Source organism: Populus alba, chromosome 19, assembly GCF_005239225.2.
Source record: "Populus alba chromosome 19, ASM523922v2, whole genome shotgun sequence".
NCBI lineage: Eukaryota > Viridiplantae > Streptophyta > Magnoliopsida > Malpighiales > Salicaceae > Populus > Populus alba.
Window position 1 is genome coordinate 12212391 of NC_133302.1, and position 72089 is coordinate 12284479.

The 72089-nt window shown below is 35.3% G+C and overlaps 2 protein-coding genes across 11 annotated transcripts in view; one reads left to right on the top strand and one right to left on the bottom strand.

Moving 5' to 3' along the window:
* Positions 1–14604: 14604 nt before the first annotated feature.
* Positions 14605–19376, top strand: LOC118042913 (WEB family protein At3g02930, chloroplastic). Of its 3 annotated transcripts, none has more exons than XM_073406968.1 (4): positions 14605–15013; positions 15629–15839; positions 16227–18588; positions 19132–19376. In XM_073406968.1, the coding sequence occupies exons 1-3, from the start codon at positions 14997–14999 to the stop codon at positions 18540–18542; spliced, it is 2544 nt and encodes an 847-aa protein (XP_073263069.1). In that variant the 5' UTR covers positions 14605–14996; the 3' UTR covers positions 18543–18588; positions 19132–19376. The 3 variants fall into 3 exon arrangements, with proteins under 3 accessions (XP_073263069.1, XP_073263070.1, XP_034906555.1); XM_073406969.1 differs by having other exon boundaries at positions 19209–19376; XM_035050664.2 differs by lacking the exon at positions 19132–19376 and having other exon boundaries at positions 16227–18812.
* Positions 19377–64377: 45001 nt separating this feature from the next.
* Positions 64378–72089, bottom strand: part of LOC118042914 (protein TORMOZ EMBRYO DEFECTIVE) — an 18934-nt gene continuing 11222 nt past the window's right edge. For all 8 annotated transcript variants that reach the window (XM_073407042.1, XM_073407043.1, XM_073407046.1 and 5 more), the window contains 4 exons: positions 69878–72089; positions 65749–65972; positions 65496–65667; positions 64378–65054 (listed from right to left, as the gene is read on the bottom strand). The exon at positions 69878–72089 is cut by the window's right edge. The gene's annotated coding sequence lies outside the window, so the exon portion shown is untranslated. The remainder of the gene's footprint in view (positions 65055–65495; positions 65668–65748; positions 65973–69877) is intronic.

Consider the following 72089-nt stretch of genomic DNA (forward strand, 5'->3'; position numbering starts at 1 on the left):
AAGTTAGTAGAATGGGTGTACACCTTTTGTTTTTATCCAACCTTGCTTTATTTGGAAGTTCGTAGCTTTATATTCATTTATTTAAAGATGCCCACTTAATCAATCAGAATTTGATAATACCGATATGGCAAATCAGGGACAAGATGTTGTCAAGTTTGTTGAAGAAAATGGGATGTAAACATTTGATAGGAGTAGTTGATCCTTGTAGAGGAGGTGTTTCTCAGTCGAGTGATGGTCATTAGAGCCCTGTTTTCTACTGGCTGGCGTCCTTAGGAGGTCTTCTTCGAGATGTAATTTACTGCTAAACCTCCTCCTTGAGAAAGCTGGCTTGCATAACGAGAGAAGCGTGTAATGGCTCTAAGTGCGAGCGCATGCGCTACTACTCTACTACATCAACAATAAAAAAAAGGTGACGAAGCACAATTAGCGTAACATAAGGGAAAGCAGCTAACGTGAAACAAAAGCAAGGGCTAAAGGTGGGCTCGGGGAAGGAATTCAAAGCTGGGACTATAGGGCATGAGACTCGGATCTAGGATTAAAACACTCACATCCTTGGAATGGTTAGAGATGCCACATTCATTCATCTAAAAGTAGCATATCGATATGCATTCTCGGTTAAAGAAAATGAAACACAATGGTTGAATGACGTATCACTCAATCCCTTCATTAAATCTGAGTGATGCATTATCAATATTAAAATATTAAACCTTTAAAAAAATATGGTTTTTAAATAGGAATTTGGGTAATTTCAATGTGGTCCCTATATTTCCATTTGGTGTATACACTCCTAATTGACCCAAAACTTTCTCCATTTTTACATTTGTATCCATGGAAACTTTAATTTAAATACTTTAATTCAAACACCTTTCATAAGATAATATTTGGTTTTCAGATTATATAATTTGACCCCTATCAACCATCAAAATTTTAATTTCTCTCATATTAGCCCCTAATTTCATCAATTTCAGTTGCCCATTCATGCGCCTTTTTCAATTTGGTCTTTTTTTTAATTCTTTAATCAAGTCCCTAATTTCCCATCAGATTTCAATATTTATGCAATTAAACCCCTTATTTTAACCAAATTAGCTTTTCAAAATTGCAATTCAACCTCTAGACTTCAATTTCTTCCAATCATAACCCAAATTGTACTCAAAATCAAATTTTCTTGCTATTAAGCCCTTAATACATTCAATTAAACCCTAAAAAAATTTCAATTGAGCCCTTAAATATCTAATTTTTAATTTTCCTTTCTAAATTAAATTTTTCTTATTAGTAGGGCCTTTACCAGTCAAAATTGAACTATCAATATTCTAGTGCTAGATATTTTGATCCTCCCCAACCAGTCCTTGGTAAAAAAAATTTCAACTCTTTTCGTATTTCCTTTTTTTCATTTTTTTTCTTGATTTTTGTATATTTATGTAGGTTTTTTTCCTCTCTTTACAATACTTACGAAGCTAAGACTCATCAAGTGCTTTACGTAGTAAGTTTGTAAAGATAAACAAACTGTTCTTAAAATTCGATCTTCTCAAAGCTTTAATTCGGTTAACCTAAAATCCTGTATTCGTAGTAATTCCCTTCAACCAAAACTATGATTCAATTGTTTCTATTGGGAGATGAATTTTGTCATCTCGACGACTCTTATTTTCAGCTCAGTTGACCTAAAATCTTGAAGCTTAGCAATTCCCTTCAACTAAAAGCTTGGTTTACAATCATTACGAGAATCATATTCTCATAGTTTTTCTCTTGTTAAACTATTTTTTGCTAGAGTCCTATCATCTTAGCAACCTTTATTTTTTAGCTTGGTTAACCTAAAATCCTGCATCTTAGTGATTTTCTTCAACTAGAACTTTGATTTTATAGTTATTAGAAGAACTGTATTCTCACAACTATTCTCTTATGGAACTATTTTATGGTAGAGTCCTCCTATATTGTTTTCAACTTAGTTGACATGAAATTTTGTGTCTCAACAATTCTCTTCAACTAGAACTTATATTCTCACAGCTCTTCTTTTATGCCACTATTTTTTTGGAAGAGTATTTTCATCTCAACGACTATTGCTTTCAGCTCTATTGACGTGAAATCTTGTATCTCAACGATTCTCTTCAACCAGAACTTTGGTTTTGTAGTTACTAAGAGAACTATATTCTCACAACTCTTCTTTTATGCAACAATTTTGAGGGGTCCTATCATCTCAACAACTCTTGTTTTTTTCTCGGTTGATTTGAAATCCTATATCTCAGCGTTTCCCTTTAATAAGAACTATCGAGAGGCATGTTAACTATTTTGATTGAGTCTAAAACATTTTCATTACAAGGCTAGTTTCTTTCCTGATTATACGGTTAACTTACCCCGCCTTGATTTCCCAACTCATAGATTCCTTCTTTGTCAATCTTTGACTCATTTGAGTCTCATTTTGAGGATTTTTCCTGTAACATAAAAACATTGTGCAATTCTTTGGGGTTAGACACATCCATCCTTACCTGGTATGGAAATATAGGTCCCCCTTTCATGGACTTTGTTTTCAAAGCTTCAATCTTTATAGCAAGTTTGCATGGCTCCTCTGCTTTTGCTTACTCAAGCTACAACTTGTGGACTTGATCTTTGGGAAAGGGATGCTCGTTTGATAAGCTCATATAATCTTTGTCTATCCCATTATATAGGCACTTTTGTCTCATTGATTATGACCGTTCAAATCTCTCATATTTATCACTATATTTATATGAGTACCATTGGTAGGGTATCATGACCACCACTTAATATTCACCATACATATAGAGTCTCATGAAGTTTTAAATTTTGATGCAGATATTTTTTTTTATGAGCTTCTGTTTTCATGATTTGTTGGTTAAATAACTTGATTTTCAACTTAAAAGTTTCAGAGAAAAGAAAATATTTGAAGCATTCATTTTACTTGTATGAATAATAAAGCATAATCATAATTTTTTGAAGATCTCATTGCACGAGAGAGTATTGCTTACCAACCCAAATTGCTTTATTTTGATAAGAAAGGACTTTATCAGGCACGTAATATTGGCTTTGGCTCTTGGTTATGAAAGAAAATGATATTTATAGTATTATTTTCCATGGCATGCTCAGCATCATTTTTTCATGGCATGCTCAGCTTTTTTGAATCTTTAAATCTATATGTGCCCCTAGCTTTTGTTTGGGAATTTTTGGTCTTTTTATTGATCATTAAGGATTATTTTGTATAATTCCAAGGTTAAAAATACATCAAAGAATTCCTAAAAGCAAAAGATATTCTTATGCAAAAGTAAAATGAAACAAGACATATTTTGAATAAAGGAGATGCATAATCTCATTAAAATAAAGGCTCATAAACAAAGAAAAAGGTTGTGGCATTATTAGCTAAATTGCCAACAAGATCAGAAAAACATAGCAAAGCAAAGACAAAACATCTTAACTTTTTAATCACGAAAGGAACATGCTCAATTTTCCAATTCTAGAACTTTTCCCCATATGCTAGCCTCCTCACAAAAGCAAGTGCAAGAATCTCCTCGATTTATATGAATAGACAACTTGTTTTTATAAAATAAAAAAATGTTTCTTGTTTATTTAAAAAAAAGCCATGAAGAAAAAGTTTTTATACAAACTTTATTTATTTTTAAGTAAAAAATATATTATTAATTAAAATATAAAATAAATAATATCATATAGTTAATAAGATAATAAAATGATAGCATCACAACAACTATATGGTAGTTGTGGTAGTGATTGAGAAAAAAATGATAATATTTAATTTGATATTAATATTGATGATAGCAATTATAGTAGTGTAATTAAATCTAATAGTGTAATTATAACAATGTACAACAAGACTCAGAATACTATTCATTATAATAGTGTAATTATAAATATTTCATTGAAAAAAAAATTATTGAATTGACATTGAGAATATGATTGTCTTTTTATCTTGACACAATTATCTTTAACATATTATATGAGATTATAATTGTCATTTTCTTTCTTATTTTTATACATAGTAAAATTACTAATTGATCATTAGAATAAAGAATCTATTACCTTTGACTCGGGATGTTTTAGTCCTTTAGTTTTGTTTTCAAAATAGCGTTATTACTTTGATGCTTTTAGAAACAATATATATATATATATATATATATATATATATATATATATATATATATAAAAACTCTCTCCTAAGGATTTCTTGGTCATTTTACATTGATTTTATTATAAACTTGAAGGTTATGCAAGGGTATTATTGTAATTAGCATATATTAAACATTATTTAAAAAAAAATTAGCATATGGATAGCACCATGCCATTTTTGACACCCTATACACAATGGTGCAACGCGTGTATCGGAAATACATCTGGTTTGGCACCGACAATCATTCTGTTTTTTCTTCTACTTTACTTCCTCTCCTCGAATTTTGTGCCATCCCCTGCAAAATTTCAGATCATCCCCTTCAATTTCCTTTACCTTCACATTTGGTTTGTATCCATTTGATTACTTTTTTTTTTTTTTTTTTTTAAGAATAAGCTTTATCATTATAAATATTTTTCAATTTCACCCTAAAATTTTTCAATCTATATCTATCAAATTACAAATATTTTTTTCAATTTCAACCCCCATCATTTTTTAATATATAAATAATCTATCAAATTACTAGTGCTTTTCAATTTAACTCCCTTATGATTTTTTTAATCTTTTAATTTTGGTCCTCATTTTTAATTGCTATTTATTTTGTTTGAAATCATCTTCTTCTTTTGTTCAAATTTCATTCTTCTTTATTTTATTTTTATATCAAATTTTATCCTCATTCTTTTTGTTGCAATTTTCTTTTGCTTTTGCAAATTTTGTCCTTCAAAATTAAATTGGTTGAGAATTAAGTTTATTGATTGAACCTGAGTCCAAGATTTCACACGGTACAAATTTTAGAGATTAAACCAGGTTTAGAACATTCGCCTTCATTTTCTTGGTTTTTTTCAATTTTTTTAAGTTGATTTTTTCTGATTTTTTTATCCTTTTTTGTTTTGTTTTGTTATTTTTTGCAGTTTTCCTTTTATCGGGTTAGCCTACTATAATTGTTTTCAATGTCATCCTCCTATCGTTTTTTAATCTATAAATAATCTATCAAATTAAAAAAAAATTTCACCCCCTTTTATTTTACATTATTTCAAATTTGGTCCTTATTCTTTTAATTTCTATTTATTTTGTTTAGGATCATTTTTTAAATTTTATCCTCGAGTTTCTTTCCTATCAAATTTTATTTTCATTCTTTTTATTGTTGTTTTTGTTTTAATTTGCTATTGCAAGTTTTTTTTTATTAATATGTTATTCATAATTTCATCATTCAAGATTAAATTGGATGAGATTGAACCTTTTTGATTGAACCCGGGTATAAGATTTCATGGGTTATAAGTTTAGAGATTAGACCAAATTTAAAAGGTTCGATTGGAATTGCTTGTTTTTTTTTCCTTTTTCATGCTGATGTTTTCTTATTTTTTATCTCATTTTTTTTTTTTTGGAGTTTTGCTTTGATAATTTTTGTGGTTTGCCTTCTATCGGGTTAGTCTCATATTTATAACTAGGATCACTAGTTTCAAAGGTTAATATGAATTCAATTTTTTTAAAAATTGTTATTTTTAATTTCATCAATCAAACTTTTTTCTTTGTTTTTTCTTTTTATAAAATTATCTTAGTCGTATTATGTCTATGGTTGTAGAGTTTTCGAGTTCACTTGATTTAATAGGGATTTTTTGGTTTTTTCAATTGCTTTTTTTTTTTTTTTTTTACAATTTCACCCTATAATATTGGGTTATTTGATAATCCATATAGGCTCAGGTCTTCTTCTTCTTTTTTTTTTTTAACCTTTTTGTTGTTTTTTTTTTTGTCAATTTATTTGTTGTTTGTGCCTTTTCTCATATTATTTAAATTACTAATTGAACTAATGACCCCTTGGGATTTTTTTTCCCTAGCTTTTTTTTTTTTAAGTCAAATTGTTTTTTTCCCTGCTTGCGACGGAGTATGAGTAACAAATCTAAGTAGTAATACTACATTAAAAATGATTATTATTTTATTAATAAAAGAATGATAATTATAGTAAATAATGATAATATGATAAATGTGACCATAATAGAACATTGAAGACAAAATTGAATATGACTATGAAAGTTATAATGCCAATAGTGATAGTATTGGTGATTTAGTTAATGTGATGCGAATCTCGTGGTCACGCAACCCACAATCAAGATTGAGATCTGATCCCGGAAAGCTGAAAGAGGTCTAATAAGAGTGTGACACAATGAAAACCTGCCCCACGGCACCAACACTATTGGAATGAGTAGAATGACACCACAAAGCCAGTTAATCTTCGATAAGTCAGATTCAGTTCGTTCAAGAACTAAAGAATGCAAGAATCACTCTCACACGTTAAAACTGAAAAATTTAGAATAATATTCATCAAAGCTGTCGAAATTTTAGCTTACATGAGTTTAAATAGTTCTTGAAAAATTAACCCTAATGGACCCCTTGTGTGGACTTATATTACACCAAAATCTGAATCTGACCATGGCTTAGTTTTTCGCATCATTGATCTACAATCCTCCTTTGTTCCCTATCCCTTGGTGAATACATGACACATATAGCAAAAAAAAAAAAAACGAGAAGATGACGAATAGAATAGAGTTTATAACATGAAGGAACACTGATTTAGATTTGAAATTACAAATCTGACTTTTGTTTGGATCAAACTTATTGAAAAAAACAAACAAATGTGAAAGTGATGAAAATGACTCAAACAACAACCAAATATCAAAATATGATTATAGTATAATGGCAGGAATGAAATCAACATGATACGATCCAGGCAAGGTCAATTTCTTCTTCTACTTGATTTTGCAGCATATAAAAAAAAATTAGTTATTTTGTTTTGTTACAGTCCAAAATATATCAGTAGAAAAAAAATACAAAAAAAGAAAAAAAATCATTCAAAAACATGTTTATTGGTTTCTGCCGCAGAAGACTTAACAAGGGCAAATTGGACCAAATCAACTAGGAATTAGCTCAAATTTGATACACTCATTACTGGACCCTAATCGCACCACATATTGATTTTGGGGTCAATTGGATATCGTTTGCTTTGGGTTTCAAATTCAGGTCTAATTAGGTCTGATTCATAACGTTTTTGTGTTGGTCTATCAAACCTTATCATAAATTGCTCAAATATCATATTCTATCTATATGGGTTGGTAGAGCACTATATCTGAAATTTTAGGTCAATTGGACATCATTGACTTTAGGTTCCAGATTCGAACTTAACTCGTCGTAAACGAGTTTGTTTTGCGTCAAGTTTTGAAATTCGCTTTCTTTCTATTGTTTTCATTTTTTTTTCTGTTGCATATTTGGGTGTTGTTTCATCATATTTTGCATATTTCATTTCTATTGTTATTCGAGTCTTCAGTTTCGTTTGTATTTCGGATAGATTCGCTTGCTACTCGCGAGACTATCATCTCAGTTTCGTTTTTGCTTGTTTTCTAGTTTTTATTGCTTCTTGAGTCATATATATATTTGGATTGTGCTGCCAAATTGATTTTATTTGGTGTTGGTTTCAGTTTCGCAAGAACCGCAAGGCGAGACAAGAGGTGTGAGCGTGTGAGGATATTAAAAGTGTTTGAGCGAAACACGAGTGATGTGAGGATTTTTTTTTTTACCACTAACCAATTTTTACAAGTACTATCATGTCAGATCAAAACAACACACTGCGCCCTCCCGATGTAGAACTTAAATTCCAAATGCAAGCCATGACGAAGATGATGGAAAGAATGAATTTGACGATGGGGAATGTGTGTGACAGACTTGAGAAGGTGGCAATACATGGTAACTTGGCTGGAACATGTACCCAAGATGTGAGGAAGGTTGGTACTGAATTGAAATCAAACCATGGCAGTGGGGCTGAAAGGCCAAAGTGGGATGATTATGAGGATTTTGAGGAGGACATTGATGATAATGGTGATGGTGGTTTTAAGGATGAGACCATAGGCTATCGGGAAGGTTTTCGGCAGCCTAGAAATCGAAGGGATTTCATGTATTTTGATGAGGTGTTATGGCAAAAGAAAAGGAGGATTCAAAAGGAGAGGTGGTATCAAAGAGACAGAAATAAAGAGATTAGTGTTCCAAAGAGTCTATCTTGTATTCTCGGGGAGATGAAGCAAGAACTTGATGTGTTAACGGCAGTCGTCAATGCTTAGCAAGCTTCAAAAAGAGAGGAGAAAAAATGTTGCAATGATGAAATACAAAAGAGAACGGGTGCTACTTTCATCCAAAGTGGTTGGCGATGATTTTTGGCAAGAAAAGAACTCCAAAGGCTTCAAAATGAGGCTAAGGAATTGTCCATTCAACTTGTTAGTGATTCGAGGATGAATCATCTTAAAGAGAGAGGGAATGATACGATCCAGACGAGGTTAAATTCGGATTTTGATGTAAAATGCGCAACTATCCAGTTTTACAGAAATAGTCATAATTCTCAATCCTACCGTTGGATCGAGCTGAAAGTTTACGTGGAGGCTCCTGACATGTTTTCGTACTTTGGGATAAAATATCATGTCAATTGGAGTTCGACAAGGCATCCAAACATGGGTCAACAGAGGCTGTATGAGTTTTGTTATTTACTTCCTTTTGACTTGTGGACTTTCTATTTGGCTAGGATTCTTTTCCTAAAAGGATGCAACAACTTATTTTTGGAATCTCCTAATTCTACAAAGATCTTTAATGGGCTGCAACATAGTTTCCAAGTGTGGCAAGGATTCATAAATGTTTCAGAATCCTTTTCTTACAAGGATTCCTTATTCATCCTAGCTACAAAAAGGAAAGAAGATTTCAGAACTAATTCTACCTTCAGATTTGATTCTCCTAGCTTATATAGGACTTCTAAAGGGCTACAAATCTGATCCTATCATATTTAAGATATTAAATTCAGATTTATTTATTTTATTGTTATTTTCTTCTTAGTTTAGGGTTTATTTATATTATTTGGGTTTAATTGTAAGTGGGCATCATATAAGTCCACATAAGGGGTCCATTAGGGTTTATTTTAGTTTGCAGACACTATAAATAAGGGCATAACTAGACATGTAAGGAAGACAACTCAGATTAATAAAACTTCTTGTTTGCCGCACTTTGTGTGTGTGAGTGTGTTGGTGAGATAATCTCCCTTCCATGGTTCTCTAAAGAACTGAAAACGACTTATCGAAGAACAATTGTCTTCGTGGCGTCATCCTTATACTTCTCGTTCGCGAATCAATATTCGTTGGGTGGGGGTTTACGTTTCCAATAGTGCTGGTGCCTAGGTACAAGTTATCTTTGTGTCACACTCCTATCAAACCTGATTTACTTGGCTTTCCGGGAATTGGTGTCTTTGTGTGTGGGTTGCGTGACCACGTGATCACGAGGTTCGCATCATTAAGTCAGATTCAGTTCGTTCAAGAACTAAAGAATGCAAGAATCACTCTCACACGTTAAAACTGAAAAATTCAGAATAATATTTATCAAAGCTGCCGAAATTTTGGCTTACATGAGTTTAAATAGTTCTTGAAAAATTAACCCTGATGGACCCTTATGTGGACTTATATGAGGTCCACTCAAAACTAGCCTAAAACCCTAAGCTGAAAAGCCCATAACCTGATCCAAACAAGCCTTGGATCCTAGCTCAAAACAAAGTTTTAATTAAGCCCAAACATTAAAGAAAATAATAAAACTAACTAATCTATCATTAAATACCAGCAACCCTTTTTTCCTTGTGTAGTTAGGATGAATAAGGAATCCTTATAAGAAAAGGATTCTGAAACATTAATGAATCATTGCCACACTTGTAGATTATATTGCACCTCATTAAAGATCCTTGTGGAACTAAGAAATTCCCAAAACCAGCTACCACATCCTTGTAGAAAAAGAATCCTAACCAAATACAAAGTCCACAAGTCAAATGAAAGTAAATAACAAAATTCGTACAGCCTCTATTGACCAGTATTGCGGTTCCTTCCCGAACTCTGATTGATCTAAATTTTTAACCCAAGGTAGTTAAACATATTTAGAGAGTCCACATAAAATATTAGCCCGATCCAATGGTCGGATTGAGAATTATGACTGTTGTCGTAAACCTGTAATGTTGCGCTTTTTACACCAAAATCTGAATATGACCTTACTTGGGTCGTATCATAGGGCTGGACCGTATCATAATGATAACAATGATAATATTAAAATATGAGGTGATAACTAATAAGTGATGATGAAAGTAATGATTATGATGAATATGATAATGATATTAAGAGATAACAATGGTCATTTCATGATGTACATAAATTAACTAGTTACATCTTATTAATTATTTTTCTATGTTCACTGTGACGCATGAAAACTGTTAAAAATATCTTCTTCTAGCTTTTTTTCCCTTTAAAGTAGATTTAGTTGATAATATTAATATCTTGCATAAAAAAACCAAAAATAAAAAAATAATATTTTAGATTTTAAAGATGTACACAAAAAATAAACACAACAATTTTACCTAAAAAAATACAACATGAAAAACCACAGTAATACACGACAACACCTTAGAATCAAAATTTTATTTTTCTTTTCTATATGTGTATAATTAATTAATTGGTGTGGCAAAGTAATGTAGATAAGCCAGGATTCACTATGGATTGGAACAATAAATTTTTAGATTTGCCTTTTAGGCAAAAAAAAAAAAAAAAAAAGGCTACCAAGTTGGGGTAAAAGAATCTTTTCATATGGTCCATTAGTTCTAGAATTGATCAGGGTTAACTTTGTCATTTCATAGTTTTTTGCAGAGTAAAACTGCTAAATTTCCTTTAAAAACAAGATAATATTTAACCAAAGGCTAGGGACATTTTTTAACTTTCACTTTTCTAGGCATAGTGTAATGACTCTTTTACCCTTTCCATCAAATTTTCTTTGCTTGTCTCCATGGGCTTATTTGCAATTTTATCATGGATTTTTTTTGCTATTATCCTATGATGTTTGGGGCAATTTTGTATTTTAATTGTCATAATTTATTTTGGGTTATTCCCCAAATTCACCTCTTTTTCCAAAATAAAGATAAAAAAATAAAATAAAAATAGTAAAAAGACTGACATTTTGAAAAAAGCAAGCTGGGAGGATATCAAATGTAGAAAGAAATCAAGATGTTATTTTGGATGGAATTAAGAGTCTAATTGTACCCTATTTTACCCAAAGCTGGAGAGACAATGCAGATTCAAGGTCAAATTAAATCACTACTAGACGAATCTGTATAAAAATTAAGCTTAAGAACATAATTAGATTTTTAATAGGTCATTTTGATTTAATCATGGCCCAAATTAAAGTTTAATTATGTTTTAGAATTAATTTGGGTTTAATTGAAGGATTTAATTAGGTGCAAGGGCTTAATTATACTTTAAATAGGTTAAATTAAATTTATTAGGGGTATAATTGGTGAAAATTTAAGTCTGAGAGCCCAAGTTGAGCTTAATTGAGAAGATTGGAATTTTAGGAAACCAAATTTAATTTTTACCAAGTCATTTGATTAAATCAGGGGTAAAATTGCAAGAAAATTAAAGTTTTGGGGTCAATTAAGGGTTATTAACCTTTGTGATTTTGTTTTATTTGCTTTTTATAAGGTAATCTTGGTCTCTTGATTTAGATCACGAGTTTAAAGACCTAAGTTAACTTGTGTTTTTTATTTATTTTTTTTATTCTTTGTTTTTCAATTTTGACCTTAAACATTCAGTTTGTTGTAAATTGGGCTTCATTATTTTTTTCGATTTGCTTTCTATTAAATTATTTTGGTTTCATGACTTGAGTCATGTATTTGTTGGGTTAACTCTAGTTGAGTCGGGTTTTTTCATGTTCTTTAGAAAATTTCTTCTCCGATTTTGTCCTTTAATAATCGATTGGTTGAGAATTGAACTTCATTATATATTTTTTTTTCTAGATTTCTTTTTATGGGGTAATCTTATTCTTATATACATAGTTGTGAGATTTAAGGGTTAGCCAAATTGACTCGAGTTATTTTTTTATATCGTTATATTTACTTTTTTTTTCATTTTCAACCATAAAATTTTTGTTGGTTATTAAGTGGGCTTTGTGATTTTTTTTCTTCTAGTTTGCTCTCTATTAAATTATCACAATCTCATGATTTATGTTGTGGGTTCCTCAAGTTAACCCTAGTTGACTCATATTTTTTTATTTTTATTTTCTTTTAATTTTTTTTTTCAGTTTTACCCTTCAACAATGAGTTAGTTTTTTTCAGCTTACTTTCTATGAGTGATCCAGTTCTTATGACTCATGTTGCGTTTTTGATGGGTTAACTCGAGCTACTTTTACTTTTGTCTATTTTTTCAATGTCCCCCCCCCAAACACTTGACTTTGAATTAACTAGGTTTTTCTTTTTGATTTATATTTTATATGGGATTATCACAGTCTCATGACTCGGATCATGAGTTTTTTAAGTTAATCAGAGTTGATCTTGATCTAGGTTAATCCAATATGTCACCATCTCAGTATTTTAAAAAAATATTGTCTGTATGTTTGATTTTTCTGCTAAAACACACGCTTGCAGTGCTTTTGATTTTTTTGTATTTTTTTAATGATTTGGCCAACGACATAATGCAAGCCAAACATTTAGTATAAAACACTAAAAAACATGGGAAAATTATTATTTTGCATGCCAGCATAACCCTCTCATAGTTCATTATAGACTTCCATAATGATTTTTTTTTTTGTGTATGACAACTTTTTTATTTTTATTTTGCTCTTATAGGACCAAATTGGAGGCTAATTTAGGTTACTACGGGTAGAATGAGATTAAAAGACACGGGACCAAAGTTAAAAATACAGAGAAAATAGGTAGCTTTTTAAAGTTTGGTTGAAATGTTCATTATGGACCCCAAACTTTCCAAATTAAAATTATTGGGTTCTTTCAATTTTTGAAATTTTAGAAAAAAATCAATTTTAGTTCAAAATTTTATTTTTATTATTTTTAGGTTCCTAGTTTGAGAGATGTGAGAGATAGAAAGAGTTATTTGGTTCTAGTAGTAGAGAGATAAAATTATTGTTGGCACTGATTCCAGCCATCAAAATAATCAATCTTGGTGTTAATAAGTTTCATTTAGTGAGTTTCACTTAGTTGTTTTTTTGCCTTAAAATTGCTTAAAAACAATCTTGGAAAGATTTTTTGTTTTGGGTTGATTTCAAGTTTTTATGTTGTTTTTTTTTTTAAGAATATTAATGAGTTTATCAAGATGTATAAAATGTTTTTTTAGATGTTTTGGGTAAAAAATAGGCCGAAATTGGATTTCTATGTTATAAAATCACATGACCAGATTTTCTTATCACTATAGCGACCTGAATTTGGCCAACACCCAAACAAATTTGACTTATTTTTAAAAAACAATTGGGCAAACAACATGTTATTCATCATATTAGCTTTTTTTTTTTTTCAAAAATAAAAAAATAAGGGCCCTCATGTGGACCCTTCTGATTGTGTAGGAGCGCAAGCTTGGCTTGCAAAGCCTAGTAGTGCCTGACTTTTTTTTATTTTAACCTGACTCTTTTTTTTAATATTTTGTTTTGTTTTTTTTTTTAGTCTAATTTTTCAATCTCTTATTCACAAAAAAAATGTCTTTTTTTAGCCAAGCTTTTCTAGCCATTTTGTTTTTAATTTTGTTTTGCCCCCCCGGGCGATCTTGCATTTTTTATTGACAAAAAAATATTTTAAAATATTTTTTAATTTATGTATCAATTAATATATCTTCTTTATGATATTTTATTTTGCTTATTTAGTCTTTTTTAAATATTATTTTTTTATTTTTTATGTATTTATTTTTTAAAAAACATTATTCCGATTCATCTATAATTTTTTATGCTTTATATGGATGAAATTTATTTTTTAAAATAAAAAAATATTTATTTTTGGATAATATTTATAATATGTGCAACTTTACATAATATTGTTTTTATTTTATTCAATCAATTTCATGTGTGTCTATTTTTATTATCATTTAATTGAATAAAATTAATTTTAATAAAAAAATTCATTAAATACAACCGAAAAATAACTTACATTGTGAGATTAAATATTTTAATTTATATATGTCTCTCCAATTTTCTAGTTTTTTTTTAGTTATTATTAATAATTTTATTTATTTATTTACATAGATAATTTTAATTTTTTTAATTAGATTCTTGCATAACTTTTAATTTATATTTAAGATTTTTTTATATAAAAAACTTTAGAAAAGCTTATATATTTAATTTTCTTTTCTGAAAAAAATAACTCATCTCATGTGAGCTCGGATCAGATAAAAAGTTTTAATTTTAACTATCTTCAGTTTTTATACTTGAAAATCAAAATTGGCAGATGATCAAAATTCGAAGACATCTACTTTCCAGAAAAGTGGGGTCAGGGGTGGGAACACAAACGTCTGAAAAAGTAACCCATGGCATACATACCTTTGACAGACCATGCAAGACTCACCAGTGTACAACAGGGGCACTTAAGTACTTTTCTACCCCATGAACCTGAAAAATATTATTTATTATAGCAACTTTAAAAGAGTGGGGCGAGAGAGAGACATCAACTACTTTTGTGTGTGGGTGTGTTTTCTGAGTGTGGCCTGGCCTGTGGCCTCTCTAGAGACAGCAGCACCAACCCAAAAAATTTGGTTCTCTTCTCGCCTTCTGTAAATTCTCCTTTTTTATATTGGTTAGCTACCTTCTTCCAACTCCAACTACTTGGGGTTTTGTTGCGCCATTCCTTCTGCTCCGTCGCTTCTTTACTATATGTCACTCTGATCTAAAGGAAAAAAGAAAAGAAAAAAAAAAATACTCGCATTACATTACATTCTTTTACACAATGCCAGCATTTTAGCATTAACAACCCAACCCATAACACACAAAACACACATTTCCTTTGTAACTTCTCTTCTTGTCTCCTATCATCAACTAAGACTGCAACATGTCTTCCAAAACCAAGTAAGCAGAAACAGGATATGATTTTTTTTTTTATTATTACAGTTATTATCTTTACTTCAATGAATGTTACAAATTTTAAATTTTGATTCCAGATATGGCAATATTGTTTTAGATTATGCGATTAACAGGTTTGATCTGCTATTCACTAGGGGTTTTTTTCTCTTGTATCTAGTCTTTTTTTTTTTTTTTCGAAGTGCATATCTTTTTCTTTTCTTTTCTCTTTTGTCGTGTCTCTCTGCTTTCGCACTGCAACAGTTTCCATGTTTATCAAGTTTGAATTTTGAATTCATATTTAGCATGGGTTTTGCTCCATTTATTCGTTGTTAATCATGATCCATGGTTTAATATTTCTTTTCTCGTGATCTAATTGCTTTCTTGTTTGGATCTGTTCATGTATGATTTCTGCCCCAAAGGTTAAAATTTAATTTATGTATCTCTCTATGTAATTTCTGTACTGTTGTTATGTTACAAAAGAGTTCCCAAATTTGACACAGGTCCATCCTATTGTGATTCGGGTTGAATTATTTTGCTTACATATTTCTTGCATTTTGTGTTTATATATATAATGGTTTTTCTATGAGATAGTGTAATGTTGGTACTTTAAAACTTGAACAGATCTGGTTTGTCTGAAACTCCTCCTAGCAAACCATCACCAGCAACTCCTAGAGTTAGTCAACTGAGTCGAGGAGTGGCTAAATTGGAGTCTGATTCACTTTCTCCCCTGCAAAGTTCACGTCTTTCAGTTGATCGATCACCACGATCCATCAACTCAAAGCCCACAATTGATCGTCGGACACCAAAGGTTACTAGAGCTACACCCCCTGAAGTAAGTGTGACTAAATGCCAACAAATTTTGGTGATTTTCATCTCCGACATTTTATGGCATATTTGATTCTGCTTTCAAATATGTGTTTGGTAACTGGAAGAAAGAACTGTCGGGGCTACATTGTTGTTAATGGATGTTGTTTCCTCTCAATAATAATGAAAGCATGGAAAAATAATCCTTGAAATTTCTTGAATTGGAAACTATGAATGCTGGTATTGAGAAGCCGGACAATAAAACATGTTTTTGTGACATTTCAAATAATGTTTTTGAAGCGCAAGGAGGTTTGTCAAAATGGCTGCATGTGTCCTTGCTATGTTTAATTGTGAAAGGAAAGTAAATTTTTTGCTTTGATCCTTGATTTGTTAATTGAATGAATTTGGTTTTTAGAAACCTCAGACACGAGTGGTGAAGGCTTCAGAGTTGCAGGTGCAATTGAGTCATCTCCAGGAAGATCTAAAGAAATCAAAGGAGCAGTTAGAATTGATTGAAAAAGAGAAGGGACAAGCAATTGATGAACTGAAACAAACTAAGAAAGCTGCAGAGGATGCAAATGAGAAGCTTCAAGAAGCTATGGTGGCTCAAAAGCGAGCTGAGGAGAATTCTGAGATTGAGAAGTTCCGGGCTATTGAGCTGGAACAGGCTGGGATTGAGGCAGCCCAGAAGAAGGAAGAGGAATGGCAGAAAGAGCTTGAAGATGTAAGAAGCCAACATGCTTTGGATGTTACTGCCCTTCTCTCTACCACTCAGGAGCTTCAAAGGGTGAAGCAAGAACTGGCCATGACTACTGATACAAAGAACCAGGCACTGAGCCATGCTGATGATGCTACTAAGATCGCTGAGATTCATGCAGAGAAGGTGGAGATCCTTTCAGCTGAGCTTAGCCAGTTGAAGGTATTACTTGATTCAAAGCTTGAAACAGAGGCCAATGAAAGCCACAAGATAGTTTTGCAGCTTAAAGAGGAGATAGATTCAATGAAACAACAGCTTGAGAAAGGTAAAGGTTTTGAGGATAAGTTGATGGAAAGAGAGGCTTTCATAGAACAGCTCAATGTTGATCTAGAAGCTGCCAAGATGGCCGAATCTTATGCCTGTAACTTAGTAGAGGAGTGGAGAAACAGGGTTGAGGAATTAGAGATGCAGGCTGCCGAAGCAAATAAGTTGGAGAGATCTGCATCGGAGTCTTTGGGTTCATTCATGAAACAACTCGAAGAAAACAATGTTTTATTGCATGATGCAGAAACTGAAATGGCTGCTCTGAAAGAGAAGGTTGGGTTGCTGGAAATGACAATTAGAAGACAGAAAGGGGATCTTGAAGAATCAGAACATTCTCTTGGCATGGTAAAGGAAGAAGCATTGTTCATGGAAAAAAAGGTTGAGTCTCTGATGTCTGAGTTGGAAACTGTGAAGGAGGAGAAAGCCCAGGCTTTGAACAATGAGAAGCTTGCAGCTTCTAGTGTTCAAAGTCTGTTAGAAGAGAAAAACAAAATTGTCACCGAGCTGGTGAATGCCAGGGATGAGGAGGAAAAGAGCAAGAAGGCAATGGAGAGTTTAGCTTTAGCCTTACATGAAGTCTCTGTGGAAGCAAGGGAAGCCAAAGAAAGGCTGGTATCAAATCTAGTGGAGCGTGAAAATTATGAAACCCAAATAGAAGACTTAAGATTGGTCCTGAAGGCAACTAATGAAAAATATGAAACTGTGCTTGATGATGCAAAACATGAGAATGAACTCCTTAAAAAAGCTGTTGAAGAATCCAAGAATGAATTTAAGAACTCCAAGGCCATGTGGGATCAAAAAGAAGAAAATCTGGTGAATTCTGTGAGGAAATCAGAAGAAGAAAACATCTCTTTGGAAAAAGAAATAGATAGGTTGGTGAATTTGCAGAAGCAAATTGAGGAAGAAGCTTGTGGAATGAGGGATGAAGAAGCTCATTTGAAGGATAGCCTGAAGGAAGTTGAAGCTGAGGTGATATCTTTGCAGGAAGCTCTTGGGGAAGCAAAGGTTGAGAGCATGAAACTAAAAGAAAGTTTATTGGCCAAAGAAAATGAGTTACAGAATATTATTCTGGAAAACAAAGAGCTCCGAACTAAGGAAGCTTCTTCACTTAAGAAGGTTGAGGAGTTGTCCAAGTTACTTGAGGAAGCTATGGCTAAAATTCAAACGGTGGAAAATGGGGAGCTAACAGACAATGAAAAGGACTATGATTTGCTTCCAAAGATGATTGAGTTCTCCGAAGAAAATGGACATGTGAGAGCAGAGAAGCCCAAAGTGGAGGAGCTTCCACCACAGCAAACCAGTGAGCTGAAAACAGAAAATGCACAGGAACAGTTTAATGGCGTGACAAATGAGGCTGTTCAGATGGATGCTCACAAAATTGAGAATGTGAATGGAAAACCGAAGGAAGATGAGAGCAAAGAAAAGGAAGATGACTCTGTGGAGGTTGAATTTAAGATGTGGGAGAGTTGCAAGATTGAAAAGGAGTTTTCACCGGGAAGAGAAATGGAGCAGGAATCCTTCGAGGAGAAAGTGGACTCCAAGGTGGATGGTGGTGAGAGCTTCGATCAAACAAATGGTTTATCTTCAACTGAAAATGTGGATGATGGTGGAAGCTCACCTACAAAGCAGCAACAGCAGAAGAAGAAAAAGCCTTTGCTCCGCAAGTTTGGAAACCTACTCAAGAAGAAGGGAACGAGCACCCAGAAGTAGGAGCAGTGACCTATTATGGCAAGACATATGCCTAATTAGCAGGCAGGTATATTGGATAATATCTTTCAACTGAGTGTTTGCTTTGTTGGTTTTGCATCTGATTTTGAGATAGGTTTATAATGAAGAGGTTTGTATTATTATCATTAGTCTTTCCCCGCATCTGATGTGATTACATTTAGGGGTGTATGTTGCATGTCATGGAGATTTTTTCTTTCCTCTTGCCCCCCTTGTCTAAATTTCATGAAAAGGAGTGGTGACGTTATAATTGTATTTTAACGTGTTTTCATCTATTTTACCAGGAAAAAAAATTATTGTTAATTGTTGGCGATTTTTCTGGGATAGCGGGTCGGGATCTGTTGATCTGCCAGGATGTTGGATTAAATTTTTCTTACTAAAATTTTCGTTATAAATATCCTTTTTTTTTTCATAAGAAATTTCATTATTATTTTGGTGACAACTCTCGCAGCTTAATATATCTTTGTTCTTTCTCGAGGGGGGGGGGGGGGGGGGTCACCCGGAGAACAGGCAAATCAACTTTTACGAGCTTATTTGAGTAACTGAACTGACTTAGCAATGCATGACTAAACAGGGATAGCTAAACTCAATCATTGTTTTTTAAGGACAAGAAATGCGCCATTTGTTTCTTACAAGTACGAGGTAAAACAGGAATCTGCCTAATTGCCCAAAAATAGGAGTGATGAGAAGATGGAGGTTACCTGATTAGGGATGCCAAAAGCAAGAGCTTGCAAAGGGGATATAACAACAAATAGATCGTACGTGGAAAATGGTTCCGAATTACTGTTTCAAACATGTGGAAGTCGGTTTATTTTTTTTTTTAAATAAAAAATTGGTGTAGTTAATATATATTGAAATAGCATGATTTGTACATGTCACAATCATAGTTATCAAACCCGATTTGAAAGTTGACCCGGCTAAGGAGCCAGGTCTCGGATTACATTGGTTGACCCGGGTCAACTTGAATAAATCCGGATTTTTTTAAAAAAAATTAAGTTTTAATATTCAATATGAAAAAATAAAAAAAAAACTATGTAAATATAGGTTAAACATGTTATAAATAATGAAGTTTAAAAGATTATTTCAAAATATTTTTTATTCCAAATTGAAAAAATTAGTATGTTATCTTTTTAAGTTGAAGTATTTAAATCAAAAAGGTTTTCTTATCTCACATTGAAAAATCATAATTTTTTTTTTATGAACATAAAATATATATACTAAAAAGCTTCAAATCCTATATTGAAAAAATAAAACATTGTTTTAGTATTTATATAATGAACTTTGAAAAGGGTTAATAACGAACTAAAAATATATAAAAAAAGATGGGTCTTTGGCTAGAAGGAAAAACATATTTGAAAAAAAAAAAAAAATCGGGTCTCAACCAGGTTTTGTCGGGTTGCTCGGGTCACGGGTCAACTCAGTAGTTCAACTAGGATTTGCTAGGGTTTTGCTCATCCCAGTCTTTTGTCTTACTTGGATCGGTCCAGCCACTAGGTCGACCCATCGGACCGGTCCGAGTTTAATAACTATAGTCACAATATGAAAAACATGACTTTTATATCTTCTCATTAATCCAATAGAAAAAATATTAAATAGACAAAAAAAATAAGAAGAAAAAGAAAAAAAAATTTGAAGACTTACTGAAATTCCGATGACGATACTATTGTATTATAAAAAAGACTAAACAATACGAATCCAATAACACTAAGGAAGGTAACCAAGAATGACTCGAGTGGGTCCACTTATCACCTAAAAGTGGAGGGTGGCTTACTTTTCTTTGACAACAAGTGTGATCCACTTGAGTCATTGTTGCTAATCTTTTTTGGTGTTGTTAAATTCGTTTTGTAGAATTTTTTTATGATACCAATGGTGTCGTAATCGGAGGTTCGGTGTGTTTATAGGATTTTTTTTTTCTTTTTTCTTTTTTATTTCTCTTTCTCATTTCTCTTGTCTATTTAATATATTTTTTTATTGGATGAACAACGACAAGTTATAAAAATTACATTTTTCTTCCAAAACATGTATTTTTTCTTGTTATTTAACCACTATTTTTTAAAACATATATGCTAAAAACCAAAAAAAAAAAAAAAAAAAAAAAAATAGCCGTGAAAGTCTTTCAAAGTCTCCTTGACAGGAACCTCAAAATAAATTTACCTGGAAGTGTCTAAATGTATGTAAAGAAAGAAAGTGCCTGCGCATGTCTATATATGTAAGTTCGGTTTTGAAACTATAAACTAAAATTAGAAGTATTTTCAAGTTTGGATACTTGAAAATTCTTATTGGGATGTGGAAAACAGTAGCGCCACTTCTAATCTCATACGCAAAAGAATTAAACCAAAACAAAATCTTCTGTTTCAAAACCAAAATGGTTGGATGTCTAATGCCTGCCATTAACTTTACAAGTTGTGATTTCAACCCCTTCGTCAGTATGTTTCTCTAAAGGATTGGGACAATAAATCTGCACAACTGAATTAAAACTATATATGATTAGGAACTTGTATAAATTTATGAACAAGTCAAAAACATATTTCAAGAATTGGGTAAAGATGCTTCAATTTCAAGATTGTGATATTAAAATATTAAATCTTAAAAATGCTTTTAACAAAAGCAAGCATAACCGGGTCCATCCATCTGGTAATGGGTCCTTTCTGACGTCTATTGTCTGCCTTGAACACATTTTCCACCTTCAAGAAAATATCCTCTCATCTTATTGATGGCTTCCCCCCTTGCATCATTATCAATATCATGTGACTTGTGAGCGCTTATAATAATTGTATTTGAAGGTATGAAAAGCAGATTTTTTTCTTTTCTTCCTCCCTGCTGCTGTAGTATAATTAATCTATGTCCAAATTATTGACAGCATCTATGCTTTATGTTGAGACAGGGCAATCGATCATAAAAAAAAAAAAAAAACACGGTTTATTTGTTCATTTCACAGGATGAAACATTTTCTAACCTCCATTGTGTTGAATTGCCAAATCTTAGAATAACGAATAACACTTGAAAAAGAGAGTACCGCTTCAGATTCTAACTGTTCCCACACCTTAACTTTTTGCCTTTTGACCAACCACTTCATTCACCTTTTACTTTCATGCTAAGTTTACTATGATGATGTCTTGACCCAGAGAACCTTTTCTTCTTCTTCCATGATAAAAATTAATATAGTTCCTCACTTCTTGAGAAATTTGAAATGAAAAAGGTTTCATGCGTCTTAGGATTACCCTCCTCCGGCTTTACTTCCATTTTTGCGGAAAAACTTTTACAACATGATTACTACGGGTAAAAAAAAAACAGAAGAGAAATAAACAAGAAAAATAATAAGATCCAAGAAATTTGAATGCTAGCATAACTGTATCTAATAGTCAAACATAACTCTTACTAGGAGTTTCTTGGCATATCTTTTTACATTGAGTTAAAAATTCAAGTCAATTGCATTTTCAAAAGTTTTTGTGATACAAGTTACTAAAAGTGATATAGATTCTTTTATTTGCTGCCTCTTGATTTTTAAATTTCTTATTTGGAAATGAATCTTCTCCTAATGATACAAGGATATTCAACAATTTATTTTAAGAGTTTTCTAGTTCTACAAGGATTTTTAATGAGAAATAACATAATTTTCAAGTGTGATAAAAATTCTTCAATGTTTCAAACTCCTTTTCTTATAAGGATTTCTTATTTATCTTGGCTTCTCAAGAAAATAAAAACTGATGGTATTTAATGACAGATTATTTTGTTTGTTTTGGACTATATAAGCTTGTTTCACGAAGAAATATATTTTTTATTTGAGTTTTGTGTTATTTTTATTATTTTGGATTTGTTTTTGTTTTCATTTGGACTTTTACTTTAATTTGGGTTTATAACAGCCCATTAGTCATTGTTTAGGGTTTGTTAAGTATTTAGAGTTTTAGTTTTTGTTCGGCTTTGTTTTGGGCCTTGGATTCATTATGGTTATTAGGGTTGTTTATTGAGTCTATATAAGTTGTTTATTTCCTCAAATTTGAGGCAGTCATGATATTTTGAATAAATTTATGTTTTGTATAATGCAACACTTTTATCTTTGCTATGATAAAAAAAAAATTTGACCTATCAATGTATAACTAATCTTGTGGTGTCTTCACATACTTCGAGTTCTTGATTCTGTATAATCAACAAGTACAAGTTCAATTTCAAATACCTTTGGTTCTTTGGTATATGGTTATCTATAGATTATGGTTTATCTATTAAAATTTAATTTTTGGTTTTTCAGGCTTGTCATTAATTTCATTGTGGGTTTCTAGATCTTTATATTCCCTGGTTATCATAAAAAAGACTTGTAATTGTAGCATATTACTATCTTAGTCTAGACCAATGGACTTAACCAGTTACAAGAAAAGAAAAGTAATGGACTAAACATATTAATTTACTTTATATTTCATCCATTTGTTAAAAGAGTTGCTCTATTATCAATTCAATTAAATGCAATCACATTGATTGAAAATATACATCAACCAATTAAATTATTATTTTTCAATGCTCATCATTATCATCAATTATCCTCCTTTTCTTATTACTATTGATAAACTAAATTTAACGGACCTACAAACTCCTTAAAAGGCCTAAAACAATTCCTATGGGCTTGGGCTACCATGTCCGAGCCCATCTACTACCAAGGTGCATGAGCTTGGATATAGTAGCTCGAGCCCATACTAGGCCCACATCCACATGGCCATGCCATGCCCACCTCAGTATTTTATACTGATCTAATACATATTATTTTACGTAGAATATAACTCAAAATATCATAATGGTGAAATTACACTTTAACCCCTCCTCTCCACAAAAGACAAAACTAATGAGCTATAAATTAATCATGAATCCTTCACAATCTTTTCATTTTTAATATTTTCAGCATATATATTTTCAGAGCTTATCTCTTTAAAATATCATTGCACTTTCTCTCTCTACAAAATTATTGACGTAAGCATCTAAGAGTCCCCACATTCATAAAAAATGACCTTTTGCAGGTTCCAACTATGCCATTTTGGTAATAAGCACCACCAATTACCAATTACCACCACCTGGGTTTTTCATATCAAGCTACTAGACACCTAAGCCAAGGAGAATGGATCAAATTATTTGAACAAAGAGATTAACCAATTATCCAACACATCAACCTTAGTCATAAACATCTAAGATTTTGGACCTCATCAATTGACATTGTGGGACTGATAACAAGCCATCAATTTCTAAATATTTTTTTGACATTTCCAGTTCATTCAATGGCACACAACCAAGACATACCTCAGCCCAGACGCACGACAAATCTACGTGTTATCGTGGATACTTCTACGCAACTAGACCTTCAACAACCTTCAAATCAAGTGCAACTCCTTACTCAGGTCATGTTAGAAACCTAAGGGAAAAATCAGACACTAACACCCCCATTAAGTCTTGACACCATTAGTAACATACGATGCCTTAGCGCCATAGCCATTGGTCACACCAGGCACCCGTAAACGAAATGATACGTTTTAGGTTCAACCTTGGATTTCTTATAGTAAACATTCTATTATGTGTGAGATTGGTTGTTGATATGGTTCAACCTTGTAATCCAACCTAAGCAAGGTCAGATTCGGATTTTTGCGTAAACTTTTCTACCATCCAGTTTTATGCTATTGAGCATAACTCCAAATCTAACTGTTTGATCAAGCTGAAACTTTACCATACAATTCCAAAGGTATTTGTCTATGTTGGGGCAAATTTTCAGATGAATCAAATTGTTAAGGGCTTGCGATATAGGTCAAAACAGGCTACACGAGTTTTGTTATTTACTTCCTTTTGACTTGTGGATTTCTTATTTAAAAAGGATCCTTTTTGTAAAAGGATGTGGCTGCTTGATGCGAACCTCATGATCATGTGGTCACGTAACCCACATGCAAAGACACCAATTCCCAGAAAGCCAAGTAAATCAGGTTTGATAGGAGTATGACATAAAGAAAACTTATACCTAGTCACTAGCACTATTGGACATGAAAACCCAACCCAACGAATATTGATTCACAAACAAGAAGTATTAGAATGACACCACAAAGCCAGTTGTTTTTCGATAAGTCGTTTTCAGTTCTTTAGAGAACCATGGAAGGGAGATTATCTCATCAACACACACACACACACACACATAAAGTGCGACAAACAAAAAGTTTTATTAATATGAATTGTCTAACTCTAGACTTAAATAAACCCTAATGGACCCCCCTTAGGTGGACTTGTATGAAGCCCACTTACAATTGATCCAAATAAGTAATAATAACCCAAAGACTAAGAAGAAAAAAATAAAAAACAATAAAAATACAAAAATTACCATTCTAAATATGCTAGAATCAGATTTGTCATCCTTAAGAAGTCCCAAATATACTAGGAAATTTGATCTGAAGCTAGAATTAATTCTGAAGTCTTCTTTCCTTGTTGTAGCTATGATGAATAAGGAATCCTTGTAAGAAAAGAATTTTGAAATATTAATGAATCCTTGCCACACTTGGAAAACTATATTGCAGCTCATTAAAGATCCTTGTAGAATTAGGATATTCTCAAAACAAGCTGCCACATCTTTTTAGGCAAAGAATCCTAGCCAAATAGGAAGTCCACAAGTCAAAAGGAAGTTGACACGATTAGAAGATTGATGTCTTTTCCCAAGTGTAAGAGTGTCGAAGTAATAAATAACTCAAAAGACTGGGATCGAACCACAGGGAGGTTAATTATATAAATTATAGACAACAATAATACAACAACAACAACAACAACAACAACAACAATAATAATAAAGAAGAAGAAGAAGTTGATGAGAACTTTGAGATAGAAGATTAATGTAAGAAGTAAACAATTATAGAAACAAATGTCAAGGTTAGAGGATCCACTAATGTTATTTCAAACAAGTATACTATAAACTCTTATTATTCAATTGGAAACCACACACAAAGGAGGTTCCGATCGGATGATTTGTCATTAATAGCTCATTATAAATTGTTAACATGATTATATTAATTATCTTATTTAAGTAACACCAAACTTTTAAATATTGTTAGGCTTTCATGATGCTAACTTATGTTAACAACAAATCAAGTTCCTTTCATAGCACAAGTGTAGGTAATACCATACGGTTAAACTATGAGAGTGCCAAGCAGTTGTTGTACCAAGTGTTATACAACATAAATCTAGATTAACCATTTAGCAAGCAAGGTATTAAGAATTAGTAAGATAAAACAATAAGGCATGTTAATATTAAACATTAAGGTTCATGTTGAGTTTACACTATACTTATTCTTAAACCATTAGTGTAACCTTTTCACCTTGACAGAATAAACTTAGCTAAACATAATGAATATGAGAAACATAAATAAACAAAATAAGAACATAGATAAGATACAAGTTAACTAAGTAAAGGAAAGGAAATGAAAAGCATAAACAAGATATTAATGAAAACAAAACTTAAGAATTACAAAAAAATATATAAAGAGAGAGATAGCAAGAGCAAGTTCTTGATTTGAACAACCAAGCCCCTAAATGCATGGCAAATGCCTTCTTTTATAGGTCAAAATTTGGAACTATTGATTTGATGACTAATTGTTGAGTGGGTGGCCAACTCTTGACTTGGTAAAAATCCTTATATTCTTGTCTGTATAAAACATCATTGGTAGCATCAGAACTGGAACCACCTGTACTCATGAAAGTTATAGGAAATTGTCTTATCTTTTCCAGGGGAAAAAAATTGAGGTCATTTTGGACTTCTAGAACTCGAGATATGAGCTGAACACTAAATAATATATGGGCTGCAAGACAGATTCAGACTTCTTCGTTGTTGTTATAATTTGGACTTGAAAACGGCCTTTTTAAATCTTGGACTCCACATGAAAGTTGTAGGCCTATATCTTACCGAATCTGTCCAAAATATTAAGGTCATTTGGACATCTAGAACTTGAGATATGACCCAATTACCGAACAATATTCCAGTTTGGACTGTAGCAACATCTCTTTTCCAAGTTTGATCCTCTATTTGTCCTTTCAATTTCAATACTTAAACTCATCAATCAATCCTTTCATTTATGTAATAGGCCTGCATTTAAGATGACCATTTACCATAAATTAAAGGTATCTTATATTATTAGGTATGTGATTATAAAACATGCTTTAGTTAAGGAGTTATTGATACTTCAAGTGCAAAATAATGATATAAAACCTTGATAAAAATGCACTTTTAAGTACTAATTAGAAGTAAATAACAAAATTCATACAGCCTCTGTTGATCAGTATTGTGATGCCTTTCGAACTCTGATTGACATAAAATTTTAACCCAATATAGGACAACATGTCAAGAGACTCCACGTAAAATTTCAGCTGATCCAACAGTAGGATTGAGAATTATGATTGTTTCCGTAAAACTAGATAGTTGCACATTTTACGTCAAAATCCAAATTTGACCTTGCCTGGATCGTATCATTCCCTCTCTCTTCAAGATGATTCATCCTCAAATCATAAACAAGTTGAATGGACAATTCCTTAGCCTTATTTTGAAGCCTTTGGAGTTCTTTTCTTGACAACATTCATCACCAACAACTTTGGATGAAAGTAATAGCCGTGTTATATTTTGTATTTCATCATGGCAACATTTTTTATCCTCTCTTTTTGAAGCTTGTTGTGCCTTGACTGCTGCCGGTAACACATCAAGTTCTTGCTTCATCTCCCCTAGAATACGAGATAGGCTATTGGATTCTTTTTTTAGAACACCAATCTCTTTATTTCTCTCCCTTTGATACCACCTCTCCTTTTGAATCCTCTTTTTTCTTTTTTGCTATAACACCTCATCAAAAGACATGAAATCCCTTTGGTTTCTAGGCTGCCGTAAACCTTCCCGTCAACGTCCTTAAAACCACCATCACCAATACCATCAACGTCCTCCTCAAAATCCTTATAATCAACCCACCTTAGCCTTTCCACCTTATTGCCACTATTTGATTTCGATTTAGCCCCAACCTTTCTTGCGTCAAATTTGAGGAGGTGGTGTGTTGTTTCCCCATTACAAAATTCATTCTTTCCATCATCTTAGTCATGGCTTGCATTTGGAATTTAAGTTCTACATTAGGAGGAGGAGGTGTGTTGTTTTGATCTGACATGATAGTACCTGCAAAAATTGGTTAGTGATAAAAAAAAATCCTCACATCACTCTTGTTTCGCTCAAACACTCTTAATATCCTCACATGCTCACACCTCTCGTCTCACCCTCTTGTGAAACTTAAACCATTACCAAATAGAACCAACTTGGTAAGGCAATCCATATATATATATATATATATATATATATATATATATATATATATATATATATATATATATGATTCAAGAAGCTATAAAAACCATAAAACAAGCAAAACAAAATTGCGATGATAGTCTCGCGAGTAGCAAGCGAATCTATCTGAAATACGAACGAAACTGAAGACTCGAATAAAAACATAAATGAAATATGCAAAAATGATGGAAAAAAACACCCAAATATGTTGGATATGTTGAAGATATACTACAAGAAATGAAAACAACATATAGAAAGTGAATTTCAAAAGTTGACGCAAAACATACTTGTTTATAACGAGTTAAGTCTGAATCTGGACCCTAAAGTAAATGATGTCTAATTGAGCTAATATCTTAGATATAGTGTGATATCAACCCAAATAGATAGAATATGAAGTTTGAGCAATTTATGATAAGGTTTGATATACTAACACAAAGACATTATGAATCAGACCTGAAATTGAAAACAAAAGCAAACGATATTCAATCGACCCCAAAATTAATATGTTGTGCGATTAGGCCCCAATAATTAGAGAGTTAACTTTGAGCTAATTCTGAGTTGATTAGATCCAATTTTCCCTTGTTTAGTTTTCTACGGCAGAAACCAATAAACATCTTTTTGAACAACTTTTTCTTTTTCTTTTTTTTATGCTATTGATATATTTTGGATAGTAATAGAATGAAATAACAAATTGTTTTATTTTCATTTTTTTTATATGCTGCAAAATCAAGGAGGAGGAGACATTAGACACTAAGGAATTTTTGCGGAAACAACAAAAAATGAAAATTTTATAAGGATACAACCTGATTAATGGAGCCAAGTTCTGATATCAAATGATGCGAATCTCATGAACACGTAACCCACACGCAATGAAATAAATTCATGGAAAGCCAAATAGATCAAGTTTGATAGTAGTGTGACACAAAGATAACTTGTACCTAGGCACCAGCACTACTGGACACGAAAACCCCCACCCAATGAATATTGATTCGCAAACGAGAAGTATTAGGATGACGTTGTAAAATTCCAGAACGATTGACCTGATTGTTAACCCAACATAGGATAGCATGTTAGGAGACTCCACATAAAATTTCATCCTAATCCAACTGTCGGATTGAGAATTATAACTATTGTCGTAAAACTAGATAGTTGAACATTCTACATCAAATTCCGAATTTTACCTTGCCTGGATCGTATCACAACTTGTTTTGGAAATTTACTAGTTCCACAAGAATCTTTAATGAGCTGCAATATAATTTCCAATGGCAAGGATTCAGTAATGTTCCAGAATCCTTTTCTTATAAGGATTCCTTATTCATCCTAGCTATAAAAGGAAAGAAGGGCTTGTGTATTTAGTGACAGATTAGTTATTTTTATTATTTTATTTCATGTTTGGGCTTAATTAAAGCTTTTTCTTGAGCTAGGATCCAAGACTTGTTTGGATTAGGTTATGGGTTTTTTTAGTTTAGGGTTTTTACGTCAATTTTGTATGAGGGTTAGTTCAGCCTACAATGGTAGATCCATTAGGGTTAATTTTTAAAAACTATTTAAACACATGTAACCTAAATTTCAGCAGCTATTGATGAATATTACTTTTGAATTTTTTAGTTTTAACGTGTAAGAGTGATTCTTGCATTCTTTAGTTCTTGAACGAATTGAATTTGAGTTATCAAAGATTAACTGGCTTAGTGGTGTTATTCTATTTCATTTCAATAGTGTTGGTGGCTTGGAGTAGGTTTCCATTGTATCACACTCCTATTAGACCTATTTCGGCGTTTTGAGATCATATCTCAATCTCGATTGTGGGTTGTGTAATCACATGATCACGAGGTTCGCATTAGTTGGTATGAGTGCTAGGCTCCGAAACAAGATTCGCATCATATCCTTTTCTTATTTTTGTTTCTTTTGTGTTCCTTTAAGTTTTTCAACGTTTGTGTCATTCATCTTCTTGTTCTTTGTGTCTACATCATCTAAGAAAAAAAGAAGGGTTATATTTCATCTTGTTACTGTCTCTAATAATATTTGTAGTTAATATAGAAAAAAAAGAGAGATTAGATTAAATTTGAAGGTTGATTCAATTCTGGCGCAGAAACACAACTCTTAGTGAACCATAAGCAAACCACCTTAGAATCAATGAAACTTCATATTATGTCTAGTGGGGGTGAGGTCGCACCATATGATGCGAACCTCGTGATCACGTGGTCACACAACCCACATGCAAAGGCACCAATTCCCGGAAAGCCAAGTAAATCAGGTTTGATAGGAGTGTAATACAAAGATAACTTGTACCTAGGCACCAACACTATTGGAAACGGAGACTGATTAGTACTTAAAAGTGCATGTTTATCAAGGTTTTATATCATCATTTTGCACTTGAAGTATCAATAACTCCTTAACTAAAGCATGTTTTATAATAACAAGTTTGATACTATAAGATACCTTAATTTATGGTAAATGTTCATCATAAATACAGGCCTATCACATAAATAAAAGGATTGAATGATGAGTTTAAGTATGAAAGTGAAAGGACAAAGAGATGGCCAAACTTAGAAAAGAGATGCTGGTGCAGTCCAAATCGGAACATTGCTCGGTAATTGGATCATATCTAGAGCTCTAGATCTTTGATTTAGGTCCATTTTATATGGATGGAAAGGTAAGACAAAGGCCTACAACTTTCATGGGAGCCCAAGATTTAAAAAGGCCGTTTTGAAGTCCAAATTAAAGGAACAACGAAGAAGTCCGAAGTTGTCCTGCAGCCCAGACACTATTTAGTGTTCAGCCCATATCTTGAGTTCTAGAAGTCCAAATGACCTCATCTTTTTTTTGTTGGAAAGATGAGAAAATTTCCTAGAACATTCCTGAGGATTCTGGGCAAATTATGATTTTAGCAATGACGTCTTGTTCAGACAAGAAGATAAGGATTGTCGCCAAGTCAAGATGTGGCCACCCACTCATCAATTAGTCAACAAATCAATAGTTCCAAATTTTGGCCTATAAAAGGAGGCACTTACCATGTATTGAGGCATCTTGGTTTCCAGATCAAGATCATGCTCTTGCTTTCTCTCTTTGTATTACTTATGTTTTGATTTCATTAATATCAAGTTTATGCACTTCATTTCCTTTTCTTTACCTAGTTAACTTCTTTCTCATTTATGTTCTTATCTTTTTCATTTATGTTTCTTTCTTTCATTATGTTTAGCTAAGTTAATTATGTCAATGTGAAAAGGGTACACTAATGGTGTAAGAACAAGTATAATATAAACTTAACATGAACCTTAATGTTGGATACTAACATGTTTTATATTTGCTATCTTGTTCACTTTTAATACTTTGCTTGTTAAATGGTTAATCTAGATTTATGTTGTGTAACACTTGGTACAACAAATACTTGGCACTTTCATAGCCCATACTGTATGGTATAACCGACATCTAAGCTATGAAAGGAACTTGATTTGTTGTTAACATAAGTTATAATCATGAATGTCTGACAACATTTACAAGTATTAGCATTATTTGAATAAGATAACTAATGTAATCATGTTAACAATTTATAATCTGATTGGAACAACCTTTATATGTGGTTTCCAATTGAGTAATAAGAGTTTATACTATACTTGTTTGAAGTACCATTAGTGGATCCTCTAACCTTGACATTTGTTTTTATTATTGTTTAATCCTTACATCAATTTTACATCTCAAAGCTCTCTTTATTATTACTATTACTATTATTAATATTAGTAGTAGTACTACTACTACTATTATTACTATTATAATTATTATTAGTATTACTACTAATTGTTATTATTATTACTATTACTATTACTATTATTATTGTTATTGTTGTTATTGTTGTTGTATTGTTATTTATAATTTATACAATTAACCTCTCTGTGGTTCGACCTCGGTCTTGCCGGGTTATTTATTACTTCGACACTCCTGCATTTGGGAGAAGACATCAAGCTTTTGGTCGTGTCAGAGACCCCCACCCAACAAATATTGATTCGCGAACGAGAAGTATAAGGATGACGCCAAGAAGACAGTTGTTCTTCGATAAGTCGTTTTTTAGTTATTTAGAGAACCATGGAAGGGAGATTATCTCACCAACACACACACACACACATACACACACAAAGTGCGGCAAACAAGAAGTTTTTTTAATCTGAATTGTCTAACCTTACATGTCTGGTTATGCCTTTATTTATACTAACTGTAGACTTCAAGAAAACCCTAATGGACCCCCCTTAGGTGGACTTATATGAAGCCCACTTACAATTGACCCAAATAAGTAATAACAACCCAAAGACTAAGAAGAAAATAGTAAAATAATAAAAATCCAAAAATTACCATCCTAAATATGCTAGAATCAGATTTGTCATCCTTAAGAAGTCCTACATAAACTAGGGAAAATTTGATTTGTAAAATTTGTACTGCTGCCCTCCTTTGATGTCCTTGATTAGCTTGGATTTCCTTGTTTAACTTGGACAAAAAAGAAAACAAATTTCCTCTGTTGCTGATTTAATTACTTTCCTTCCTAAGTTAGCAAAAGCATTAAATAGTCCTCCCCTCTTTAGGAATAAAATATGGCCAACTTTCTTGCTTAATTAGGAGAATAAATTGTAGCATTCGAAAAAATACAAGCCTAATATGGCTAGTACCGGACACATCAACCCCTTGTTCCACACGAATTGGGCTCTTTTTAGACCTGAATTAGATGAATGCAAGGTTGTCCTTCATGCTCCTGAAATGTCCCAAGCCCTGCCCCTCTAAGTCCATTTTGATCCATATGTTCTGAACAAGCCCATTCAATGCTTCTTTAAGCTTCTTTGCCTTAGCTCTTGTGATTGACCCAATTGGCACCTCTAATGGGTTGTTGGCATGATTACACTTGGTGTTGGGCTGATCCGCATCACCATATATCAATTTTGGGCTTATTTTTTATATCGTCTGCTTGAGGTTCTAATTTGAGGTTCAATTTTGTAGTAGAAACAGAATTCTTAGTGAACTATAAGCAAAACACCTTAGAATCAATTGAAACTTCATATTTTATCTATTGGGAGATCGCACCATGATGATCACGTGGTCACGCAACCCACATGCAAAGACACCAATTCCCGGAAAGCCAAGTAAATCAGGTTTGATAGGAGTGTGACACAAAGATAACTTGTACCTAGGCACCAGCACTATTGAAAACGGAGACCCCCACCCAACGAATATTGATTCGCGAACGAGAAGTATAAGGATGACGCCACGAAGACAGTTGTTCTTCGATAAGTCATTTTCAGTTCTTTAGAGAACCATGGAAGGGAGATTATCTCACCAACACACACACAAAGTGTGGCAAACAAGAAGTTTTATTAATCTGAATTGTCTTCTTTGCATGTCTGGTTATGCCCTTATTTATAGTGACTCCAAACTAAAATAAACCCTAATGGACCCCTTATGTGGACTTATATGATGCCCACTTACAATTAAACCCAAATAATATAAATAAACCCTAAACTAAGAAGAAAATAACAATAAAATAAATAAATCCGAATTTAAAAATCTTAAATATGATAGGATCAGATTTGTAGCCCTTTAGAAGTCCTATATAAGCTAGGAGAATCAAATCTGAAGGTAGAATTTGTTCTGAAATCTTCTTTCCTTTTTGTAGCTAGGATGAAAAAGGAATCCTTGTAAGAAAAGGATTTTGAAACATTTATGAATCCTTACCACACTTGGAAACTATGTTGCAGCCCATTAAAGATCTTTGTAGAATTGGGAGATTCCCAAAATAAGCTGCCACATCCGTTTAGGAAAAGAATCCTAGCCAAATAGGAAGTCCAAAAGTCAAAAGGAAGTAAATAACAAAACTCGTACAGCCTCTGTTGACCCGTGTTTGGATGCCTTGCCGAACTCCAATTGATATGATATTTTAACCCAAGGTAAGAAAACATGTCAGGACCCTCCACGTAAAATTTCAGCCTGATCCAACGGTAGGATTGAGAATTATGACTATTTCCGTAAAACTGGATAGTTGCGCATTTTATGTCAAAATCCGAATTTGACCTTGCCTGGATCGTATCAACAACCACATGGACTATATACACCATTACCTGTGCCTACTGAACCTTGGGTAGATATCTCTATGGACTTTGTTTTAGGTTTACCTAGGTCAAAGAAAGGTAGAGACTCTATTTTTGTTGTGGTTGATAGGTTTTCTAAAATGACGCATTTCATTGCATGCCATAAAACAGATGATGCATCTCATATCGCAGACTTGTTCTTTAGGGAGATTGTATATTTGCATGGCATTCCTAAGAGTATAGTGTCAGATCGTGATGTTAAGTTCCTTAGTTACTTTTGGAAGACCTTATGGGAAAAGTTGGGAACTAAACTCTTATTTTCGACAACATGCCATCCTCAAACAGATGGACAAACTGAGGTAGCGAATAGAACATTATCCCAACTTTTACGTGTTGTAATTCAAAAGAATTTGAAAAGTTGGGAAGAATGTTTGCCTTTTGTTGAGTTTGCTTATAATAGAATTGTGCATTAGACTACTACTTGTTCTCCTTTTGAAATTGTTTATGGTTTTAATCCACTAACTCCTATGGACTTAATTCCTTTACGTTTTGAAGAAAGGGTAAGTTTAGATGGTGAAAAGAAGGCAAAGAAGGTGAGAGAACTCCATGAGGGAGTTCGACTCCAAATAGAGAAAAAGAACAAACTTTACGCTTCTAAAGCAAATAAGGGAAGTAAACTGGTTGTTTTCCACCCGGTGATTAGGTTTGGGTGCACATGCCTAAAGAATGATTTCCTAACCAAAGGAAATCAAAATTACACCTCGTGGTGATGGTCCATTTTAGGTTTTAGAGAGAATCAATGACAACGCATACAAAATTGACCTTCCAGGTGAGTATAGTGTTAGTGCTACCTTTAATGTTGCCGATCTTACGTTGTTTGACACAGATTTTGATTCGAGGTCGAATCCTTTCAAGGAGAGAGGGTGATGCGAACCTCGTGATCACGCAACCCACAATCAAGATTGAGATCTGATCCCAGAAAGCCGAAATAGGTCTGATAGGAGTGTGACACAATGGAAACCTGCCCTAAGGCACCAACACTATTGGAATGAGTAGAATGACGCCACGAAGCCAGTTAATCTTCGATAAGTCAGATTCAGTTCAAGAACTCAAGAATGCAAGAATCACTCTCACACGTTAAAACTGAGAAATTCAGAATAATAATCATCAAAGCTGCCGAAATTGTGGCTTACATGAGTTTAAATAGTTCTTGAAAAGTTAACCCTAATGGACCCCTTATGTGGGCTTATATGAGGTCCACTAAAAACTGGCCCAAAACCCTAAACTGAAAAGCCCATAACCTGATCCAAACAAGCCTTGGACCCTAGCTCAAAACAAAGTTTTAATTAAGCCCAAACATTAAAGAAAATAATAAAAATAACTAATCTGTCATTAAATACCACTAGCCCTTCTTTCCTTGTGTAGCTAAGATGAATAAGGAATCCTTATAAGAAAAGGATTCTGAAACATTAATGAATCACTGCCACACTTGTAGATTATATTGCAGCTCATTAAAGATCCTTGTGGAACTAGGAAATTCCCAAAGCCAACTGCCACATCCTTGTAGGAAAACAATCCTAACCAAATAGGAAGTCCACAAGTCAAATGGAAGTAAATAACAAAATCCGTACAGCCTCCGTTGACCAGTATTGTGGTTCCTTCCCGAACTCCGATTGACCTGAATTTTTAACCCAAGGTAGTAAGATATGTCTGGAGAGTCCACATAAAATATTATCTCGATCCAACGATCATATTGAGAATTATGACTGTTGTCGTAAACTTGGACTATTGCGCTTTTTACCCCAAAATCCGAATCTGACCTTATTTGGGTCGTATCACATGGCTGAACCGTATTTGAGAGGATGATGTGGACCAGCCCAGAAACACTAGAAAGGACCCATTACATATTCTAAATGAACCAATGACTCCGTCCAAGACAAAGACATTGAATGCATTGGTTTTGAAGGTTTCCACCAAGTCAGAATTGGAAGGTCCATTGGAGTATCAAGAGGAGATCCTAGTACATCTTATCCATGTGCAAGAGGGGTCCAATACAACCTTATTTGGGCCATGAGATGAGGACAACAAAGGAAACAAAAAAATCCTACTACAACTTGGAAACCTTTTCCTTTTGTTTCTAATATTAATGGGCTACATGGAAGGCTATAAATAAGCTTTCAATCAGTTTTGTACTATTTTAGTTCATTCTGTTCTTCTCATGGCAGAACATGGATTTAATATTAGGGGCTTTATTTTATTTTGTTGCTACAGCCCAAGGCTTCTTTGGGCTTAATTAATACTTTATTTTAATACTCATTCTACTATTGGAATGAGTAGAATGATGCCACGAAGCCAGTTAATTTCGATAAGTCAGATTCAGTTCGTTCAAGAACTGAAGAATGCAAGAATCACTCTCACACGTTAAAACTGAAAAATTCAGAATAATATTCATCAAAGCTGATGAAATTTTGACCTACATGAGTTTAAATAGTTCTTGAAAAGTTAACCCTAATGGACCCCTTATGTGGACTTATATGAGCTCCACTCAAAACTGGCCCAAAACCCTAAACTAAAAAGCCTATAACGTAATCCAAACAAGCCTTGGGCTATAGTAAACAAAATAAAATAAAGCCCTTAATACTAAATCCATGTTCTGCCATGAGAAGAACAGAATGAACTAAAATAGTACAGAACTGATTGAAAGGTTATTTATAGCCTTCCATGTAGCCCATTAATACTAGAAACAAAAGGAAAAGGTTTCCAAGTTGTAGTAGGATTCTTTTGTTTCCTTTGTTGTCCTCATCTCATGGCCCAAATAAGGTTGTATTGGACCCCTCTTGCACATGGATAAGATGTACTAGGATCTCCTCTTGATACTCCAATGGACCTTCCAATTCTGACTTGGTGGAAACCTTCAAAACCAATGCATTCAATGTCTTTGTCTTGGACGGAGTCATTGGTCCATTTAGAACATGTAATGGGTCCTTTCTGGTGTTTTTGGGTTGGTCCGCATCATCCCCTCTCTCCTCGAAAGGATTCGACCTCGAATCAAAATCTGTGTCAAACAACATAAGATCAGCAACATTAAAGGTAGCACTAACACTATACTCACCTGGAAGGTCAATTTTGTATGCGTTGTCATTGATTCTCTCTAAAACCTGAATGGACTATCACCACGAGGCTGTAATTTTGATTTCCTTCAGTTAGGAAATCGTTCGTTACGCATGTGCAGCCAAACCCAATCACCGAGTTGGAAAACAACCAGTTTACGTCCCTTATTTGCTTTAGAAGCATAAAGTCTGTTCTTTTTCTCTATTTGTAGTCCATGCGGTTGTACTCTAGATTTTTCCTTTCTATAAGCAATGCACTGTTCACAAATTCGTTGCACATCACTTTTCATCTTTGGCCAAATAGAAATGCTCATGCAATACATCCAAGGTTTTTGCGACCTCAAAGTAACCCATTAAACCACCTCCATGTGCTTCACGAATAAGCAATTCACGCAAAGAACTAGCAGGAACACACAATCTATTCTCTTTGAACAAATAACCATCCATCAAATAAAACTTACCAAAAGCCGAATGTCCACATGCATTATAAATCTCAGCAAAGTCAGAATCATTATCATACAATTCCTTCACATATTCAAAACCTAACAATCTAGTATTCATGGTGTGTAAAAGAACATACCTACGCAAAAGTGCATCAACTACGATGTTCTCTTTCCCTTGCTTATACTTGATTACGTAAGGAAAAGTTTCAATGAATTCAACCCATTTTGCATGCCTCCTATTCAACGTACCTTTTCCTTTCAGATGTTTCAAGGACTCATGATCTGAATGGACTATGAACTCTTTTGGCCACAAGTAATGTTGCCATGTCTCAAGTGCTCTTACCAAAGCATAGAGTTCTTTTTCATAAGTGGGATAGTTCAAGGTCGCTCCACTTAACTTCTCATTGAAATACGCAATAGGTCTCCGATCCTGCATCAAAACAACACCTATTCCTATTCCAGACGCATCACATTCTATTTCAAATGCTTTCGTAAAGTTAGGTAAAGCCAAAATAGGTGCATAACATAATTTGTCTTTCAAAAAAGCAAAAGCCAGCTCTTGTTCCTCCCCCCATCTAAACCCAACTGACTTTTTAACAACTTCATTCAAGGGCGCAGCTATTGTGCTGAAATCTTTCATAAAATGCCTGTAAAAACTAGCTAACCCATGAAAACTCCTTACCTCACTTACCGATTTGGGTGTAGACCAATCCCGGATGGCCTTAACTTTCTCCTCATCCATCTCAATACCCTGTGCAGTTACAATACAGCTAAGAAACACAATTTTCTCCATGCAAAAGACACTTTTTTAAGATTAGCATACAATTTCTCACTACGCAACACACTAAGTACATTACGCCAATGATCAAGATGCTCAGTTAAGTTCTTGCTATATATCAAAATGTCATCAAAATACACAACCACAAACTTACCTATGAATGCACGCAACACTTGATTCATTAAACGCATAAACGTACTAGGTGCATTTGTAAGTCCAAACGGCATTACTAACAATTCATACAAACCACGCTTAGTCTTAAATGTTGTTTTCCACTCATCACCTTCTTTCATCCTAATTTGATGGTACCCGCTTTTCAAGTCAATTTTAGAAAAAATACAGGATCCATGTAACTCATCTAACATGTCATCAAGCCTAGGAATGGGATGTCTATACTTTACCGTTATGTTGTTGATGGCTCGGCAATCAACACACATCCTCTATGTTCCATCCTTCTTTGGAACAAGTAGCACGGGTACAGCACACGGGCTCATACTCTCACGAATGTAGCCCTTTTCCATCAGCTCATCAGCTTCTATAAGCTGGTCGGTTATGAATTGAAGCTCCGGGTACGAAATCAATCTGATGCTCTATTCCCCTCAATGGTGGTAATCCACTAGGAGTATCGTCGGGAAACACATCATCAAACTCCTGCAACTAAGAAATAGCAACACTAGGCACAATATGATCAAGATCATTAGTATTAAAGTAAGCCTCTTTATACACAAGTAAAATCATTAGCTTGTTTGTGAAAAATGCAGATCTGACCTCACCCTCTCTAGCATAAAAATTGGGTTGTTTCTTTAGTTTTTCCACACAATCCTCATCACACTTACTGACTTTCTTCTCTCATCTTGTCTTACCTCCACTCTCGGCCAGATTTGGGTGTTTTTGAGGTGTGGTCAAATGGTTTGATTTGTTTGGAGTGTTGGCCGAATATTTGCTTGTGTTTGGATGGGTGGCCGAATGGGTTGTGATGGTTTGGGTTCTAGCCGAATCTGATGTTCTTCTCTCCCCTTGTTCCTCACCTTGATTTTCTCTCCCCATCTCCTCATGCTCACTTTTTAGCTTTATTTGATCATCGTACACCTGTTTGGGTGTAAAAGGGACAAGAGTGATGGTTTTACCATTTTTTACAATGGTATACCTATTTTTTAACCCCATCATGAATTGCTTTCCTATCATATTGCCATGGTCTCCCCAAAAAGATGTGACTTGCTTGCATTGGTACCACGTCGCACAGAACTTCATCAACATATTTCCCAATAAAAAATGAAACCACAACCTGTTTAGTCACTTTCACTTCACCATTATCATTCAGCCATTGCAATCTATATGGTTTAACATACTTAACAGTACACAAATTTAGTTTACTAACAAGGGTGGCACTACAAACATTAACACAGCTTCCAATATCTATAATTAAACCACACACCTTGCTTTTTACATAACAACGCGTATGGAAGATGTTCTCCTTTTGTTCATTAGTATCATCTTCCTTGACCTGAACTTGAAGTGTTCGCCTTATAACCAAGGACTCCTCAACCGGTAATGATAACTCATCCCCATCACTATCCTCCAATGGTGGCATGCCTTCACAATCAGAACTGTCACTTTCAGATTCCACATCACCATTATCTCTAATCATCATGATTATCTTGTTTGGACACTCTGAAGCATAATGTCCATGTCCCTGACACCTGAAACATTTAACATCACGAGTACGTTTAGGTTGAGTTTCAGATTTACCTTTGGCATCAGTAGGGACATCAACTTTAGCCTTTGGTGGTTCAGTTCTAGAAGGACCAAAGGATTTTGGCCGGACAGTACCCTCTCTCTTTAGATTCGGCTTCCAAGATGATGACGAACTCGAATTAAACGCTGGCCGAGCATGCCCCTTTCTAAGTTGTCTCTCCACCTTCGTCTTGCCATGTGAACCATGTCCTCTAGCTCCACATAGTGGTGTAGCTCAACCATATTAGCAATGTCCCAATTCAACCCATTAAGAAATCTAGCCATGGTGGCTTCTCTATCCTCAACAACATTAGCCCGAATCATTGCTATCTCCACCTCATTGTGATATTCATCTACTATCTTATAACCTTGATTCAGACCTTGGAGCTTCAGATATAAGTCTCTGTAATAGTGGTTTGGCACAAATCGTCTCCTCATTAAGACTTTCATCTCCCCCCAAGTCTGAACGGGTCGCTCCCCATTCCTCCTATTGATCACAATCTGATCCCACCAAATCAACGCATACTCCGTAAACTCAATTATCACCAATTTCACCTTTTTCTGTTCAGAATAGCTATGGCAATCAAAAATCCAATCTACCTTTTTCTCCCACTCCAAATAAGCCTCAGGATCGTTTTTACCTTGAAAGGTAGGAATTTTCAGTTTAATGGTGTCCAAGTCCCCATCCATATCTTCATAAGTGCTCATGCCACGGAAATTCACATTCCTCCTAGCCCTGTTTGGTCCAGACCTGATTCCTTGGCCAGTTGATGCAAAATCATAGTCATCTTCACCCCCATCTGCCTTTTCATCAACAAACTCTTCAAAATCAGATCTGACATTTCGTGCCGCCATACGGACCGTATTTCCCCGGCGATCAGCCGTACTATTCTGTTGCTTTATCAAATTCACCTCATCTTTCAGATCCTTGTACGTCCTAGACAGCAACTCAAGTTGCTGGCCTATGGATTGCAATTGGAAAGCTACGTCAACGTTTTGTGTCGCTGATTCGTTGTTTTCAGACATTCTTTGAATCTGCAAAATTTGGTCAGTAGCATAAATATATCCTCACACCTCTCGTGTATCACACAAAACAAAAATCAAGGCTTTTCACTCTATTAAACTCTCTACGCCTTTTACCTCACAACTTGCTTTCTTTTGGTTCTTTAGGAACTGAAATCAACAAATCAAAGTCAGTAGCTTTCACGGCGCACTCTAATTATAATTTTTAGACTCAAGAGTAAAAAAAAATATACTGAAAACAAAGCAAAATGAAACTACGATTACGATTTTGCGAGTAGCAATGCAAATTCATGCGAATTGTGGACGAAACGAAGACACGAAATAAAACAAAAGTGAATATTAGCGAAAACAATTACTTGACTCCTAGATAACCCAAATATAAGAGAAATTAAAAGATTCAGACAAATCTAAACAGTATAGATTATGTTCTCAAACTTGACACAAATCTATCCTATTACGTAATTTTTACGTAACTGAATTGAAACCCAGACCAAACGATCTCCAAATGACCTCAAATTCAATATTTAGTAATAGAATACTATGTAAACACCAAAAATCAATATATAGGCCGTTCTCTTATGTCTAGGTACCCAAACCCCTTGTATGATCAGTTTGCGGCAAAATTGAACCTCTAATTAAAACCTCCTAAAACGGATATCAAAATAATCCCAAATTTAATATGTGGTGCGATTGCATACCCAGTACTCGGAATATGAAGTTTCAATAGATTCCAAGGTGTTTTACCTAGGGTTCACTAGGAGTAGTGTTTCTGCGACAGAATTGAAACTCGAATTCAAACCTCAAGTAAATAATATCAGAATAAGCCTAACTTTGATATATCATGCGATCCCACCCCCAATAGACTGAATATGAAGTTTAAATTTATTCCAAGGTGGTTTGCTTATGGTTCACCAAGATTTGTGTTTCTGCGGTAAAAATTAAATGATCCTTCAAATTTCAACTAATAACTCTTTTCTCTATTTCTTTCTGTTTTTTTTTCTTTTTAATAAACTGATATGATTAGAGGCAGTAACCAAATGAAATATAAATTATTATTTTTTTTTCTTAGAAGACGCATACTCGAAGAATAAGAAGATGGACGCCAACACTGAAAAACTTAAGGGAATACTAAAGAAAAAAAAACGAAAATAACATAATGATATGACCTTGTTTCGGAGCCTAGCTCTGATACCAACTGATACGAACCTTGTGATCACGTGGTCATGCAACCCACAATCAAGATTGAGATATGATCCTGGAAAGCTGAAATTTTGACCTACATGAGTTTAAATAGTTCTATAAAAGTTAACGTTAATGGACCCCTTATGTGGACTTATATGAGGTCCACTCAAAACTGGCCCAAAACCCTAAACTGAAAAGCCCATAACTTAATCCAAACAAGCCTTGGATCCTAGCTTAAAATAAAGTATTAATTAAACCCAAACAAGACTTGGGCTATAGCTAACAAAATAAAATAAAGCCCTTAATATTAAATCCATGTTCTGCCATGAGAAGAAGAGAATGAACTAAAATAGTACAAAACTGATTGAAGGCTTATTTATAGTCTTCCTTGGAGCCCCTTAATCCTAGAAACAAAAGGAAAAGGTAGCCACCATGTTGTTTCCAAGTTGTAGTAGGATTCTTTTGTTTCCTTTGCTATCCTCATCTCATGACCCAAATAAGGTTGTATTGGACCCCTCTTGCACATGGATAAGATGTACAAGGATCTCCTCTTGATACTCTAATGGACCTTCCAATTCTGACTTGGTGGAAACCTTCAAAACCAATGCATTCAATGCATCTTTCAATGTCTTTGTCTTGGACTGAGTCATTGGTCCATTTGGAACATGTAAAGGGTCTTTGCTGGTGTTTCTGGGTTGGTCTGCATCAGTGCTGGTGCCTAGGTACAAGTTATCTTTGTGTCACACTGATATGGTTCAACCCTGTGATACGACCCAAGTAAGGTCAGAATCGGATTTTGACGTAAAAAGCGCAACAGTCATAATTCTCAATCCGACTGTTGGATTAGGCTAATATTTTATGTGGACTCTCCAGACATATCTTACTACCATGGTGATGTGCCATGAATGATTTGAAAATCGGCAACAATGATTCTAACGAAAATGGATGAAGGATGGGTCTGGTTGTGTTGTCTTTCTTTTGGTATTTAGGCTGGATTGTAGTGATTTAAGGTAAATAAGATGGAGGATAGACTAGAATGATACTTTAATAAGTCGATCTGGATGCCACAAAGATCAGTCTAGGATTTCGACGCCACACTCTTTGTGATTGAAGAGTGATAAGTCAGGTAGGTTTCTTCACAAAACGAATTTGGAAGAACAACTTTTAATTTTCTGAATTAAGTTTCAAATCTTGGCCAAAAGTGTTTATTACATATTCTGATACATATTTATCTTTGGAACATCCCTCCAAAGTTAGGTGAATTCAACATGACAGAAGTCAAGCCTAAAAACTAGACTTTTAATAAAGTAAGTAGACAAATTTAACTAACACGTTTTTTTTTTTTACATTTCTAAAACATAAGCAGACCAAATTTAAAACAGCCATAACTTTTGACACAAAAGTCCAATGCAATCATGGTTGGACAATCTAAAAAGATCATGTTCTGAACTTGAATTTTACCTACATAAATCTTGCTTTCACATGCATTGGATGACTTCAAATTCGGGTTCAAATCCATCTACTTTTCTGACCGTAAACAACATCAATTCCTTCACTTGCATTATCAATCCAAATACAAGTAGCCCAGCATGAAAAGAACCATTAAAGGCTTTTCCCATCTCTAAGTTCCAATTGTAGGCAAATAAGCACCCTTGAACCAATTTCAAACTGATTGCTAATTTTTAACTCCGACGCAGCTTCAATCATTGCAATTTGATTCGTCATGGCCTGTTGTAGTTGTTTTGCTCTCGCTCTTGTCATTGGACCATCTGCACCCTCTTGCATATTAGATTCAGTTTTACGAGATGGATTATAATTCCCATGATGCACATCATCAGCCCCGGGTCGATAATTATTTGTCCTCAAATCAGAATCGTCATCATCATCCAAGTATGGAGTCAAGTCTTTCACATTAAAAGTAGCTGATACGTTGTAATCACCAGGAAGATCTACCTTATACGCATTGTCATTCACCTTCTCTATAATCCGAAATGGACCATCAGCTCTTGGCATCAACTTGGACTTACGTTTTCTTGGAAATCTACCCTTACTAATATGAATCCAAACAAGATCTCCAAGTTCAAACCTGACCATCTTTCGCCCCTTGTTAGCTTGTTTAGCATACTTTGTTGTTTTCTCCTTAATATGTAGTCAAACCTGCTCATGTAGTTTCTTCATCAATTCTGCCTTTCTAATTTCATCCATAGATGTCCTCTCATCAATTAGAATATGAACAAGATCAATAGGAACACAAGGATTAAAGCCATACACAACCTCAAATGGTGAAAATTTTGTAGCCCCATGCGCACTACGATTATATGCAAACTCCACAATAGGCAAACAAGTATCCCAACTCTTCAAATTCTTATGTGTAACAGCTTACAACAAAGAAGATAAAGTTCGATTTACTACCTCAGTTTGTCCATCAGTTTGTGGATTCCATGTCGTACTAAAAAGTAACTTCATTCCAAGTTTCCTCCAAAGAGTCTTCCAAAAGTGGCTTAAGAACTTTGTATCATGATCAGAGACAATGCTTTTAGGAATTCCATGCACACGAACAATCTCTTGAAAGAACAAATCAGCAACATGTACTGCATCGTCAGTTTTGTTATAAGGAATGAAATGGGACATTTTGGAGAATCGATCAACCACCACCATTATTGAATCCTTCCCACGTTGTGTTCTTAGTAATCCAAGTACAAAGTCCATGCTAATGTCCATCCAAGGTTGCTTTGGAATAGGCAGTGGCATATATAGTCCATACACCTTCTCTTTACCCTTAGCTCTCTTGCAAATAGCATATCTTTCAATCACCTTGTGTACATATCGTAACATACTGGGCCAAAAAAAAATACTCTTTCAGCAGCTCATAAGTCTTCTTCTCCTCAAAATGACCACTAAGACCACCACTATGAGCCTCTCACACAAGCAATTCCCATAACGAACCTGAAGGAATACACATTCTGCCTATTTTGAACAAGTAACCTTTATGCATAAAGAACCCATCACAAGCTCCCTTTGCACATTCGGCAACCACATTAGCAAAGTAGGAATCATTGGCATACTGATCCTTCACCTGTTCAAAACCCATCAGCCTTACATTCAACATAGAGATCAATGCATACCTCTTAGAAAGAGCATCAACAACCACATTAACTTGCCCTTTCTTGTACTTTATGACATAAGGAAATGACTCCATGAACTCCACCCATTTAGCGTGTCTTCGATTCAGCTTGTTTTTCCCCTTAAGATACTTCAAGGCTTCATGATCAGTATGTATAACAAATTCTTTAGGCAACAAGTAGTGCTGCCATACCTCCAGAGCCCGAATCAAAGCATAGAACTCCTTGTCGTAAATAGAGTAGTTCAAACGCGCTCCATTTAACTTTTCACTGAAGAATGCAATCGGCCTCTTTTCTTGCATCAAAACAACACCAATTCCAACCCCGAAAGCATCGCACTCTATTTTGAATGTTTTAGCAAAGTCTGGAAGTGCTAAAACTGGAGCAGTACACAACTTTTCCTTAATTAGCTTAAAAGCATTCTGCGCATCTTCACTCCATCTAAACTCCTTCCCTTTTTTCAAGCATTTTGTCATAGGAGCAACAATAGAGCTGAAGTCTTTCACAAATCGCCTGTAGAAAGAAGTTAAACCATGGAAAGTCCTCACATCAGTGATACTAGAAGGTTTTGGCCAGTCTCGAATTGCCTCAACTTTCTCCTTATCAACTCTAACTCCCCTGCTAGAGATAATATATCCAAGAAACACAACACTTTCTTTACAGAAGTAACACTTTATGAGTTTCCCATACAACTTAGAATCTTGCAAAGTCTCAAACACAACTCTAAGATGCTTCACATGATCATCAAAGGTCTTGCTATACACCAGGATATCGTCAAAATATACTACAACAAACAGCCCAATATACTTCCTCAAAACATGATTCATAAGCCTCATAAATGTACTAGGGGCATTAGATAACCCAAACGGCATTACCATCCATTCATATAACCCCTGTTTAGTTTTAAATGTTGTTTTCCATTCATCTCCCTCTTTCATTCTAATTTGGTGAAAGCCACTCATCAAATCGACTTTAGAAAATAATGCAGCACCATGCAACTCATCAATCATCAAGTCTGGGTATAGGAAATCAATACTTAACTGTTATTTTGTTGATAGCGCGGCTGTCCATACATATCCTCATGGTACCATCTTTCTTCGGTACAAGAAAAGTAGGTACAGAACATGGACTAAGTGATTCTCGCACATAGCCCTTCTCTAAGAGCTCACCGACCTGCCTTTGAATCTCTTTCGCTTCCTCTAGATTACATCTGTATGCTGGTCTATTAGGAAGTGAAGCTCCCGGCACCAAATCAATTTGATGCTCAATACCACGAATAGGTGGTAACCCTTTAGGTAATTCATCTGGAAACACATCTTTAAATTCTTCGAGTAATTTCTTAATCTGTCTTGGTAAGTCCAATCCTTCTACTTGTAGTAGTTGCTTTGCCCAGACCATGAAAACAATCCCTGTCGTGGCTAATGCTTGTTTGATGTCTCCATGTCACCTCCTTTTGTTGGCTTCATAACTGATCCTCTCTAATTTGTTGAGAACTCAGTGGTAACAAGTTCACCTTCTTTCCATTCAACATAAAAGAATAAGTGTCCTTTTGTCCATTGTCAGTCATATCCTTATCAAACTGCCATGGACGACCCAGCAAAAAATGGCTAGCTGACATTGGTGCAACATCACATAAAACCTCGTTGTGATAGGTTTTAATGGAAAAAGGTACACGAACTTGCTTTGTCACCCGAATCTCCCCATTCTCATTCAGCCATCACAAACTATAGGGTCTGGGATGTGGAAGGGTATTTAAACCCAATTTCTCCACCAAGGTAGTTGACGCAACATTAGTGCAACTTCCATTATCAATGATCATCCCGCACACCTTATCTCGAATCTGACATCGAGTATGAAATATGTTCTCGCGTTGCTCATCACTAACATCAATTTGTGCATTCAGAACCCATTGAACAACCAACAAATCTCCCTTCACTGGTTCGAAATCCTCTTTTTGTTCAGCCACTTGTACCTCATCTTCATCTTCAGTTTCAACCTCATCTCCACTGATCAGCTCTCCATGATCCCCATTCAAAATCATCACCCTTTTATTTGGACATTCCAAAGCAATATGCCCATGTCCCAAGCACTTGAAGCACTTGATGTCCCGAGACCTCCTAGGACGTTGAGGTTCTGCCACCTTCTCCTTTCCTTTCAAAGAATCAGAATTGGTATTCCCCTTGCTAAACTCCACCTTCTCATCTCGTTTAGGTGTGCTCCATGTTAATGTAGGCGTAGAAACAGCCCTTGTTGCGCTTGACGTAGTTACAGTAGTTCGGACACCTCCTCGTCTCTGCTGCCTCTCTACTCGGGTTGCAAGCTTTATAACTTCCTCAAGGAAGATGTACGGTTGTAACTCAACAACATTAGCTATATCCTTCCTCAACCCTCCAAGAAATCTAGCTATTGTTTGCTCTTGAGGTTCCATCAATTCACATCGAATCAGCAGCAGCTCAAACTCTTTCACATACTCTTCCACACTCAAAGATCCTTGTCACAAAGTCTGAAGTCTGATGTATAGCTCCTGTTTATAGTAATCAGAACAAATCTCTTCTTCATCACTCTTTTTATAGTTGCCCATGTTGTAATCTCCTCCTCTCTATCCCTTCTCCTCTGAATCTTTACGTTTTCCCACCATAAAATAGCATAATCTGTAAACTCAAGTGCTGCCACCTTGCACTTCCTTTCTTCAGAATATTCACACCATTCAAACACCTTTTCAACCTTCTGAATTCACTCCAAGTATTCCTCAGGTGAACTACTTCCTCTAAACGGTGGAATCTTAAGTTTGAGACCATTAGGAGAATTATAATTCTGCCTTTTTGGTCTGACCCTATCATCAGCCTCATCATCCCCATTTGGATCTTTGGCAGCTTCTATAATATCATTTCGTGGCACCCTAAGTGCTTGCCTTGGTTGGGGTTGCAAATTATGATGTGCCGTGAATGATTCAAAAATCGGCAACAATGATTCTAACGAAAATGGATGAAGGATGGGTCTGGTTGTGTTGTCTTTCTTTTGGTATTTAGGCTGGATTGTAATGCTTTAAAAGGTAAATAAGATGGAGGATAGACTAGAATGATACTTTGATAAGTCGATCTCGACGCCACAAAGATCAGTCAATAATTTCGACGCCACACTCTTTGTGATTGAAGAGTGATAAGTCAGGTAGGTTTCTTCACAAAAGGAATTTGGAAGAACAACTCTTAATTCTCTTAATTAAGTTTCAAATCTTGGCCAAAAGTGTCTATTACATATTCTGATACTATATTTATCATTGGAACATCCCTCCAATGTTAGGTGAATTCAACATGACAGAAGTCAAGCCTAAAAACTAGACTATTAATAAAGTCAATAGACAAATTTAACTAACACACGTTTTTCTTTTGACATTTCTGAAACATAAGCAAACCAAATTTAAAACAGCCATAACCTGACATAAAAGTCCAATGTAATTATGGTTGGACAATCTAGAAAGATCACGTTCTGAACTTGAATTTTACCTACATAAATCTTGCTTTCACATGCATTGGATGACTTCAAATTCGGGTTCAAATCCATCTACTTTTCTGACCGTAAACAACATCAATTCCTTCACTTGCATTATCAATCCAAATATAAGTAGCCTAGCATGAAAAGAACCATTAAGGGCTTTTCCCATCTCGAAGTTCCAATTGTAGGCAAATAAGCACCCTTGAACCAATTTCAAACTGATTGCTAATTTTTAACTCCGACACAGCTTCAATCATTGCAATTTGATTTGTCATGGCCCGTTGTAGTTGTTTTGCTCTCGCTCTTGTCATTGGACCATCTGCACCCTCTTGCATATTAGATTCAGTTTTACGAGATGAATTATAATTCCCATGATACACATCATCAGCCCCGGGTGGATAATGATTTGTCCTCAAATCATCATCATCATCATCCAAGTATGGAGTCAAGTCTTTCACATTAAAAGTAGCTGATACGTTGTAATCACCAGGAAGATTTACCTTATACGCATTGTCATTCACCTTCTCTATAATCCAAAATGGACCATCAGCTCTTGGCATCAACTTGGACTTACGTTTGCTTGGAAATCTACCCTTACTAATATGAATCCAAACAAGATCTCCAGGTTCAAACCTGACCATCTTTCGCCCCTTGTTAGCTTGTTTAGCATACTTTGTTGTTTTCTCCTCAATATGTAGTCGAACCTGCTCATGTAGTTTCTTCATCAATTTTGTCTTTCTAATTCCATCCATAGATGTCCTCTCATCAATTGGAATATGAACATGATCAATAGGAACACAAGGATTAAAGCCATACACAACCTCAAATGGTGAAAATTTTGTAGCATCATGCACACTACGATTATATGCAAACTCCATAATAGGCAAACAAGTATCCCAACTCTTCAAATTCTTATGTCTAACAGCTCATAACAAAGAAGATAAAGTTCGATTTACTACCTCATTTTGTCCATCAGTTTGTGGATGACATGCCGTACTGAAAAGTAACTTTGTTCCAAGTTTCCTCCAAAGAGTCTTCCAAAAGTGGCTTAAGAACTTTGTATCACGATCAGAGACAATGCTTTTAGAAACTCCATGCAAAGAAACAATCTCTTGAAAGAACAAATCAGCAACATGTACTGCATTGTCAGTTTTGTTACAAGGAATGAAATGGGACATTTTGGAGAATCGATCAACCACCACCATTATTGAATCCTTCCCATGTTGTGTTCTTGGTAATCCAAGTATGATTTGAAAATCGACTTTAGAAAACAATACAGCACCATGCAACTCATCAAGCAACTCATTAAGTCTGGGTATAGGAAATCGATACTTAACTGTTATTTTGTTGATATCACGATTGTCCATACACATCCTCATGGTACCATATTTATTCGGTACCAACAAAGTAGGTACAGAATATGGACTAAGTGATTCTCGCACATAGCCCTTCTCTAAGAGCTCACCGACCTTCCATTGAATCTCTTTCACTTCCTCTGGATTACATCTATATGCTAGTCTAGTAGGAAGTGAAGCTCCTGGCACCAAATCAATTTGATGTTCAATTCCACGAATAGGTGGTAACCCTTTACGTAACTCATCTGGAAACACATCTTTAAATTCTTCAAGTAATTCTTTAATCTGTCTTGGTAAGTCCAATCATTCTACTTGTAGTAGTTGCTTTGCCCAGACCATGAAAACAATCCCTGTCGTGGCTAATGCTTGTTTGATGTCTCTTTTTTTGGCTACCAACAGCCCCTTACGTGATGTCACCTCCTTTTGTTGGCTTCGTAACTGATCCTCTCTAACTTGTTGAGAACTTAGTGGTAACAAGTTCACCTTCTTTCCATTCAGCATAAAAGAATAAGTGTTCTTTCGTCCATTGTAGGTCACATCCTTATCAAACTGCAATGAACGACCTAGCAACAAATGGCTAGCTGACATTTGCGCAACATCACACAAAACCTCGTCGTGATAGGTTTTAATGGAAAAAGGTACACGAACTTGCTGGGGTGTGAAGGGTAGTTAAACCCAATTTCTCCACCAAGGTAGTTGACGCAATATTAGTGCAACTTCCATTATCAATGATCATCCCACACACCTTATCTCGAATCTGACATCGAGTATGAAAGATGTTCTCACGTTGCTCATTACTAACGTCAATTTGTGCATTCAGAACTCGTTCAACAACCAACAAATCTCCTTTTACTGGTTTGAAATCCTCTTCTTGTTCAGCCACTTGTACCTCATCTTCATCTTCAGTTTCAACCTCATCTCCATTGATCAGCTCTCCATGATCCCTATTTGGATCTTCGTCAGCTTCTATAATATCATTTCGTGGCACCCTAAGTGCTTGCCTCTGTTGGGGTTGCAAATTATTTCTCTGCATCATTTGCATAAGGGTATTCAACTGTTCACGAATTCCAGTCATTTCATCCCGAATCTCAACATGAGATCGTTGTAAGCCCATAACCTGTGCCTGTTCCAAACTTAACCCTCTTGGCAAATCTTCTTTATCTCCAGCCATAGTTTAAGTCTATCAACCTCAATTCTAGCAAACCTTTCTTCTTCTTGTTGTTGTTTTTGGCTCCTGTCTTAGATCACAACTGATGCTCTGATACCAGATGATGTGCCGTGAATGATTCAAAAATCGACAACAATGATTCTAACGAAAATGGATGAAGGATGGGTCTGGTTGTGTTGTCTTTCTTTTGGTATTTAGGCTGGATTGTAGTGCTTTAAAAGGTAAATAAGATGGAGGATAGACTAGAATGATACTTTGATAAGTCGATCTCGATGCCACAAAGATCAGTCTAGGATTTCAACGCCACACTCTTTGTGATTGAAGAGTGATAAGTCAGGTAGGTTTCTTCACAAAACGAATTTGGAAGAACAACTCTTAATTCTCTTAATTAAGTTTCAAATCTTGGCCAAAAGTGTCTATTACATATTCTGATACTATATTTATCATTGGAACATCCCTCTAATGTTAGGTGAATTCAACATGACAGAAGTCAAGCCTAAAAACTAGACTATTAATAAAGTCAATAGACAAATTTAACTAACACATGTTTTTCTTTTGACATTTCTGAAACATAAGCAGACCAAATTTAAAACAGCCATAACTTGACACAAAAGTCCAATGAAATTATGGTTGGACAATCTAGAAAGATCACGTTCTGAACTTGAATTTTACCTACATAAATCTTGCTTTCACATGCATTGGATGACTTCAAATTCGGGTTCAAATCCATCTATTGTTCTGACCGTAAACAACATCAATTCCTTCACTTGCATTATCAATCCAAATACAAGTAGCCTAGCATGAAAATAACCATTAAGGGCTTTTCCCATATCCAAGTTCCAATTGTAGGCAAATAAGCACCCTTGAACCAATTTCAAACTGATTGCTAATTTTTAACTCTGATGCAGCTTCAATCATTGCAATTTGATTCGTCATGGCCCGTTGTAGTTTTTTTGCTCTCGCTCTTGTCATTGGACCATCTGCACCCTCTTGCATATTAGATTCAGCTTTACGAGATGGATTATAATTCCCATGATGCACATCACTTGGGTTAAAAATTTAGGTCAATCGAAGTTCGAGAAGGAACCGCAATACTGGTCAACGGAGGCTGTACGAATTTTGTTATTTACTTCCATTTAACTTATGGACTTCCTATTTGGTTAGGATTCTTTTCCTACAAGGATGTGGCAGCTGGTTTTGGGAATTTCCTAATTCCACAAGGATCTTTAATGAGTTGCAATATAATCTACAAGTGTGGCAGTGATTCGTTAATGTTGTCGCACGTCAGAAAACAATCCACGCGCGGCATCGGCTGGCTATTTTTCTCGTTGTTGCATCGCTTGAATTGGTTCGTTAGGAGTCGCCACCTAGTAATTTATTAAAGGCTACTAGGAAACCGGATGTACTGGTCTTATCAGAGATTCGCGGGTAAGGGACTGGTTGTGGCTATGGAAGGTATTAACACCCCTAGCGCACCCTACCTAAGGTAAGCTACTTTGCGCTCTGATGTGATTTGAAAATTTAAAATAATAATTAAATTCTAAGGCTTTAATAAATCAATTATTAAATCCCCAAATATGTGTAGAAACATGTTCTTACACTTTCATGGAAAATATAACATAATTTTATTTGTCCTTAGATATTTAACCATATTCAAATTAAACAAATAATTCTTTTTGTCCTTTTTTTATTTTTTATAATTCAATAACATAAATAAAAAATAAACGCACACACAACTTTCTTTTTATTATTTATTTTTCTTTTCTTTTTTTCTTTACATCACATTTATACAATATAAATTCAAAAACAATTACATTAATTAATTTAAAATTTACAAAATAGTCCCTAAAAACTCCAGAAATTGTAGGGAAGGACTTCTGGAACAGCATGAAGAGTGGTGGCGCGTCTTCCCACGCGCCACCGTCACTTGCGCCGCCGCTGGAAAAAGTCCAGCAAGCAGGGGGTTCAGTCACAGCTTCCCCTCTTCATCGGCGATGACGTTGTGACCTGCAAAACAACACAAAAAACGCAACAACACAGTCGATTCTCTCCTTAAATCTATTTAGATCTGCTTCTCTCTCTTTCTTCTTCGGGTAGCAGATCTGTTGTGGAGTGTTGGGTGACTCGCCGGGCGACTCATGCGATCGATTACCGGCTGGATCGAGTAAACCACCGATGATGCTGTAGAAGGATGAGCGGCAGGCAGATTTGGGGCCTTGGGCGCCGCTGTGCTTGGGCAGCCGCTGGAGGCTGTTGGGCATCCCGTGTATGGGCTGCTGGCGATGACGGCGCTGCTGCTGCTGGTGGTGGAGATGGGAGCCGCTGTCGAAGGAAGATCGGTAGAGGGGGGGAGCTGGTTCGTGGAGAAGATGGGCCAAAATAGAGAGGGGAGCTGTTCAGTTTCTTTGGAGGAGAAGGAAGGCGGATGTGGTTGACGAGAGTGAGGGGGGAATGGGCGGCTGAGCAAGGGTTGAGGCTGGCTGGTGAGAAGAAGGGAAAAATATGATAAAAGGGCTTCTCTCAGCTGAGAGAGATGAGAGGAGGATAGTGAACGGCGGGGAGAGAATCGTGAGGTGCTCTCCAGTTTTTTCTTTCTGCAGGTTGGGGGTGGCGGCTGTGATCGGAGAAGAAGGAAAACAAATTGATCCAGGGGCTAGCGGCTGTTTGGCCGGTGTGGAAAGAAAAAAAACCAAACGGTGGGGGGCGGCTGTGTTTTTTTTTTTTGGTAGAGTTAAGATTAGGTTTAGGGTTTTTTTGTGTTTTTCCTGATATCTCAAAATTCCCCGCCCCCTCTAGTGTGAGTTGAAGACCAGTATTTATAGGCAAAATATTATTTGTACCTCAAAATTGGTCCCTCAATTTCTTTCTTTTTTGTAAATTTGATTTTTCTTAATTTTTTTGTATTTTTTGAAAACGAGCAATATCAACGTCGACTTAATGAGGAAAATCAATGATTTTTAAAAATAACGCGTGAAAAGTCGAACGCGTTCGAAAGACCCTTAAAAATTTAAATTCTTTTTAGACGACGTTGAAAATGCTAAAATGACAAGAATATACTAAAAAAACATATTTTTTTGGATTTTCATTGTTTTTCTGTATTTTTGAATTTTTTGAAAATATATCAAAACATGGGTCAAAAAATGGGTAGCAACAAATGTTTCAGAATCCTTTTCTTATAAGGATTCCTTAGTCTTCCTAGCTACATAAGGAAAGAAAGGCTGGTGGTATTTAATGACAGATTAGTTATTTTTATTAATTTCTTTCATCTTTGGGCTTAATTAAAACTTTGTTTTGAGCTAGGGTCCAAGGCTTGTTTGGATCAGGTTATGGGCTTTTCAGTTTAAGGTTTTGAGAAGGACCTCATATAAGTCCACATAAGAGGTCTATTAGGGTTAATTTTTCAAGAACTATTTAAACTCATGTAAGCCACAATTTCGGCAGCTTTGATGATTATTATTCTGAATTTTTCAGTTTTAACGTGTGAGAGTGATTCTTGCATTCTTCAGTTCTTGAACGAACTGAATCTGACTTATCAAATATTAACTGGCTTTGTGGTGTCATTCTACTCATTCCAATAGTGTTGGTGCCTTGGGGCAGGTTTCCATTGTGTCACACTCATATCAGACCTATTTCGGCTTTCCGGGATCAAATCTCAATCTTGATTGTGGGTTGCGTGACCACATGATCACGAGGTTTGCATTAGTTGGTATCAGAGCTAGGCTCTGAAACAAGGTCATATCATTCTGTTATTTTCATTTTTTTTTCTCTTTAGTGTTCCCTTAAGTTATTCAGTGTTTGTGTCCATCTTCTTGTTCTTCGAGTCTGCGTCATCTAAGCAAAAAAAAAAGAAGAAGAAGAAGAAGAAGAAGAAAGTTTATATTTCATTTCGTTTTTGTCTCTAATCATATCAATTTATTAAAAATAATAATAATAAAAAAAGAAATAGAGAAAAGAGTGATTAGTTGAAATTTGAAGGATCATTCAATTTTTGCCGCAGAAACACAAATCTTGGTGAACCATAAGAAAACCACCTTAGAATCAATTTAAACATCATATTCAGTCTATTGGGGGTGGAATAGCATCATATGTAAAATTTGAGCTTATTCTGATATTGTTTTCTTAAGGTTTTAATTCAAGGTTCAATTCTGCCGAAGAAACACTACTATTAGTGAACCATAAGCAAAACCCCTTAGAATCAATTGAAACTTCATATTATGTGCACTGGGGATGAGATCGCACCATATATTAAATTTGGGTATATTTTGATACCGGCTTCTGGAGGTTTTAAATGGAGGATCAATTCTGCCGCAAACTGATCATACAAAGAGTTTGGGTACCTAGAAATAAGAGAACGACCTATAAATTGATTTTTGATGATTTCATAGTATTATAATACTACATATTAAATTCGAGGTCATTTGGATATCGGTTTCTTTAGGTTCCTGAACTGGGTCTTGTTTTGTCGTAACGGGTCTGTTTGGTGTTATCTTTCACAAGGATCTTTAATGAGCTGCAATATAATCTACAAGTGTGGCAGTGATTCGTTAATGTTTCAGAATCCTTTTCTTATAAGGATTCCTTAGTCTTCCTAGCTACACAAGGAAAGAAAGGCTGGTGGTATTTAATGACAGATTAGTTATTTTTATTAATTTCTTTCATCTTTGGGCTTAATTAAAACTTTGTTTTGAGCTAGGGTCCAAGGCTTGTTTGGATCAGGTTATGGGCTTTTCAGTTTAGGGTTTTGAGAAGGACCTCATATAAGTCCACATAAAAGGTCTATTAGGGTTAATTTTTCAAGAACTATTTAAACTCATGTAAGCCACAATTTCGGCAGCTTTGATGATTATTATTCTGAATTTTTTAGTTTTAACGTGTGAGAGTGATTCTTGCATTCTTCAGTTCTTGAACGAACTGAATCTGACTTATCGAAGATTAACTGGCTTCGTGGCGTCATTCTACTCATTCCAATAGTGTTGGTGCCTTGGAGCAGGTTTCCATTGTGTCACACTATTATAGAGATTTATATCTGAAGCTCCAAGGTCTGAATCAAGGTTATAAGACAGTAGATGAATATCCTAAAGAGATGGAGATAGCAATGATTCGGGCTAATGTTGTTGAGGATAAAGAAGCCACCATGGCTAGATTTCTTAATGGGTTGAATCGGGACATTGCTAATGTGGTTGAGCTACAACACTATGTGAAGCTAGAGGACATGGTTCACATGGCGATGAAGGTGGAGAGAAAACTTAGGAAGGGGCATGCTCGGCCAGCGTTTAATTCGGGTTCGACATCATCTTGGAAGCCGAATCTAAAGAGAGGGTACTGTCCGGCTAAGATCCTTTGGTCCTTCTAGAACTGAACCACCAAAGGCTAAAGTTGATGTCCCTACTGATGCCAAAGGTAAATCTGAAACTCAACCTAAACGTGCTCGTGATGTTAAATGTTTCAGGTGTCAGGGACATGGACATTATGCTTCAGAGTGACCAAACAAGAGAATCATGATGATTAGAGATAATGGTGATGTGGAATTTAAAAGTGACAGTTCTGATTGTGAAGGCATGCCACCATTGGAGGATAGTGATGGGGATGAGTTAGCATTACCGATTGAGGAGTCCTTGGTTATAAGGCGAACACTTCAGGTTCAGGTCAAGGAAGATGATACTAATGAACAAAGGGAGAACATCTTCCATACGCGTTGTTATGTACAAAGCAAGGTGTGTGGTTTAATTATAGATAGTGGAAGCTGTGTTAATGTTTGTAGTGCCACTCTTGTTAGTAAACTAAATTTGTGTACTGCTAAGCATGCTAAACCATATAGATTGCAATGGCTGAATGATAGTGGTGAAGTGAAAGTGACTAAACAGGTTGTGGTTTCATTTTCGATTGGGAAATATGTTGATGAAGTTCTGTGCGACGTGGTACCAATGCAAGCAAGTCACATCTTGTTGGGGAGACCATGGCAATATGATAGGAAGGCAATTCATGATGGGGTTAAAAATAGGTATACCATTGTAAAAGATGGTAAAACCATCACTCTTGTACCTCTTACACCCAAACAAGTGTATGATGATCAAATAAAGCTAAAAAGTGAGCATGAGGCGATAGGGAGAGAAAATCAAGGTGAGGAACAAGGGGAGAGAAGAACATCAGATTCGGCTAGAACCCAAACCACCATAACCCATTTAGCCACCCATCCAAACACAAGCAAATATTCGGCCAACACTCCAAACAAATCAAACCATTCGACCACACCTCAAAAACACCCAAATCTGGCTAAGAGTGGAGGTAAGACAAGAGGAGTGAAGAAAGTCAGTAAGTGTGATGAGGATTGTGTGGAAAAACTAAAGAAACAACCCAATTTTTATGCTAGAAAGGGTGAGGTTAGATCTGTATTTTTCACAAACAAACCAATGATTTTACTTGTGTACAAAGAGGCTTACTTTAATACTAATGATCTTGATCATATTGTGCCTAGTGTTGCTATTTCTTTGTTGCAGGAGTTTGATGATGTGTTTCCCAACGATACTCCTAGTGGATTACCACCATTGAGGGGGATAGAGCATCAGATTGATTTCGTACCCGGAGCTTCAATTCCTAACCGACCAGCTTATAGAAGCAGTCCCGAGGAGACGAAGGAGCTTCAAAGGCAAGTTGATGAGCTGATGGAAAAGGGCTACATTCATGAGAGTATGAGCCCGTGTGCTGTACCCGTGCTACTTGTGCCAAAGAAGGATGGAACATGGAGGATTTGTGTTGATTGTCAAGCCATCAACAACATAACGGTAAAGTATAGACATCCCATTCCTAGGCTTGATGACATGTTAGATAAGTTACATGGATCCTGTATTTTCTCTAAAATTGACTTGAAAAGCGGGTACCATCAAATTAGGATGAAAGAAGGTGATGAGTGGAAAACAGCATTTAAGACTAAGCATGGTTTGTATGAATGGTTAGTAATGCCGTTTGGACTTACAAATGCACCTAGTAAATTTATGTGTTTAATGAATTATGTGTTGCGTGCATTCATAGGTAAGTTTGTGGTTGTGTATTTTGATGACATTATGATATATAGCAAGAACTTAACTGAGCATCTTGATCATTTGCGTAATGTACTTAGTGTGTTGCGTAGTGAGAAATTGTATGCTAATCTTAAAAAGTGTGTCTTTTGCATGGAGAAAATTGTGTTTCTTGGTTGTATTGTAACTGCACAGGGTATTGAGATGGATGAGGAGAAAGTTAAGGCCATCCGGGATTGGCCTACACCCAAATCGGTAAGTGAGGTAAGGAGTTTTCATGGGTTAGCTAGTTTTGATGCAGGATCGGAGACCTATTGCGTATTTCAGTGAGAAGTTAAGTGGAGTGACCTTGATGCGAACCAGCCCAGAAACACTAGAAAGGACCCATTACATGTTCCAAATGGACCAATGACTCGGTCCAAGACAAAGACATTGAAAGACGCATTGAATGCATTGGTTTTGAAGGTTTCCACCAAGTCAGAATTGGAAGGTCCAATGGAGTATCAAGAGGAGATCCTAGTACATCTTATCCATGTGCAAGAGGGGTCCAATACAACCTTATTTGGGCCATGAGATGAGGACAGCAAAGGAAACAAAAGAATCCTACTACAACTTGGAAACCTTTTCCTTTTGTTTCTAGGATTAAGGGGCTACATGGAAGGCTATAAATAAGCTTTCAATCAGTTATGTACTATTTTAGTTCATTCTCTTCTTCTCATGGCAGAATATGGATTTAATATTAGGTGTTTTGTTTTATTTTGTTAGCTACAGCCCAAGGCTTATTTGGGCTTAATTAATACTTTATTTTAAGCTAGGATCCAAGGCTTGTTTGGATTAAGTTATGGGCTTTTTAGTTTAGGGTTTTGGGCCAGTTTTGAGTGGACCTCATATAAGTCCACATAAGGGGTCCATTAGGGTTAACTTTTCTAGAACTATTTAAACTCATGTAAGCCAAAATTTCAGCAGCTTTGATGATTATTATTCTGAATTTTTCAGTTTTAATGTGTGAGAGTGATTCTTGCATTCTTCAGTTCTTGAACGAAATGAATCTAACTTATCGAAGATTAACTGGCTTTGTGGCGTCATTCTACTCATTCCAATAGTGTTGGTGCCTTGGGGCAGGTTTCCATTGTGTCACACTCCTATCAGACCTATTTCGGCTTTTCGGGATCAGATCTCAATCTTGATTGTGGGTTGCGTGACCATGTGATCACGAGGTTCGCTTCAGTTGATATCAGAGCTAGGCTCCGAAACAAGGTCATATCGTTCTGTTATTTTCGTTTTTTTTTTCTTTAGTGTTCCCTTAAGTTTTTCAGTGTTTGCGTTCATCTTCTTGTTCTTCGAGTCTGCGTCATCTAAGAAAAAAAAAATTATATTTCTTTTGGTTACTATCTCTAATCATATCAGTTTATTAAAAAGAAAAAAAAAACAGAAAGAAATAGAGAAAAGAGTGATTAGTTGAAATTTGAAGGATCATTCAATTTTTGCCGTAGAAACACAAATCTTGGTGAACCATAAGCAAACCACCTCGGAATCAATTTAAACTTCATATTCAGTCTATTAGGGGTGGAATCGCATCATATATCAAAGTTGGGCTTATTCTGATATTATTTGCTTGAGGTTTGAATTCGAGTTTCAATTCTGCCGCAGAAACACTACTCTTAGTGAACCCTAGGTGAAACACCTTGGAATCTATTGAAACTTTATATTCCGATTGCTGGGTATGCGATTGCACCACATATTAAATTTGTGATTATTTTGATATCCGTTTCTAGAGGTTTTAATTGGAGGTTCAATTCTACCGCAAACTGATCATACAAGGGGTTTAGGTACCTAGACATAAACAAACGACCTATAAATTGATTTTTGGTGTTTTCATAGTATTCTATTACTAAATATTAAATTTGAGGTCATTTGGAGATCGTTTGGTTTGGGTTTCAATTATGTTACGTAAAAATTGCGTAATAGGATAGATTTGCGTCAAATTTGAGAACATGATCTATACTGTTTAGATTTATCTGAATCTTTTAATTTCTCTTATATTTGGGTTATCTAGGAGTCAAGAAATTTTTTCGCTAATATTCGCTTTTGTTTTATTTCGTGTCTTCATTTCGTCCACAATTCGTACGAATTTGCATTGTTACTCGCAAAATCATAATCGTAGTTTCGTTTTGCTTTGTTTTCAGTATATTTTTTTTATTCTTGAGTCTGAAAATTATAATTAGAGTGCGCCGCAAAAGCTACTGACTTTGATTTGTTGATTTCAGTTCCTAAAGAACCAAAAGAAAGCAAGTTGTGAGGTAAAAGGCGTAGAGAGTTTAATAGAGTGAAAAGCCTTAATTTTTGTTTTGTGTGATACACGAGAGGTGTGAGGATATATTTGTGCTACTGACCAAATTTTGCAGATTCAAAGAATGTCTGGAAACAACGAATCAACGACACAAAACCTTGACGTAGCTTTCCAATTGTGATCCATAGGCTAGCAACTTGAGCTGTTGTCTAGGAACTACAAGGATCTGAAAGATGAGGTGAATTCAATAAAGCAACAGAATAGTGGGGCTGATCGCGGGGAAATATGGTTTGTATGGCGGCACGGAATATCAGATCTGATTTTGAAGAGTTTGTTGATGAAAACGCAGATGGGGGTGAAGATGACTATGATTTTGCATCAGCTGACCAAGGAATCAGGACAGAACAGGGCTAGGAGGAATGTGAATTTCTGTGGCATGAGCACTTATGAAGATATGGATGGGGACTTGGACACCATTAAACTGAAAATTCCTACCTTTCAAGGTAAAAACGATCCCGAGGCTTATTTGGAGTGGGAGAAAAAGGTAGATTGGATTTTTTATTGCCATAGCTATTCTGAACATAAAAAGGTAAAAGTGGTGATAATTGAGTTTATGGAGTATGCGTTGATTTGGTGGGATCAGATTGTGATCAGTAGGAGGAGGAATGGGGAGCGACCTGTTCAGACTTGGGGGGAGATGAAATTCTTAATGAGGAGATGATTTGTGCCAAACCACTATTACAGAGACTTATATCTGAAGCTCCATCTGAATCAAGGTTATAAGACAATAGATGAATATCATAAAGAGATGGAGATAACAATGATTCGGGCTAATGTTGTTGAGGATAGAGAAGCCACCATGGCTAGATTTCTTAATGGGTTGAATCGGGACATTGCTAATATGGTTGAGCTACAACACTATGTGGAGCTAGAGGACATGGTTCACATGGCGACGAAGGTGGAGAGACAACTTAGGAAGGGGCATGCTCGGCCAGCGTTTAATTCGGGTTCGTCATCATCTTGGAAGCCGAATCTAAAAAGAGAGGGTATTGTCCGGCCAAGATCCTTTGGTCCTTCTAGAACTGAACCACCAATATCTCTATGGAATTTGTTTTAGGTTTACCTAGGTCAAAGAAAGGTAGAGACTCTATTTTTGTTGTGGTTGATAGGTTTTCTAAAATGGCGCATTTCATTGCATGCCATAAAACAGATGATGCATCTCATATCGCAGACTTGTTCTTTAGGGAGATTGTACGTTTGCATGGCATTCCTAAGAGTATAGTGTCAGATCATGATGTTAAGTTTCTTAGTTACTTTTGGAAGACCTTATGGGGAAAGTTGGGAACTAAACTCTTATTTTCGACAACATGCCATCCTCAAATAGATGGACAAACTGATGTAGCGAATAGAATATTATCCCAACTTTTACATGTTGTAATTCAAAAGAATTTGAAAAGTTGGGAAGAATGTTTGCCTTTTGTTGAGTTTGCTTATAATAGAACTGTGCATTCGACTATTACTTTATCTCCTTTTGTTTGATAGTTAAGCTTCATAATTTTGTTCAATTTGCTTTCATTGATGACTTTTTTTTTCTTTTAATTGGTATGGATAATCATTTAATTGAACAAAAATCTTATATTGAGAAACGAAGTTACTTGACACAATTAAGTGTGCGGCCCATTTGACAAGAAAAAATATTTTAATCTTAGTTATTTCTTGATCAAATATCAATTTATTTAATTAAATACATGTATAAGCATTTTGATTTGTGATTAAGAATCTTTTATAGTAAAAAACAATTTAAAAAGCCTATATATTTTCTTTTTTTTGTTGAAAAATAAATTATTTGTCCTGCAGTGAAACATGGGTCACTTAGCTAGTTGGATATTTTGTAATGTGTTATTAAAAAATATATAACATTTATTAATATTATTTTTATTCAAATGAATATAAATAATTATTTTTTATTTTTATTACTTTGTTTATCTATTATATCTAGTTTTGGTGGCCATGTAAAAGATAAAAGAAATGGAACAGAAGTTAGAGAAATTTATAAATCTTTTAATATTTTTCATTTCTAGAATTGTTTTTAAAAAATATATTATGGAAAAGAGTTACTCAAGGAAATGAACCAGGGCGCCGGGCTCACACATGGAGGCCTTGTACACAGGCCCGAACATGCACGGTGGCACCAAGCTCGGCCACATAAGGAAAAAAAATAAAAAATGAGAAGGGAAGGCTTCGTACGATGCGTCCATTGGTTTCCTCTACTCGTCGGATTCCAGTGAAATACAACCCTGGAAAAAAAAAAATTGGATTGCAAGCGTACAGAATTTTTAATTTTTGTAGTTTAAAACAATAAAATAATCTTTGTTTAAGTTCTTTTATTTTATTCTAAGGGAGCGTTTATTATGCATATTTTTAGATATTCTCTTGTACATGTGATATTTTGTGTTTAGTGGAAAGTGAATTTTTTTAATAATATATACTAATTATGTTTGGTTCATCATTGAAAATGAATGAGAACTTAAAATATCTAATTTCACAAATATATTATTTACTTGAACAGATTTTAAGAAATTGGCGTCATGTAGTGGTATAGTAAACAATATATATATATAGTGGGGTCTACGAAACTTAATATAACATTTGAGAGCATTTAAGTTCAAAGAAGAATAGAAAGATATTATGGCATGCCATCTTAAGTTCTCTTTATTTTAGATAAGAATCAGATTCCTAGCCTTGTGAACTATTTAAATTCCCAAAACATGCAAGAATTTCTAGAAATTTGAGATTCCTGGCTTACAAAACGCAAGGATGCTTGCATATTATTCAATGAAAAAAATCTCTAATGGAAATTAAGGGGAAATACTAAATGAATAAAATATTTATAAAATATAAAACAAGAAAGAACGTTGTTTTGCTAATTTTAAAAATAATAGAAATGGATATAAAGAAATTAAATAATCAAATGATACCTTATTTTTATAATAAAGAATTTGAAAACAACATTTTCAATCAAAGTTGTTTCTTTATTTTTCTTTTTTCTTATAAAAAAAAATTAAGAAAACAAATATTTCCCACTAACAAAAGCCACCTTAGCATCTCAAATTCTTTCCTGAGAAAATCTTGAATGTAATTATAGGCATACATAACCCTCCTTGAAAAAATTAACTCTTGTCTCTGAAGCTTTTTTTTGTCTTTAGTGAATGTCCAGAAACACTGAGCAGAAAACCTTCCACAAACATCTATCTCTACCCATAACTTCAGTATACTCATTCTCTAGAAACGAGTTGCGTGAATGAAAGTGTTAGCACTTCATTTTTCCATGACATAAAACTAAGACACATCCACAACTTGTCAAAACTTGTGAGAACAAACATGAATTTGGCTGACTATTTTCATATAGCTATAAGAACAGACATTGTGTGCAATTAAAATTAACAAAAACAAAAATCAATGTCGACTTCCAGGCTCCAGATAATAACGTTCACCACAGCAATAATATTAGCATTCCATCAGTTTAGGATGTGTTTGGCTGGTAGTTCTACCTGCTTTCTATTAAAAAAATTCACTTGAAATTATTTTTTTATTTTTTTTCAGGTCATTTTAATTTTAATATACTGATATAAAACAATAAAAAATATATATTATTTTAATATATTTCTAAACAAAAAATAATTTTAAAAACAATTACTATCATACTCTTCAATGCTCCTTTAAACTCATCCCCAGGAAAGGAAACTAATAAAAATAAAATTCGTGTACCACCCTTACATGGACGAGGGAAATGAATCTTCAGTTTTGCAATGAGTCAACATGCTCTCGTAGAAACTTGATTTTGCACACGTCTATGTTACAATGAGTGCATTTCATATACAAAAATTGAATTAAGCTAGTGTGGAATTTAAAAACCTATTTTTAAATTTTTTGAGGAAATATGGAACACATTCTCTTCAATTATCTTTGGTCAAAACTATTATCTTCAGTAAAAGCAAAAACCCAATTTGTAAGCCAAAACAAATAGATCAAAGTGCTGCAGCCATATGAATTGTGCTATGCATCTATACCTTCAACGGAATTGGAGCTAGACTTGTGTAAGCAGCACCCTTGACTTTCTTACGTGAAGTATCTTTAGATTTCTTTGGTTTCCGTTTCTTTGCGGGAGCCTTCTCTTTCAACATTTCTGAAGTCAACTCTTGCTCTTGATCACCTTTTTCTACTAAAAGCTTATTATCAGCATCATTCATTTCTGTTGCATTAATATCTGGTTCAATAACTGACATTCCATGTAGGGTGTAGTCGAGCAAAAAGGTGCTTCTCACAAGCCTGTCAATCCTGCTGAAATGCCTCTGGGAATATGGGATAAGACCTTCAAGAAGTTCCTCAATGCCTCTTATCTAAACATTGTAAAAAGATTAAGTGATTTTTTATTTATTTCATTTTTATGCAAAAATAAGGCAAAACAGCAAAATGTCAGACCCCGTGAAGTTTTGAGCAGTAGAATTATCCCTTGCAGCTAAGCAAATTGTGGCACACCTTATTAGACTTTTCACTAAACCAAAGAAAAAGAACTAAATGCTTGTTAAACAGACTTCAATATTTGGATTGTTCTACTTTCAAAATCTGGTGTATAAGAAGAGTATCTACACAATGGGTGGCCTCATACTTAACTAGTAGTAACTAGAAGCCTATGATGTGAAGCTTGCTGTTAACCATCACTAGTTCAACTGAAATGGTTGAGCCATGAGAGCTTATTACAGAATCCAGTGAATTGCTTGTTATGCATGTCGGTGCATGCTTGCACAAAAAATTGAAATAAAGACAAGTCAGATAATCACCTCAAGAATCTCAGTGGGAGGAAAGATGTTGAAAACTCCAAACAAAACATATTGTGCAACATGACAAAACTTTGGCTTTGTATTCCACTCACGAATATACTAAAAAAGTAGATGAATTTCTTCCTTGCCAAGAGCTCGGAGGGCTGTCTCTATCTGATTGCCGCCATCCTTCCTGCAGGATATTTGAATAAGACAATGAGATAGCATGAAGACAATAAGTACAGGCAGATATTTATGTAAAATCATTGCTAACCTGCAGAGTTCAGCAAACAACTCGAAAAGTTTATGAGGCCTGCAAAGTTCAAAAGCTATTTGGATAGCTTTATTGTATTCAGCATCTAACACCGCATTTTCCAATTCTTGACCTCTTAATACCCCTTCCTATAAGAGGTGATATAAATGGAGAACGAAATGAGAAGGAGCCGACGTCACTGATCCCGACAAGTCCACAAACTCCGAATTCAACCGATGGGAAAACTGTTAATCAGTCAGCTATTAAGGCTGGTGACTCTTTTTTTTTTTTTTGTAAGCTGACTTATGTATTAAAAGAAAATGATACAAAGAATATAATGGACATACCCAAGATTTATAATGTGAATAGAAACGAAACCAACAAATGGCTATAGGCTAGCCACATAACAAAACAAAAACTTAGACCAACTAGATATGCTAGGGGTACAAAAACAACCAGTTAAACATCAAATTAAGAGTCCATGTTATTGACCCTCCAAAGTCTTTGGATCCCTATGTTTTCATCTGCTTGTTGAATGTTCCTCATCAAAACAAGCTTATCACGAATGATACATTCGATTTGATCAAAAACCAAATCAAAAGTTTTAGACACATCTGCAAAGATCCTTGCATTTCGTTCCTGCTAGATACAATACACTGTAGCTGCGAAACCCAGTTTACGAGAAAAGTTGACGAAACTTTTGTCATGCCAAGTGACAGTGGCCCATCGAATCCATTCATCCAAGCTTTTTGTCATTCTTGGAATGTCGCATCTGTCACAAACATTCCACCATAATGTTTTCGTATAGGAGCATTCAAAGAACAAGTGGTTGTGATCTTCATTGTTGCGGAGACAGAGTAAGCACCTATTGGGACCATGTATACCAAACCGATGAAGTCTATCATGCGTTAAGAGTTTCCTTTGGATAGCCACCCATAGAAGAAATGCATGTCTTGGGACAACATTCTTGAAACCACACAATGTCATGCCAATCAACCATTTGATGATGAATTCTTAGTTGCTCCCACGTTATTTTGATCGAGAAACTCTGATTTGGCGAATCTAACCAAACAATCTCATCTTTTTTCCCCTTAGGAGTAGAGGTGGAAGGAATAGCTTCTATAATGGGGTGCCAGCCAAGAGCATGAGTGATAGGAATTCTCTATTCTAAGTTATTAATCAGTACGTTCACTCTCGCGTTATGTTCCATACCTGAATCATAGATGAATCTTTCACCATAAGTATCAACGAGCGGGCTGTAAGGATGCCAATTGTCAAACCATAGAGAGGTTGTCATTCCATCTCCGATGATGTGCTTCATCTTCGGCCATGCTAAGGATCTGAGCTTTAGAATCTTTCCCCAAGCCCAAAAGCAGCTTCATGGCGCCTTGATTGTCCAGAAATTCCTACCTCGCAAAAGATTGGATCTGATCCAAGTAGACCAGATTGAGCCATCTGAGTCATTGCACAAGTTACAAATGTGTTTCAACAAGGCAATCTTGTTCCATTATGTTATCCTTTTTATGCCTAGCCCCCCCTTCTTTTTTGGAAGACATACCTGATCCCAAGCCACTTTAGCCTTGGTAGTGCTCATATCTGAACCTGACCAAAGAAAGGATCTCATAATTTGCTCAACATTTTTCACTACTTGCCCAGGTAATAGGAATAGAGATGCCCAATAGACCTGGATGGAGAATAAAACTGAGTTAATCAGTTGTACTCGCCCTGCGAAAGAGAGTGTTCTGCAGGTGCAATGTCGTAATTTAGCGGTAATTATATCCACGAGACCCTTACAATCAACAACCTTTAATCTGGACGAAATAAGAGGCACTCCCAGATATTTCATAGGAAGCTCCCCCTCTCCAAACCCAAGAATACTGATAATCTGTTCCCTCTCAGAACCTAACATACCGCTCAAGAAGATGTCACTTTTGTTTGGATTTGGATATAGACTTGATAGATCTTGAAACTCTGTGAATACATTTTTGATCATACGAATTGAGTGTACATCCCCTTTGTTGAATATCATCAAGTCGTTGGCAAAGCAAAGATGAGAAATTTTGTCCTTGCATCTCCAGTGGAACTTGAAGTTTTGATTGGCACTCATACTGCAGAACAGCCCTGACAGGATTTCCATGCATAGGACAAACAAATATGGGGATAATGGATCACCTTGTCTCAGCCCTCTCCCTCCTTGAAAGTAACCTGCAAGTTCATCGTTGATGTTGATTGAGAATTGACATGATGTAACACAAACCATGATCCAATCATTGACTGTTCTAGGGAATCCCATTTTTATTAACGTAGCATCAACAAAATCCCACCTAATCGAGTCATAAGCCTTCATCAGATCTACTTTCATAGCACAACGAACAGGACCCGTAGATTTATGATAGCCTTTCATTAACTCCTGAGACAAAAGAATATTGTCGCTGATTCTCCGTCCATATATAAAAGCTGTCTGATACGGACCTACTAAGGATGGCAAAACAACTTTCATTCTCCCAGCTAGAATCTTCACGATGCATTTGTATACTGTATTGCAGCAACATATAGGACGAAAATCTATCAACCTCGTAGGATTAGCAACTTTAGGGATAATGGAAATGGATGTAGCATTCATTTCTTTAAGCATTCTACAGGTCTGAAAGAAGGAGCTAACAGCTTTGATTACATCTTCCCCCACTATATGCCACATTCTTTTGAAGAAACCTGCGTTGAAGCCATCTGGACCACGAACTTTGTTGTTTTTCAAACTAAACATAGCATGCTTAATCTCCTCCCTTGTTACTTCTTGTGCTAATACATGTTGTTGTGTCGAAAACAGTTTGCAGTTAATTGCCGATAGCATCACTTCCTCGTTCAAGACCCTAGGCATCTGTTTCACTCCCAACACATGCTGGAAGTATGCAATTACTTCTGATTTGACTGCCTCATGTCCTTCAACGACTTCCCCATCCTCTCTTGTAACGGAGAAAAGCTTATTTCGATTCTGTCTTCCATTTACTGATTTGTGGAAGTAGCTATTATTCTGATTCCCCAAGCTAAGCCATTGTATCCTTGCCTTTTGTTTGAAAAAACTCTCTTCCGCCCTGACGGTAGAAGCATAGTTACGAACAACATCTCTTTCTCGCATGCGTAAAGTTGGATTCTCAGGCGCTATATGCAGCTCCTGTTGAGCCTTATCCATTTGATCTTTTGCATCTTTAACTCTATCTGAAGAAGTGAGTCTTATTGAAATGTTTAAGTTCCTGCTTTAGCTTCCTTAGTTTGCAACACAACTGATACATTGGACAACCCCCCGAATGTTGATCTCATACTTTCTTCACCAAGGGCATGAACTCGTCATGATCCATCCACATATCGAAGAATCTGAATGGTTTCTTTATGTTCTGAACATTGCCATCAACCTTTACCACCATGGGAGAATGATCTGACATACCAGCAGGCAAGAATCTCGCTTCCAATAATGGGAAGTGCGGATTCCACTTCTCATTCACAAGCACTCTATCTAGCTTCCGCATAATCAGATTTTCAATACATTGGTTCGTCCATGTATAATACATACCAGAATACCAAAGATCATCCACTTTCGCATCTCGAACACATGTTTCCAACCTGTCCATCTAACTATCCCACGTGGAAGACCCTCCTGACCTTTCTGACGGGTTGCGGATAGCATTAAAGTCACCCATAAGAATCCATGGGGTTAACTCTCATTCAGCACTACGACTCACTATATCAGACCATAATGTCTCACGTAAGGATGCATTATTATCCCCATAAATGATTGAAGTATTAAAACAAATATTGGTAGCTAATATAGTAACAGAAACATGGATAGCCTGGTCTGACATACCGCAGGCATCCACCTTCACCACATCAGCATTCCAACAAACCCAAATACAACCACGGGAAGAGAAATCATAATTGTACAAGAAGGACCAATTACGCAAAAGAAGATTAGAAATATTATCTTTATTCTTTTCTCTAACCCGAGTTTCAACCAAACCAAAAAAAACCATCCTCTCTTGATGGATTAGCCGATGCAATTCCGAATGCTTTATGCGGTCATTCAAACCTCTAACATTCCAACATCCAATCATCATAAGAAAATAGAGAGGAGTACAAACAGCAACATAAAGGTTACCTTGACGGGCCACCCCGCGGGGAACCAGATTTCTTATTTTTCTTTGAAACCTTTTTCTTTTTCTCCAGAGAGTCGCCAGCCTTAGTGCCTTTAGGAACCCGGAACTAGGTTTATCAGATTTGAGCTAATACAGAGTCAACTCTCTCTCTCTCTAATCTGTATTGTCTTTGATCTCCTTAGTTCACCGTTGGATCGTCATCATTTTTTAGTATGTTGTCCTCAGAACATGCTCTACATCTTGATCGAATGAATCATCATTCCAATCAATGAACTGTGAGATACGGGCCTCGTAATTCTGGGGTTGTTGAAGCTCGATCTCTTTGGTTCACCGTTGGATCGTCACCATATTTGAGTATGTTGTCCATCAGAACATGCTCTACATCTTGACCGAAGGGATCATCGTTTCAACCAATGAACTGAGAGATACTGGCCTCATAATTCTTTGAGATAGGGTGAGTAGCTACATCTTTTTCAGTGGGGTTTTCTTTCTGGATTTCCAATACTAGCTATAAACATGATAATCTCTCATTAGAGCTTTGCTCTCTCTAGTATTTGTCTATTGCCATAATGTTTTTATGTTCTGGTGTGGAATATGTTTCAATGGTTAGCTGTAACATTAAACAACACAATGAAGTTAAGTCTAGACATACCTTAAGATTAGAGCTAAAAGATATGTTGAATAGTCATCGTATGAAGATTTCTCAGTTTCCTAATGACCATCAAGCTGATTCTGAAGCTAGCATAGAGAAATCCTCTACTCTCCAGGCTCCTCATGTTGTTTCAGAAATGAATCATGTGATGGGTTCTAAAATCGATGAATTGAAGGTAGGGTCTCAACAACAAGAACAACTAAACATTAAGACCAAACTGAATTTTTTAAATGCTTTGAAGGGTTCTGTTGTTGATGTCAAGGAGGGTAGTAAGAACATTGATTTTAATCCAGTTCGAAATCTGCATTTTGAACCCCCCGCTATGACGGATGGTCGTATAACAGTAGCTCCTCCACGTGATGTGTTTGACGATGGCTGTGAACTTTGGAAATCCACCCTAGTTGGTCATTTTGTGGGTCAGAAATTACCATATCCTGTTGTTAATTCAATTGCCAATAGGATATGGGGCTTCTATGGTCTATCAGAAGTTTTATCTTCGGAAAATGGTTTCTACCTTTTCACTTTTGATTCTGTTGATCGCACCACTAATGTTCTAGAAAGAGCCCCATGGCACATGGCAAACAGACCTTTGATGCTTAAACGTTGGCAACCGAACATGTAATTTTTGAAAGGTGATTTGGTCACAGTTCCAGTATGGGTTAGGCTGTATAATGTTCCTCTTGAGTATTGGACTATTAAAGGATTGAGTTGTATAGCGAGTGCTATTGGGGTTCCCCTTCATGCTGATTGTACTACATTGTTGCGTAAAAAGCTTAGCTACGCAAGAGTTTGCGTTGAGATAGATGCTTCAAAGACGCTGGTTAAGGAATACGACCTTCGTTATTCAAATGAGGTATTCGTAACAATCTCAGCTGATTATGAATGGATACCGTCAAGGTGCAATAACTGCAACATCTATGGACACACCACAATGATATATGCTGCTAATAAAGTTGTTCATCCTACAGCGGTGGCAGAGGGTGCGAGGAAAGTAGGAGCTGTGATCTCTAAATCTGCGGATAACAAACAGAATCAGTTTCAATGGCAGACAGTTGTTAAACGAAATAAGGGTTTTGTAAGTGGTGAGAATGGTCCGTGTACATCTAAAGTGCATAAGAATGAGAATGGTTGCTTAACATCTGGGATACATACGTCTGATTGTAATAATCATGTGACATCAGATGTGTGCAATGCTATTTGCCATGAAGACAAAACTCTCACCTCTCCTCATGTTTTGAGAGACATGGAGCAGGAGGAAGGGGCTACATGTACTGCTTTAGACCAAAGTTTAATCGTCTCCAATATAGATGCTTGTGCGACCATGAACCCGGTTCTCTCTACTATTAGTCATGAGCTAAATGTTGATGTTGCAGCAATGGGAGGTGATATAAATGGAGAACGAAATGACAAGGAGCCGACGTCACTGATCCCGACAAGTCCACAAACTCCGAATTCCACCGATGGAAAAACTGTTAATTAGTCAGCTATTAAGGCTGGCAACTCTCTGGAGAAAAAGAAAAAGGGTTCAAAGAAGAATAAGAAATCTGGTTCCCCGCGGGGTG

What these genes read in the sequence shown, in the direction of transcription:
- LOC118042913 (XM_073406968.1), top strand. An exon ending in CTAGAGCTACACCCCCTGAA is followed by an intron (nt 15,840 to 16,226) that starts GTAAGTGTGACT and finishes TTTGGTTTTTAG; the next exon opens with AAACCTCAGACACGAGTGGT.